A 72089-nucleotide genomic window follows, 5' to 3' on the forward strand; every position below is an offset into this window, starting at 1 on the left:
ATCCTTGCTAGTTTCTCTGTATTTTGATTCTGGAGAGGCAGATTTTCTTTCTTCAAGTTTTACAGGCATGGTTGAATGCAACATTGATATGATAGGTCTGAGCAGAGGTCCAGCACTTTGCATTTAAATAGGTGAGTCTGGTGTAGGTGGTCTGCAGCTGTGCTGGGGAACCCTGGGATTTCTCCATTTGGATCATATCGAGCCTCTATCCTACCTGCTTTAAAAGTGTTTTGAAATTTGTTATGGAAAGACTGCTATGCAAAGTTATTAGTTTCATGATCTGACAATTGAATCGAAGACTCAGGAGGCCGTATTACATGATGCTCAAGAATTTAGGCTCCAGAGTCAGATTATCTGGATTTTAATTCCCATTCCTGTGGCTGCTGGCAGCAGATCCTTGGGTAAGTCACTTAACCTCACTACGCCTCAGTGTCCGAGACTGTAATAATAATAATAACACCAATCTAACTAGGTTGTTGTGAGGATTAAATGAAGTTTACAATAAAAAGCTTAGCACAGGGCCTGGCACAGAGTAAATTTTGGCTGCCACTGATATTTTTGCTTGTAATAGCAAACAAAAATTAAAGTAACCATGATTGCATAATTTTTTTTTAATTTTAATTTTTAAAAAAATCACAGTGTTATTTCATACAGTATAATTCATCCATTTTAAATTTAAGGAATTTTGATAATTCTAAACAATTGTATACTTATTTCCATAATCAAGCTATGGAATGACTTCTTCATCCTAAAATGTTTCTCATGCTCCCCATTTAAAAAAAAATTATCTTTAATGTTGAAAGTATTACAGATGTCCCCCAATTGACCCTCTCCACCTCACTCACCCACCCTCCCCCACAGGTCTTTCCTGTACTATTTATTTATTTATTTTTGTTATATATTTTTGTTTTGTTAATTCTCATCTGAGGATTTCTTTTTCCAATTGCTTTTTCAGAAAGAATGGAAGGGAGGGAGGAAGGGAGAGAAAGAGAGAAAGAGAAAGAGAGAGAGAGAGATAAACAAACACTGATGCGAGAGTGTGAGAGAGACTCATAGATTGGTTGTCTCCCACATACCTCCTGACCCAGAGTGGGGAGCAAACCAGCAATCCTTTAGTGTGAAAGCTGGTGTTCTAACCACTGAGCATGCTGTCCAGAGCACATATTATTTTTAAGTCACAGCTTTTCTGTTAGGTGTCTGGGCACTTTGCAAGGAGTACCAAGTCAATCAGCATAGCATCTCCAGGAAATGGCTATGGATTTTTAAAACAGGATTTATTTATTTATTAATTACTAGTGGCCCAGTGCACGAATTCATGCATATTGAAAGGAAATTAATTAGAAGAAATATTTTAATATTGCTATTCGCCCTTTCTCTATAATAGAAGTGCCAACCAAATTCACGATTGACAATGACAGATAGAAACACATGCATGTGATTGGCACCAGTGAGAGCTTTATATGTATTTTGCATGAATGACTCAACTTAGACTTTTATATATATAAACTTGCTTAAGTAGACCTGCTTTCTGATTTAGCTACACTTTTTTCCAGCCCAGTGAAGCACCCCAACTTCTCTTTCAGGTAATTGTCAGCAACACAGCAGTAAATATCAAAACGAAGCAGATTATTATTGTAGATCATGCAGGGAGAACAAAGGGTAAAATATTTAACTACAGCAGTGTTTGACTATATTCTGCACAGTGATAAAACCTGAAGTAATTTTCAAGGCCCACCATTTCTTATTTCTTTTCACTCGGGTCAAGTTTCTAAGCTTTCTAAATCTCCATTTTCTGGCTAATGAAAAGAAAATAGGATTCCACTGAGTCTCCTCTCTACCTATTCCAGGACTTCTGTGAGGATCAAATGAGATGAGGCATGGGAAAACGCTTCACAAACATTTGGTTGAGTGTAAACGTTTGCACCTGGGTATAAAGCAAGTCATGTTCTTGGGCTGAAGAAACTGCAAGGAGGCTGGTTACTAGGGAGAGGAAGCTGGGCATTGCTATGTGATGTCATTACCTGGTGCCCACAGCGACCGTTTTCAGGCTGGCCATTATACCATTATACCAACTTAGTGCTGGGCCTGCATTTTGTGCATTTTGGCAGCTCTGATTGGGAGTTACAGAAATCTGATTAATTTTTACAATGACCAATTGAGGTCATCGTTACTGCACACACCTTAACTTGGTGAGCAAAAGGAAGGTACCCGCAAAAGGAAGCTACGAAACAGCTTCTTGGTGACGGAAAGGCCGGCAGAGTTTCCCAGGCCTCTTTCCAAGCAGGACGTGTGTCCGTGCGTGCAGGCGTGCTGTGCGTGTGAGACCACGTGTGCACGCGTGAGTGCGGATGTGCGTGGGTGCGGCTCACGCACTTGCGCGCTCCGGGGGCGCAGCCTCAGCCTCAGAAGCGAGGAAGGTGACGCGGCTGCGAAGTCAGGAGCGCTGAGTCCGGCTCCCTGCAATTCCCTGTCCTCTGGATACTGTGAACCGTGGCTATCCTGGAAGGTAGGATTTGGAATTATGCATGCAAATATATATATATGTATTTTTTTCTTCTCTATCTTCAGTTTCTTTTTCTGCGAACGCATTTTTTTTTGTAATAAAAATCAAACCATTTATTCAAATACTCGAACTTCAGAGTCACCTGGGAACTTGAAACACTCGTGCGCCCGCCCCAGCGATGGCGAGTGGGTTGCGTTGGGGTCCAGCAGTGATGGGTTTGGGTCCCGTTGATGCTTCTGTGCAGTTGGAGCTAAGAACGCTCCTACAGGAGAGCAGTTCTCAAACTTGTCTGCAGGTTGTAGTCCCTGCCAAGCTGATGCCCCGGGCACCTTCAGAGGCTCTGCCTTACTCTGTCTGAAGTACCCACCTGGGCTTTGGGAGAATTAAGAGTTTCCTGGGGCCTAGGCCAGTGGTGGACAAACTCATTAGTCAACAGAGCCAAATAGCAACAGTACAACGATTGAAATTTCTTTTGAGAGCACATTTTTTAAACTTAAACTTCTTCTAACGCCACTTCTTCAAAATAGACTCGCCCAGGCTGTGGTATTTTGTGAAAGAGCCACACTCAAGGGGCCAAAGAGCCGCATGTGGCTCATGAGCCGCAGTTTGCCGACCACGGGCCTAGGGGATTCAAGAATGGAAAGGGTTAGGTAGAATTTCTGAGGATTGTTTTTTTTGCGAGGTGAGGTGCCTTATTTAACCAAGAAGCTTCTGCCACTTGAGAGTTAGGAGGTGAAATGGCTGTAAACTTGGAGCACAGATGATGGTAGTGCTAGAAGCAACAGCCCATCATCATCCCCTTTGGGGTGCAGTGACAATCCAAGTTACACGAACACTAATTAGAAAGATAGATTGTATTTTCAATTGCTGAGAAAAAAGCTTGAAGGAGATTTTACTTCTTAAGACCGCTTTACCTTCCCTAGCCACTCTAGATAGATTCATAAGAAATAAGGAGCTGCCTCTGGGGTACATACAGTGCTCTGGGGATAGGTACTGATCATTGTGGGTTATTATTATTTTTTTTTCCTTTTGTAGGGTGGGGAGGGCCTCTTACACTTGTGTCTTCATAGACTCCCACTATGATGATGCCCAGATTGAATTGTTGACTTTCTTTCATTAGACCAGCCCTGCAGCTTTTTAGGTGTATTTAAAAAAAAAAAAATGAAATGAAATGCCTGGCCCTTCGCCACCACAGACAGCCTTCCTGGAGTTGTCAGCAGCTGGGCTCTCCCTGCGATAGAGGCTGGGCAGGGTCCGGGGCTGGGCTTCCAGAGATGGGCGGGTAGTCCGGGAGGCAGGCCAGGGTGACTTTGAAGAGCGCTCCAGCCACAGCCACGTCTGGCTTCCTGCTTCTCCACAGAAGCCACTTGGGAGCAGTGTGGCCTAGCCTATGAGGGAAGCTCTGGGAGCCTTCCCGGAACTGACCTGCACGCCGGGGAGCCTGGAGCCCCCAGCTGATGACAAGTGAAATATTTCGCAGAATATAAATCTTTCAACTTGCAAATGTTCCTCGGTGAGAAATCAGACAGCGAGGAAGGAGTGGGCAGAACCCTAGCCCCAGTGAATACTTGTGAGGGATGGAGCCTCCTGCCTTTGTTCTGTGATTCCACAGCGTGGAGTTTGTGGGAAAGAAGATTCTCTGCTTATCGTGGGGCTGTGGACCATAATGGGCTCCAGAATGGGAGGCACTGATATCTCTATCTCACTGACAAAAGAAAAGAAACAACACACACACACACACACACACACACACACACACATCTCTCGCTTGTGTAACATTGCACTGTGTGACTGCTTCCAGGTTGTAGGCTCTTCTGACAAAAGTCAAACAGAGAAACGTATCAGTTAGGCCCTTTCAATCCTGCTTTCATAAGAAGCAGTATGAACTTTCCAATCCTTCTATGTTTGCTCTCGGTCTTTAAATTACACTTTTATATTTTACTTTATTTTGCCATGGATTCATCTCACCTTCAAGGAGACCACAAGTGAACTATTATTTTACAAAATTATTATGAAGTGTCTGCTAGTGTGTGATTAGCATTGTATTTCCATTTTTCTGGCTCTTTCTATAATTCCATGCTTTCAGGAATTATTTGGAAAGGGAGAGAAGGAAGGATATATAGGGTGCTGGGGGTGGAAGTCTGGGGAGTGCATGGGTAGAGGTGCAGGAAAGAGAGGAATGGGATAATTAGGAAATTTCCCTCCAAATTGCCATGGTCACAGGGAGGCGGGAGTTGCAGTGTGAACCTTTTAACTTGGTTCATTGGCTGGCAGTGGATTATATCCTGGGTAATATCCCTTTTCAGGCACTATGCAGTGTTCGACACCATTTTATGTAAGGGACGTGAGTATCTGCAGGGGTCCTGGAACCAATCCCTCGTACATTTTGAGAGGCGAAGGGGCACCTGCATTACTCAAGCATAGCATTTGGTCAGTCCAATCGCAGTCATCAGTGCCATGCTGAGAATAAACCCAGTTTTGGGAGGGGAGCAGCAGGAGGAGCTGTCAGATGGGGGAACAAACAGATCCCGCTGGCAGCTGGAGCCTGTCCCTGAGCTCACGCGGAGGTAAGGACAGTCTCACTGCCAGCTCTACAGTTGTGCACCTGGAATGGATTCCAGAGGCTGTGAGGTGCACTCAGAAGAGAGGGCACCCAGGCTCTGGAGATCTGGTGCTCAGAGCCAGCCAGGACCAAGTACACGAGCCTGCCTGTCTCCCCTGCAGTTCCTCCCTCTGAAGGTCAAAACTAGCCAGTTCTAGCCGGGCCAGGTGAGAGGGTTCCTTCCTGGCAGTCTTGGGAGCATCTCACATCCCAGGCTGGAAGAGGCCCCCCTTGCTCCGGGGTAGTGGTTGGCAAACTCATGAGTCAATGGAGCCAAATATCAACAGTACGATTGCAATTTTTTTTTTGAGAGCCATTTTTTTAAACTTAAACTTCTTCTAATGCCACTTCTTCAAAATAGACTCGCCCAGGCTGTGGTATTTTGTGGAGGAGCCACACTCACGGGGCCAAAGAGCCGCGTGTGGCTCACCAGCCGCAGTTTGTCCACCACTGCTCTGGGGTGATCTGGTGTCTCTCTTGTTCCTGGAATTCTGAGGGATCCTAGCCTCTTTGGGGGCAAAATAGAGATGTTTGGTCATCCTCCAGCTGAATTTAGCGTAAATGTCAGCAGGCCACCACCACAGTTGTTTCTCCAATTGCATCCTCAGTGAAATACGGAAGTAAACAAATTTGGATTCTATGACTTTGGCCAATAAAGGTTAAAAGTCAGCTAGACACCAGACCTACAGGAAAATGCTTCATCACAGAGGCCAGATTCAGGGCTGCCATGACAAAGCTTTAGGAGTGAGACAAAAACAAGGAAGCAAGAGCTGGTCCGGGGAACATACAAAGAGCCATTCTCTAGTATGACACAGGAAGTTCTTCAGGTACACAGATGCGAACCATCAGGACTGGCACAATTACTCTGTACATAACCTGACATAGCGGCATTTATGGAAACCCCCTACTTGAGCATGGGGGCCTTTATTCCTACCTGGCTGTGATAATGGATCCCAGAATAACCATAGAGGGCACTGTGCTAAGTGCATTAGATATATGTTCTCATTTAACCCTCAGAACAGCCCTGGGAGGCAGGTCCTATTTCCTCTCCGTTGTGTAGATGAGCACACTTTGCTTGCAGAGAGTAAGGCATGTGTGCAGGCTCACCTGGATGGTGGGTGGAGGAGGAGCCTTTGTGGCTTGTATTCTCAGGGTCCCTCCCCCGTTAGAGGCTTTTTGGGGAATACTGTAGGGTGTTGAGCCCCATGGATTTTCCTAACATTGGTTAGTGAGTATGAGAGTAAAACCTCCTTTTTATTTAGATTAATTTTGCCAAGAAATTGATTGTGTGATCATATAGCTAAGAGAGACTAGCTCTCCGGCAAGTGCTAGGTGAAATGAAAAATCCCTTCTCGGCTTTGATCTAATTGCTTTAAATAGCAATGTCAAAGCTTCATGTGGAGTTCCTGGTTGCGGGTTTGGACCTATTTCCTCTTGAAAGGAAAGAAGCTGAGAATCTACAATTCATAGGTAGAAGAACAAACAAAACATCCCCTTTTTCCTGACAATGATAAATAAAAAAAGTAGGATTCCCTCATTGTAAAGAGGGGTGTTTGTTTGTTTTTTGTTAATCCTCACCTGAGGATATTTTTCTATTGATTTTATTTTTAATCCTGCCCCAAGGAGTGAGGGTATTTTTTCCATTGATTTTAGAGAGAGTGAAGGGAGAGAAAAGGGAGAGAGAAGAAAGAGAGAGAGAGAAGAGAGAGATATCAATGTGAAACACATTGATTGGTTCCCTCCTACACGTGCCCTGACCCAGTCTGGGGATCCAGCCTGCAACTGAGGTACTTGCCCTTGATGTTCTAACCACTGAGTAAACTGGCTAGTTTTTTTTTTTTTTTTTAAGTTTATATTTATTGTTGAAAGTATACAGATGTCCTCCTTTTTCCTCCATTGACTCCCCTCCTCCCAACTCCCATCCAATCCCCAGGTCTTCACCCCACTATAGTCTGTGTCCATGAGTTATTCATATATGCATATAAATTCTTTGGTTGACATTTGTTTTAAAGACTATTTCTCCCCAGGCGTACTTCAAAGATATTGTGGGTTTGGTTTCAGACCACTGCAAAACAAGTGTTGCAATAAAGCAAGTGATAATCTTTTTGCTGGTGGAGGGTCTTGCTTGCAGTTTGTAAAAAAACAAAACAAACAAACAAATAAAAAAACACACAAAAACAAACCAATATCTGTGAAGCATAACAAAGCAAAGTGCAATAAAATGAGTTATGCCTGTACTTACTTGTTAAATTAAGGGCAGCTTCACCTGGTGCTTGTGTAACAAAATCTGCAATGGTTCAGGTCTCTGAGTGACCACACTCAATGGAGGGCAAGTTGGAGGCTGACTCAGTAGGGGTGTCGAACTCAATCAGAGAAGGGGCCAAAATCTAAAATCCAGCCTAAATCGCGGGCCGAATGGTTTACTGAACAGTCATAAACTGACAATGTCATAAACTGACAGTGGAGTGCAGTGATGACAGCGCGGTGCGGGCCACATTGCAAGGCCTGGCGGGCTGGATTTGGCCCCCGGGCCTTGTGTTTGACACATGTGGATAGGGCATACATAGCACAGTGGACCAGAAGAGCTGGATCTAGTTCTGGTACCAAGTCCCATGACTTGAATCAGCCCCCATCATCTTTCCTCAGTTTGCCTTTCTGGTTTGGGATTACAGTAAGGCTACCTGCCCTACTCACCTCAATGGTCATAGATATTTCTGGGAGATAGGTCAAATAATTGAGGTCAACCTAGAACTCCTGTTTTGTGTGGCTCATTTGTTCATTGTGAACAATTGGTTCACACTTCTTGTATGGAAGGTATTGTTTCATTTTTACTAATTCTTGCAACAATCTCATGAGGGAGGTAATATTCTTAGCCTAATTTTGCACATGAGAAGACAAGCACATAGGAGTTGATCTATTCAGGGTCACTTACACGTTGTTTGTGGTAGAGTCAGACTAGAACCCAGGTTTTCTGAACCTGGATAGTATGTTTTTAACAACTGTGTCTTTCGCCATCTGACCCCCTCTAAAGTATAATCACTTTTGACATCTTTCTTTTTTTTTTGGGGGGGGGGGTGATGGGTTCTTGTCTTTGGCTAGAGCTAGAGCTTAATTGTTATAAGACCCTTTAGATTTTACAATCTTAATTTGTGGAAGATCTGGAGAGGTTTGAGGACTTGTGATGTTTTCATTTTATTTCAGATGCTCTACTCCCCGCACCCTAAATAATATGATATTAAGTCCCAGTGTTGATTTTTGTTAATTATAAAATTATTGTATAGTAACATTACTTATATAATCAATAGTCTATATGCAACTTACAGCTGAATTATCTCCTTGATAACAGCAATTTTTGGCATGCATCTCAATATCCAGCAAAATGTGGAAATGTAATAATTGGCACTCATCACAAATCTATTGATTTAAAAAAAATTTTCTTGCTGAAACCGGTTTGGCTCAGCAGTAGAGCGTCAGTCTGCGGATTGAAAGGTCCCAGGTTCGATTCCGGTCAAGGGCATGTACAATACATTGGTTGTGGGCACATCCCCGGTAGGGGGTGTGCAAGAGGCAGCTGGCTGATGTTTCTCTCTCATCGACATTTCTAGCTCTCTATCTCTCTCCCTTCCTCTCTGTAAAAAATCAATAAAATATATTAAAAATTTTTTTTTTCTTATTACAACATGTGTCCAGTGAGGGACAAATAGATAATGCCAAAATGCTGAAAGAAGGAAGATAAAAATCATCCAGAATTATACCACTCTGATAGCTATACCAAAGCAATACCTATACCGTTTTGTTTACAACAGGCTGTGATTCAAGAATTTTATACCCAGCCAGGTTGTTTTTCATGAGTGAAAGCAACATATATATTATCTTATAGGCAAAGTTTCAAAACATTTCTATGATTGGCAATTCTCCTAGGCAAGGCTTTACTTATTTATCTCAGTTGAAAGGAGCACTTGACGATAACATAAATTTTAAGAGATGGTTGAAGGTACCATGAGAGATCAAAACAAGAAAGCTAGAGCATAAAAAAGGTTGGGGGAAACACTTAAACCAGTTAATGTACATCTAGTACTTGTATACCTGTATAATTATAAGTAATAATTAGTGATTACACATAAAATCTCTCATTGTACTTCTGTTTACAAACTGAGAGAAAATGTAAAAAAATCATTTTTAGAAGACATAAAATATACCAATAATTATGTGGTAACCTGTATCTATGCCTCCAGATTGCATCATCAAAATCTAAGAAGGAAGTTCTGAGAATGGCTGGAGGAAAAGAAGTGGGAGGTCACAAGATGGGAAGAGAAATGGGAAGAATTCAAGACATTGTCTTGGTTAATGTTAATTATTTATACTTGGGATTTGTCCATACCCTGAAAAATGAAATGTTATACAAGTGTTTTGAAAACTATTTAAATTAATCAAGAGAGGCTTATGGTTACCTTAAATAATATTAGTCCTTAAAATATTTAGCTCAGTAACTTCATGGCTTTTTAGGCAATTATATGATTTGTGCATTTTGTTTGTGTTTGAGCCCAGTTATTTCTGAGATTGTTTTGCTCCTAAGCCCCTTTCACTGTGTATTTCTCAAAGTAACCTTGATGAAGAGAAGCATATTGTCCTGTCTGCTTAGGTCTGGTGTCTGACTGCCCAACAGGTGTTTAAGATTAAAATACAATTTCCTCCCTATTTTTTTTTTGTCTGAAAGTTGTAACCATCAAGTTGAAGCTAGAATTATAGAAGTGTGTACATCTCCATTCAAGGAAGCAATCTAAACAAATTGGAATTTACCAAAAGACATCCTTCTCTAATTATGATTGAGTTTCTATCGAATACTTCTTAAATGTAGCTCTCTCATAACATGGGGGCATTGGCACTGAACATTGATACTTTTGAAAATGTTAGTGTTGGAATTTGCTAATATCGTGTGTGTGTGTGTGTGTGTGTGTGTGGTGGGTGCAGGGAGGACCAGGATTCACAAAGTGTTCAGAGGAGGAGTGATAAGAATCCCTGCACTAGTAAGCCATTTGCAGGAAGCCTAATCAACACTCCAGAGAGGAAGTTAGCAGCCTTTCTCCTGGCCTGACGGCTGCTTCTCCTGGTGGCGGCGAGGTTGTCAAGCCTCATTACTGGAAAGTTCATCTTGTTAGATTTCCACTTAGAGCAGGAAGATGTGTTAGGAAAGAGCCCAGACTCTGTGGCCATTCTGACAAATTTACACAATGACATTTCAAGTGGTGGTCAAGGAGTTTTGTTTATAGCTTCATTTAAAAATGTGAAAATTAATGACTGACTGAAGAAGTCACACATGTGCGTACTATTGGATTAGATTTAGCAGATTTAATCTTGACTGAATAAGGAAGTGAGGTTGGCATGAGTGGCAGGGTTGAAACAGAAGTAGAAACAAAACCAGCGATGGGCACAGGCTTGAAACAGAATATGTTGTATATGCACTAGCCAGGTTATACTGTATTCATAAATAAATCCAGAAATCTCAGGGGCTTAAGGCAAAAAACAAAACAAAACAAAACTGGCTTATTTTATGCCTTCATGAAGTCCAACACAGGGTAGGCAATTCTCTGGGAAGATTCTCCCTCTATCTTATTCGGCTGCCATCTCAACCTGTGGCTTCTAGGATTGTCAAGGCAAAGGATGAGAGATCAGTTCTTTCTGCAGGGATCTAGAAGAAACAGCACTTCTGCACACATTTTTCTGGCTATGACTAATCTCATGGGCCAATCTAACTGCAAGGGAACTGGGGAGTGTAGACTTCAAGAAGGAGAGAAAAACTGGGTGTGGCTGAGCACTGCACACCTCTACTGCACCTGTGGAAAGAGTGGAATCTGGGCAATGTTCAGAGACTAATGTTATGAATATTCAGCAGGGGATGCAGAATTCTTAAGGAATCAAGTGTGGGCTAGCACTTTTTACCCCCACAATGATGACAACTTGCACAGCCATGGGAGATGGCACAGTCCCCTCCCTCCTGCTTCTGGCTGTGGGTCAACTCCAACTTGAATGGATATGTATTTAAAATCTTATTAAATGAATTATCCTTTTTCTGATACCTTCCTTGACTACTGGCCCTGCGTTAGTGGAACTATTATTCAGGCCCAAGTTCCTTACTCTAGTTTGGTCATCTCCCTAACGCTCTAACATCCACCCAGCCTTGCAGTGATAATCCTGGTTCCTGGCGCTTACTCCATTTTTGAGACCCATACTGTATGGCATAGATGGTTAAGGGTGTAGTGAGACCTTATCAGCATGTTTCTCCAGTCTTTCAAATGCACTCTGTCTATACAGAGAGGGTCTCTGTCCTTCCTCCCTGGTGAATTCCTACTGATTCTCATATGGTGGTTGAGAGTTGTTTCAAGAGAGACTGCCTGGGCCCAAATCTTGTCTCTATGTCTAGCAAACACTGAAATCCTGAGCCAGTGACTTAACCTCTCTGTACTTCTGTTTTCTCAAAAATGGCTTTCATAATTATACCTACCTTTTAGAGTGTGATGAGTAAGTGAGTTAATGCATGAAAAGCACTTAGAACAGTGCTGGGTAAGTCATTAAAGAACACTAGCTATTGTCCCCTTTATCAAAAACTCAAGTCCAGAGTTCCTGAAGCTTTCCTGAACTTGCTGCTTTTCTGAGTTCCTTCAGCATTCTGTAATGCTTCTGTTATAACAACAGACATCTTTCTGTAGACATCAGGGTATCATGTGACTCAGTCTTCTGGCAAAGGCTCTAAGTTCAGAACAGCATATTGACCCAGCCCATAAGAGAAGCAGAAATGTACAGAAAACTGAAAATCCGGGCAAATTGGGGATACTTGGGGAGGAGCATCTAGCCTGCCCGCTTTCTTCGCAGTATGAAACCAATTCCCACTTAGAAGCCTATTTTGGGGTCAAACGTGGATTTCCCTAAACTTCTGGTTACCTCTCCTTCCTTTCTCCCCAGTGGGAACAGCCATTGAGTATGATTCTCCTCTTCTGGTAAGTTACTTAGAGAAAAAGCTGACTTTCCTTTTGCTACACAAAGCATCATCCTGAGAAACAATTACAGTTCCTTTTAGAGCTTTGGTTCCTTCATAGGTACCTTTTGTCCTCATAAATAGAACTGCTTGGAACACAAAAGCATTTATTTCCTCTTTTAGCTAATTTAATTTTTACAGCTCTGGTGAGAAAATATTTTATGTTTTACTCGTCTAATGCGATTTTAAGGTAGTTTATTCTTGGATTCAATTTTGTTTTCATTTTCTAGAAAATCAATTTAATTCACAGAAGGATCATTCATTTAATGGCTTTTCTTGCACATGGTTAATGCTTAAGCATAAGATCAGATATTACTCTTAGCAATATCTTCACAAGGCTCAACTGGAGAAGGTGTTAGATGGGGAAATCCTCTACATTTGGCAAAACCTCTTTCATATGGACTGACTGACATAGAAAATCAGTCTGAATTGAAGTTGAATTACAGACTACAATATTTTCAAAGAGATTCCTGTACAATTTTAAGTTGCTGAAACTAAATTTATGGGAGTGTAGCCTAACATAGGGTTTTGGGTTATCTCCATCTAGCTTTCTAGTACTTGGCATGCGAATCTTTATCTTAGGAAATTCTTTTGGGTTCTTAAAAACTCTTTGACCATAAGTCCTTTAAACATTCTCCTACGTCAACATATTAAAGGACGTATATGACAAACACATAGCCAACATCATACTCAAGGAGCAAAAATTGAAAGCATTTGCCTTAAGATCAGGAACAAGACAGGGATGTATGCTTTCACCACTCTTAATTTAACATAACACTGGAAGTTTTAGACCAATCAGACAACAAGAAGAAATAGAAGGCACTCAGCTTAGAAAGATAAGAAGTAAAACTCATTATTTGCAGAAGACATGAAACTTTCTTCTGACTGAAGTAATGCTACTAGAGCTGATAAATTAATTCAGAAAAGTAGTAGGGTACAAAATTAATCTTCAGAAATCAGTAGCATTTTTTATACACTAACAATGAACTATTAGAAAGAGAAACTAAGAAAACAATTCAATTTACAATGGCAACAACAAAAAAGAAAAAAAACAAGATACCTAGGAATAAATTTAACCAAGGAAGTAAAAGACTTGCACTAAGAAAAGTATAAGATACTGAAGAAAGATACAAATAAGTAGAAGCATCCGCCGTGCTCATGTATAGGAAAAATTAACATTAAAATGTCCATGCTACCCAAAGCAACCTATGGAGTCAATGCAATTCCTATTAGAATACTCATGGCTTATCTCACAGAACTAGAACAAATATTCTAACAATTTAAATGGAACCACAAAGATCCTGAACAAACTCAGCATTCTTAAGAAAGAAGAACAAAGTTGGAAATACCACACTAACTGACATCAAACTAGACTACAAGGTTACAGTAATCACAGCAGCATAAAATCAGACATCTAGATCAATGGAACAGAGAGCCTTGAAACAAACCCAGGCCTATATAGTCAATTAATATTTGGCAAAGGAGACAAGCACATACAGTGGAATAAGGATAGTCTGTTCAACAAATGGTATTGGGAAAACTGGAAGATATTGGCCGAATTCACAATTTGTGGAGGGTCAGATCAGCTCCTCAAAAACAGTTTGAGGGCCTAACAGTATGGTTCAGTGGTTGAGCTACGACTTATGGACCAGGAGGTCATAGTTCCATTCCTGGTCAGGGCATGTGACCTGTTTGCAGGCTCAATATCCAGTGGGGGGCATGCAGGAGGCAGCCAATCAATGATTCTCTCTCATCATTGATGTTTCTATTTCTCTTCTCCCTTTCTCTCTGAATCAATAAAATATATATTAAAACACACAAGCACACAATAGTTTAAGGAATTTGGGAAAGTAAGAGAACCTTCAACCTCTTTCCTAAAAGTGCTTTTAGATGAAGCTATACTGGGCTCTCTTAGGACTCAATCTGCCTTTGGAATATGAGCCCTACGACCTCTTGGCTATTGATCTCATATTGCAAAAGCAAAGAGAGAAGGAACACCCTTATATCGCTACATCTCCTTTGTGGTTTACAAGTTACTTTCTCCACACATTAACTACTTGGAGCTTCATACTGGCCCTGTCCTGTTGGCATGAGAGCTCTTATACCCACTGGCTGTCTCCAGGCCTTGCCCACCAGTGAGGAGGAGGGAAATCTGATTAAGTGGAATGACCCAACTCTGAAGGTGCTCAGACCCTGAGCATAACTGTGGGATCTCTGGAGCTCCCTGAAGGATTCAGTCCTCTGTTGTTTCTGGCATCCCTTGAGGGCTTCTCAGTGGGGTTCAGCAGCTGGGCTTCATGTATTTTACCACTGGGACCTAATTGTGCTGGCAAATCCCTCCCTAACATATGCAGACAGACAGGTTACTTCCAGTGAGAGTGAAGCCACTGTTGTGGGAACATCCTCCCTTGTCCTCACTCCTGTCAGACCTATGTTTCCAAATTCATCCTTTTCTAGCAAAGAAACAGCTAACAATGCCTGCAAATAGATAATTGGAGGGATGGGTGTCACCCCCACACTAGAGATATTCAAATCTCAGTTTTGAAGTTACCAGTTGGCTGGTAATATGTACACACACCAGCACACATGCACACAAATGTGTACACACATGGGGACTCAGAGAAATGGACTCATCTGTTCAGGGCGTCCCATTTTTGATCAATGGAGACATAGAACCCAGGACTTTTGACTCTGAGTCTCATGTTCTTCCCTCTGCCTCATCCGGATTTAAAGGAAATTCTATCAAAATGTTGGCCTAATAGTAGGCAGAACCATCGACTAGAAGCTTAAACCACTACTACAGTAGAAATTCTCTGCCTCATTTGATTGGGCTCAGGGAGGCTGCCATGCCCAGGCTTGTGTGCCATCAGGAGAGCTGGGTGAATAATGGGGGCTTTGTCATAGGCACTCCTTGAAGTCTTCTCCCAATGTGAGTAAGTGTCAGTGTTTTTTCATTATTTTTGCCTGCGGTTTGTAACTTGTCATAAGAATTAGTTCCGGTTTAATGGAGGGCCTGGTGTTGGGGTAAGAGGAGGAAGTGTTGTGGCCTCTCAAAATGTATTTTATAAGATCCTGACATTCTAGGTCTTGGCAGATACAGCTGGGAACAGTAGCATGTGGGAAGGGACAAATCTACCAAATGTTCCAAGTCCAGCTCCCTCTTGGCCTCTAATTTGGAGCTTGCTTACACGTTTTTTTGTTTTTTTTTTTAAAAAAAGCTCTATTTGGGGATTGTACTGCTTGAAATCAAGAAGGCCTCTGGGTAGTTAGTGATGTGCTTCTTCCACCTCTTTCTTGGAAAGGGCATCTAGTCCTCAAGTTGATTCTCAATTTGTTCCTGGATCTTTCAAAAGTTTTTCTTTCTTTCTTTTTTTTTTTTTTTTTTTAAACCTGTCTTTATTATTGAAAGTATTACAGATGCTCCTTTTCCCCCCCATTAACCCCCTCCAGTCCAAACCTGTCTCTTAATCTGCGCCCCCCCCCCCCCCACCCCAGGCCTTCACCACACTATTATCTGTATCCATAGGTTATGCATATCTCTCTCTATAAAAACCTAAGTGACCATTATAATGGAATACCTGGAATGACCAGAATGACCGCTTGCTATGATATGCACTGACCACCAGGAGGCAGATGCTCAACACAGGAGCTGCCCCCAGCCCACGAGCCCCGATCCCCGATGGGGCCTGCTGACCAACCTCCTGGACCCCAACCCTGGCCAGCAGGTCCCAATTGCCTTATTGGATCAGGCCCTTGGGCTGGGATTGGGAACCGGGGGTGGGTGGTAGCAGATGTGGGTGGCAAGGGAAGGAGGAGGGGGAGAGGTGGGGAAGTGGGACACCTGATTGGCCCTGATTGCCAGCGAGGCCTAGGGACCCCACCCATGCACGAATTTCATGTACCAGGCCCTTAGCATGCATATAACTTCCTTAATCTCTCCCTCTACCTCTTCTGAGATTTGTTATTCTGTCCCATGCTTCTATGTCTCTGGATTTTATTAAATTACTAGAGGCCTGGTACTCGAAATTTGTGCATGGGCATGTGTGTGTGTCCCTCAACCCGGCCTGCACCCTCTCTAATCCGGGACCCCTTGGAAGATATCCGACTGCCAGCAGTTGGGCATCCCTCTCACAATCTGGGACCACTGGCTCCTAACTGCTTGCCTGCCTGCTTGCCTGATTGCTTGACACCTAATTGCTCCCCTGCTGGCCTGATTGCCCCCAACTGCCCTTCCTGGTAGCCTGATTGCCCACAACTGCCCACACCTGCTGTGACCCACCTCCTTTGCCGGGACCCACCTCCTCCATGTGAGGTAGTGGAGATGCCGGGACTGGCCTCCTCCATGGCGTTCAGAGCTGTGGGACCCCCAGGCCTCACTGCATGGAGTGGCCACTGTGCCCCACCTCTGCTGTGCATACAGCCATCTTGTGGTGGCCATCTTGTGATGATGTCACGGGAGGGTGTGATGCCACTTAGGCTCTTATTATTTAAAATACCTACCTCATGTCCATTTTCTCTTCTCTGTGCTGATTGGATGCACCAATTAATACTCAAATATTGATAGTTAGTGGGTTACAGTGTGATAAAGTTCTTTAAAAACATTCTCACATTTTTTTGGGGACTTGCCTTACCTGACCAAGTCACAGAAGCCTTCCTTTCTTCTGATTGCCTGGGCAGGTTTTTGAACATTAGTGAGCATAGCTAACTACCTGGGGAGCTAATAAATGTGCAGGCCTGCTGCCAGAGATTCTGACCCACACATGGGTGAAGCAGTTTATGATGTCATGGTACCATATAAAAAGTGGTGAATGCCACAGATCTTTCCCAATACTCTCCCACCATGCCTGAAAGTCTCCTCATTAATTTTTTTCAACAAACATGCATTGAATCCTTGCTGTTTGGGAGTCTCTGCCTAGGCTTGTGGCCAGGAGGCTGTACTCTAGGGGGAGAATCAGAAGACGCACACACACACACACACACACACACACACACACACACACACTAACACCTACCAGTAGAAAACAGTGTAGGTGGAGGGAAGTGATTTCTGAGGGTTGGGATCAAGAGTGTGGGCTATTCAGTGTGGTTCTTAGGCCAGCAGCTTCAGTGTTATCTGGGAGGTAGTTAGAACTGCAAATTCTCAGGTCACATTCCAGTGCATTCAGTGAGGGAGTCAGTTAACCTGTGAGCACCCTCTGTCATATGCTTTTATACCTCAGGCTCTGTCCCTGTCTCTCCTGGATGCTCATAGGTCATAGCTTAGTGGTGGTGGTATAAAGAAGAGCTAGGAACCCTAGTGGTTTGGCTCAGTGGATAGAGCATTGACCTGCAGACTGAAGGGTCCTGGGTTTGATTCCAATCAAGGACACATGCCTGGGTAGTGGGCTTGATTCCTATTGTAGTTGGAGGCATGCAGGAGGCAGCGGTCAATGCTTCTCTCTCATCATTGATGCTTCTATCTTTATTTCCCTCTCTTTTCCTCTCTGAAATAAAAAAAATATATAAAAAAAGAAGAGCTAGGAAATAAATTTATCCATAATTCCAGCATCTTAAGATAACCACTCTTACTGTTTGGTGTATATTTATTCAGATTTGTATCCATGCAATTATAGACATATGTAATGAAAACAATATTGAACAAAATTCTGTTAAAATGTAATACTGTTTTTCTTTCTTTATTTTTAAAATTTGTTTCCCCCCCACTTAATAATGGTGGACTATCTTTTCATGTAAATAAAAATACTTTACCACATTAATTTCAGTAACAGTTCAGCATTTCTTTATAGGGATATGCTGTGAATCATTTAACTATTTCACAGGATGTAAGTCTTTCCAAATTTTTAGAATTGCTAAACAGCTTTGAGAAGAATATCTTGAACATACATTTTTGTGCATATATGAGACAATTAAACCTAGGCAGGTTCTTTTTTTATAATGTATTCTTCATATGTAATTCACAAATATTCATGTCAGACCAGTATAAGAGGTGACAACTTTCCACTTAATAAGTAATAGTAATTATCCCACCAGTCTTCCATTTTATAATCAAAAGTACATGAACATAGAACAAGTTGTGCTGAAGTATTTGTTTCTTGCATGATTAATAATGGATTTAAGGCCACTGGTAAAGGACTCTGTCAGTTGTCATGGGACAAAAAACAACGTAGCAAATATAAGTGGAGAGATAAAACTCCAGCGTGTATTTCTCAGATTGTTGCTTGCTTAAACACATCTCAAATCATTGGAAACCAAGGTGAGTTTCTAAAATAAGTGGAAGATCAGCTTATTCAACTTTGATTTTCATAAAAGTCCATGCACAGTATCAGCAGATTCATTAAGAAGTCTGCTGGTAGTGATGTTAAGAAGGCTGGCAGATTTTCAATGCCGATTGACACTATTCAAGACAGAGGCGTAACTGATGTTTATTCAAGAATCCTAAGACATGTCACAGATTCTGTGGAGAACATCTGATATTTATAGAGAGCTTGAAGTAAAGTCCTGGGAAAAATATGTTCCAGACGGTTACAGATGTTCTCATATCAAGTCATATTTCTATGAGAAGTTATGTAGCATGTTCGACTGATGGCGCAGCCAATGCAGAGGGACAATTTAAGGTTTTCTCCCTGTTAAAAAATAATTGACTAGACTTTATGGATAGTGTTAGTCACATATTTCAAGTTTTGCAATGGTGGATTTAGAAGACGTCTGAACCTCTAGTTAATCCAGCAAAAATTCAGGCACTTGAGTCCAGTTAGAACAATTTGCATGCTGCAAACCAAGTAGAAACTCCCAGAATATTAACTGAATGTTTGACCAAGTTCAGCACATTTTATAGGTCCTCAGGTATCAATTACATCAGGGCATACATGATTGTTTCAGATGTTGGCTCTGTGGCATGGTAGCGGCTCGAAGCAAAGCTGTAAGAAGTGTTGAAAGGGTTTGTCATTCTCTTGTGGGAACTAATGGAAACGCAGGAGAACATACTCCCACACTGAAGAGTCTGTGGTAAACACCAGACCAATGACCAGGGCACTCAGTGAATAATCATGGAGGCTTGAAGTTCTATGTATAGCTTATTTCTGAACATTTTAACTTTTTGTGTGAATAAAAATGTGACCTCAAAATATACCACACTTCAGAATAAGGTTTCTGAAACCATCAAAATAAGACAGAATCAAGGAGATGGAAGGAATTGAAACTTTTTTTCTGTGTAAAAGGGACTCTTAAAGCCAAATATGACATAATTGATATTATTCTAGAAGGTTCTTCAACTGTTTGTGATTGTAGGGTGGATTGAGAAAATAAATTGCTATTTAATGACATATTCAGGGTATTGGCATAATCTCAGTGTATTTCCCACCTGCCTTATGTTTTACCGAAGCATCTCAAATATCAAAAGCATTTCTAATCTGCCAAAATAAATTCTACTGATTTAAAACACCCACATTGCAAAGCCAGGCTTAATTCAGTGTTGAGAAGTTTAAAGAATTACCAAATTTCAGTGTGGCCTAGGCTTTGATAAATTGGTGTGTTTACTGCAGGCTAATGCCGGTGAATGAAGAATAGCTTTAGGAGGCAGGAAAAAGGGGGCAAAGGAGGTGGCCTCAGGTGCTGAAATTGGGCTTGGAGTTATGTGACCCAATTATCCAGATTCACCCACAATCTGCGGTTTCTTAGGGTGTGGGCCTTTCAACTCTAAAACCATGGAAGGCTGTTAGTAATCTCCTTGGAGGTCACTCAGACTGACTGTGTGGGAATAGACCTGTTTCTCTGCCTCATCTCTTGTAGCCTTTTCTCTTCAAAGCTAGCCCTGAGAACCATTCACCTGGATATCAACCTGGGGCACAGGTACACACATGAGCCTGCACACAGAAATATGTCCATATTTCTTCCTCTCTTCCCCCCTCCCCTCCACCCTGCAACACACCAACGAGGATACTGGAAAATTGTAGAGACTTCTTTGGGTAATTGGGGTAAAGTTAAAAGCACCAGTTTAGAAAGTTTCTCCTGTCAGTTGTGTACAAGATGACTCAGATGGGGGAGAGAAAAGGAGACAACTCTTTGAGGGTTCTTTCAACAATCCCAGCAAGAGTAAATGAGCATGGACTGGGTGTGGGTCCCTGGGGATGGAGAGGCAGGAGGAAATGTGGTAGATATTTTGAAAGAGGATATGACAAATGGATTTGTTGACAAATTGTGTAAAAGGGATGAAAGAAGGATCAATTTACTTATCTTTAAAGTAAAGGTTTTTCACGATGATCTGTAACATTCTTTTCTGTTCTGGGAATTCATGACTTCCAGGTTTCTAGACTTAGCAACAGGAAAATACCAATACTTTCCTTCCTTCTTCTTCCCATCATTCAAAACTTTTTATCTAGTAATAGATATTTTTAAGGTCTAGTGAGATACCTTCATCTCTGGAATACTTTGTTGTTGAGTAGAAGGGATTAAACAATTATAATCTAGTGTGACAGGCACTATTGTGGAGGTATGGTCAGAATGCTTTGAGAAAACCAAGGCTGCACAATCAAGTCTGCCTGGGAAAGTAGAGGCAAATTGATAGTTGAGCGAGGGTATAAAGGATGGTCAGGAGTTTGTTAGGCTCGAAAAGTGAGGTGGAAAGAAAAACACAATGCAAGAAGCATAGATTAGATTGATGTGTGGATACTACCAGGGACTTAGGGTTGATTGAAGAAGAGGAATAGAAGGAGAAAAGGGAGAGGTAGGAGAATTAGCAGCAGAGTTAGGTTGTGGTCAAATAAAGAAGGATCCTATTTTATGAAATGAATATGGACTTGATCCTAGAGATCTTCCAGGAAGATAGTGACTTAATGATTTGTGTTTTAGGAGATAACTCTTGGAGAGAGTGATTGCACTGGGAGGAGGCTGTGGACAAGGAAACCAATAGGAGGCAATTATTGTTCAGGCAAGACATGATACATAAATGATTATTTGTGAATTATTGGGGGAAAGTTGAGTTTAACTTTGAAACTTAAGTTTTAAGAGGTTGCAGGGCATTCATGTATGGATTCATTTTTTCCTTTGCATTCAAATCTTTAAGTTTTCCAGGCAGTCTGGGTGCTGAGGACAAGATACATAGAACACTTCTGTGACTTTCAGCTTATTTGCAATGGTTCTCATCTTTTTTTTACAGTCCCAGAACCCATAAGGAATGTGACACACTTATGGTAGTGGAAAAGGCAGGGGTGTGAGCAGGATATGAGAAGGAGTAGGGGCATGGAGGAGGGAACATACCTTTAGGGGGAAATAGTAGAATGCAGAGAATCCAGGGGGTGGAATATGGAGATATTCCTCCTTCTTTAGGTGGTTCTAATGAGCTTGTTTTATTTGGAGACCTTTAGGTTCAAATAATAGAATACTGTACTCAAATAGCTTGAGCAATAATGGTGCTCATTCTGATGTATAATAAGAAATCCAGGACTGGCCAACTCAGTGTCCTTATACCTTTCTACTCTGCCATCTGTACCATGATTCTCTCATACCAGTACTATCTCCTCTCACGGCCACAGATGGCTGCTTCAGTTCATCACATGCAGAGGTGACTATCTAGCAGAAGAAAAAAGTACTTGTTCTTCCCTGTGCATCTTTTTTTTTTTTTTTTTTAAAGGGCACACAATCCTATCCAAGAAACCCTCAGCAGATTTCTTCTATTTCAGTGTCCAGAAATGGGTTGGGGGCCCACCCCTGAACTTATCACTGGCAAAGGAAATGGGGAGGCAAAAAAATTTTATTTTGAAACAAAATCATTTCTGTTGGCAGAGAAGACAGTGAAAATGGCATTTGAGTGGGCAAACGTTCCCTCTCCTTAAAATTGCTGGCCTTGGGAAATAATCTCTTAGCTTTTGGAAATAGAGTCTTGTATTGAAGATACACAGGACTGGAGCTAGATTTGAAAGATAAAGAAAGATTTTATATATATATATATATATATATATATATATATATATATATATATATTAGCCTGATATATTTTATGCCTCATACATCTTAATTCATGAAACCCTTCCAAGGACACTAACAGGCAGGCCATTTTGCTGAGGAAACTGAAGCTCAGAGAGGGAAGCCCTCATTAATGGGATTAATGCCGTTATGAAAAACAGAGTGCTTTCTTGCATTTCTTTCTGCTGTCATGTGAGGACACAGTGAGAAGACAGTTGCTCGTGAATTAGGAAGTGGGCGCTCACCAGGGCTTGATTATGTTGGCAATTTGCTGAATTCCAGCATTCATTTCTGTGCAAAATAGATACCTGTTGTTTATGAACTGCTCGGTCAATGGCATTCTTTTGTAGCAACCCAAATATATCTGCAGGAAGAACTGAGATTTAAAAGCTTGTCTGACTTGAGCAGGTGCCACTCTTAGTAGAGATGAAATGACACAGCAGGGGAGGAGCACAGAGGGAGAAGAGATGAATTCAAAGCATTTGAGGCATGTAAAACCTATGAAGAAGTAAGCTGTCTGGGTTGTTTATATCCACGAGTTAACTGGTTGCAAACACATGACCTGTGATCATATCATGATAAAACACTGAAACGTCTGTTGATTTTCAACATTTTCATATCCTGTGCTTAAATAAAGTCTTCCCTTTAAACCTCCAAGTCAGGTTGAGGGAAAGAAGGGACAAAAATGATGTTGTTCTAGTCTGTGTGGAGAATGATGAAATAATAGAAGGCATCGGTGTAAGTAACAGGAAAGTTTGGAGCAAGTAAGCAATTCTATTCAATACATAATCAACACAAAGATATAAAACATTGTGAGCCTTGTGAAGGCAATAGGCAACTCACAAGCCAAGGAGGAGATAGGGTCAATGAAATGTATATGGAGACAAAAGTGGTCAAAATATAAATGGGTATAAACAAAATCTATTTCTAATCTATATCATGACCAAAGTGGGGATTTCATCAGTGTGAGAGCTAAGGACTGAAGAAAATTAGCAGGTTTCCTACAAGAACCGAGGCAAGTGTGGGAGGCTTCATGGGGAGGAGAACCTGGAGCTGTAGTGAGGGAGGAGAGGAACACTTGGGATAGAGTCTGGAGGTGGGGTTTCCTGAGGCTGATTGATAGCAGAGAGTGAGGAAGCATCTACCCCAGAAGTAGATTCATACAATCTTATGAATTATAGTTCTGAAAATATACTTCTGAGAAAGATAGTGGTGTTTTTCCTCAGGATATAGAATGCTGGAAATCTCTATCTGACTTCTCTGTTATATTTACAGTTCATTCTTGTTATTCATGGAAGACATGCTTTATGAAGTCACCATGAACATTGAATTAGCAAATACTGAACCATTGCTCTTAAGGGAAATTCAGGGTTAGGTAACCGTGAGCTCCTGTCACAATTGATTAATACATAACATTGCTTTGTGTGTGTTTCTGTTTAAAGACATCTTGTTTAATATACATTGTTGATTCGTTAACATCAACTGTGTGGCTAACAGCACTATAACTCATGCCTGAACGAAGCTTATCTAGCACATGTATTTTCTCCATAAGGCTCATCACAGCCTTCTTGTGCTCAGGAACACTAGCCAGCAAAATAACACTATGCTTGGGGTCATTTTAAACAGCAAAATCACCAACAAAAGCCACAAAAAAATGCAGAAAGGTGGCACTAACATAGACTATAAAAAGGACACTTGTTTAGAGTACATTGGCTGAACCAAGAAGGCAGTGTCACTTTGTTCGACCTCAGCTGGGACATCTCAAATTTTTAACTGCGCTGCACATGTTCACGAATGGCTGTAGAGGTGTCTATGAGTGTTGATTTGAGGGTTACAAATACATTTTAGTGAGTATGTGATTTTGCAAATATGGAATCGGTTAATGAGGATTGCCTAGAATGTCAAAACCAGCGTTGAAAGATAAACTTGGGGTGGGAGAGGTGGAGAAATGCAACAGGCTTTCTGGAGTTTTCCCACACCTTCAGATTGCGTCACTCAAATACCTGTGCTGATCCCACTGATAAACATCTTCATATTTGAGGGGAAGGAAAGAGAACACTGTGGCCTTCAGAGAAGTAAGGAGAAAATGAAGGCCTTGGGTAAAGCCTAAGGATCAGGAAATGGGGGCACGAGCGTGATGGGAGAGTTCCCTTGGGTCTGAAGAGCTAGGACAGGGAAACAGGGAAGAGGAAAAGGAGCAGGAAGATGAATGTGGCTGCCATAAACCACCACGATTCGGGTCGATGTAGTCAGAACTCTGACACACTGGCTCTTTGGCAGAGGGCTGCTGTACTGCTCTCCTGCTTAGAGCTCTCTGACTGAATTTTTTACTTTCAACAAGTTGGGCTACACCCTGTGGGCTGCTGGAGAGGGGAGGGCAGCAATAGGTTCTTGGTTCGGCCTTTCAGGCCACGTGAGAGATGTCTTGGGTAGAGGCCTCATGACACAGACTTCCTTGCAGATGATTTAAGGAAGGATGCAGGGCTGTTTTTCACTCGCAAAGAGAAAATTAAATCTAGAGATTTGATCCTCTAAGAGGTCTTTGAACTTATAAACACAGACACATATGTGTCAAGAATGGAAACTGGCAAAGACTGTATTCCATAGTTTGAACTTAATTGCTTTTGGTATGTACTTGAAAAGATAAAATATCCCAAGACGTTTAACTTTAGAAAGTCGCTCTGTTGCGCTGCACAGTAAGTGATTTTCACAAGGTTTTGGCTGAGATATTCAGTATCAATATGCAGGAATGGTTTCAATATGTGGTGGGCCAATAAAAACAAAGTCACTGTGACCCACGCTTTGCAGATCTAAGAGGGACAGAGCAGCAAGTAGCGATAATTAGTTCCAGTTTGGGGGAAATACTGCAACTACGCAGCCACACGCCTCTGTCCTGCACCCTGCTCCATGGGCTCCCTCAGGGAGGTGTGCACAGTGCTGCAATCATTGGCTTCTTAGGGGCACTGACTTGATGTGATTATATGGTGAAGCAAGAAAGTAGCTCCTGTGGAAACGGGGAGTTACTGGTTTCATCTGAAATCGTGGAACCCATGGAATTGGACGCTGGTCTTGGAAAAGTCATGTTAGCAGTGAGCCTCAGTGAGAGGAAATAGACTCCCCAACTCCCGTTGCTTTGCTGATGGCTATGCAGGCGGCAATGTTGGCCAGAGCCTTTGACCCACTTCCCTGCTTGCAGGACAGTCAGAGCCAAGGACTGGGATGAGGAGGCAGGCTCTTCATCCTTGTGCTAATTGATCAGTGTTCCCTTCCTCCTCTTTGTCTAGGGGGAGGAGTCTTTCCTTAGTGGTAAAGGGAATAGAAGCATGCATGTGGGTCAGGGGAGGGGATAAGATATAAAGGTGGGGTATCTGGAATTCTACTAACCATACTCAAATAGTACTGAAGGTATGGAGCTTTTTAATCTTTTACTGAGATATAATTGACATATAACATATTAGTTTTGGGTGTACAAGGCAATGATTTGATATGTTTGTATTACTAAGGGGCCATCTCAATGACTCCAGTTAACACAGTCCATCACCATGGAGACTATTTTTGTTCTTATCTTGTTCTAGATCCCATATTTATATAGTGTAACCCAAAGATGTTCAATTTGCCCACTAAGTAAAATTGTTTTTTTTCTGGTTTGAAGCAATATTTTTCATATGAGCTCAGATTCTGTGGGCTTAATCTTTTCCTCTCAGGCACTCTCCTCTCAGCCCCTTCTTCTTCTTCTCCCTGGACACAGGGAAAGGCTTCCATAACACTGTCTTGCTGGGGGCAAGATGTTTTGCACATGTATTGTCTCTGCTGGCTTCTGTTGACCTCACTTTGAGGTGCAGCTTCTCATATCTGCTCGTTGGGAGTTAGCTTCTGCTTAGTAGCAGATTGTTCATGATAGGTGTCCTTGGTTGGTGAGCCTCGTGAAGGTCAAACTGGCTACAAGCATTGCATGGTTGCTGCTAGGTTTAGAATTCTCCATTTTGTCTCTTGCTTCTGAGGCTCAGCCAGAAACTCGCAGCAGAACTTTGATTAAGGTGGTCTACCTTTCAGCCTCTGCTATGGAATTCTCTTGCCACACTCCAGGCAAACCCTCAGCTAATACTTTCTTACTTCTCACCTACCTTGTCCCATGTGTCCCCACAGGTGTAGCCTATGGGGAAATAAGGGAATGTTAACTCTGACACATCACTTTAGGCATTTCCCTTTGCCAATGATGTTTTACTTCTGAGCTAGATGGACCGTGTGTGTGTGTGTGTGTGTGTGTGTGTGTGTGTGTGTGTGTGTTATAAATACATGCATGTTTGGGGAAGAAGGGAGAAATTAAAGCACCAGCCCAAATATGTATATTTTGCATTTACCAGTTTATTATAGAGAATACAGATGAGTGGCCAGATGGATGAGATTCAAGGTATCTGGGAAGGGGTGTGGAGCTTCCATGCCCTCTCCAGACTCACCACTTCCCAGCACCTCCCTGTGTTCACCAATCCAGAAACTCTGAATCCCATAATTTGGATTTTAATGGAAGGGTTATTACATAGGTATGATTGACTAAATCACTGGCCTAAATATCTTTGGATTCTCCCTCTACTTGTCTAGAATTTTTGCCACCTCACTCTCTCAGCTCTTCTGGGGCCAGACTCCCTGGTAGGCGAGGAGATGAGTGGAAAGTGTACCTCCTTATCCTTCTGTATGATAGCAATTACCCTTACACCACCATCCCCTTTCTACTCTCTGCACTGTGGCTTATGCTAAAACCCTGTGCTTTGTTCCCTGAGTTTTGTTCTCAATATGTACAAAGATGGTTTTTGAATGGAAATAATATTTTTCTTTTGCAACAAATTGACTTCTAAGACAATAGTGTCTCTCTGACTTGAGAAATCTAATATAAAAAACAAGCAAAAAAAAAAAAAAAAGGATTTCTTGGTTAAAGGTTGTGTCTCTTCTTTCCCCGAAACAACAAAGGCCATTGATTCAGTGGGTGGAGAGCTGCAGGGCAACATGATTTATGGGTAATGAAAAATACATTAGTGTAATATTTTAAAAAATATGGTAGAAAGGATTGGGGACTTCTGGATTAGAAGAAACGGATCAAATGAGGCTGCTTACATGCTGGGGTGGTTGACTCAAAGGAAAATGTAGATGGATTGCACAGCTGGATTTCCTTGGGTTATGTGGTTGCCTTCCTCAGCCTCACTGAACAGGGTCAGCAGACATGAGTCACAAAACCAACTGCAGGAGGAAAGACAAACAGGGCCCCTCATGTCATGTCTGCATGGGGTGGGGGTGGAGGGAGTGGAGGCTTTTGTGAGCTTGTGAACTCTTCTTATTCAAAGAATCTTAACGTGTGGCTGCCCCAGCCAATCTATAGGGTTAGCATAATAAATATTTTCGGTATTATAGGTCTTAACAGTGCCTGTTACACTACTCATTGTAGTGGGAAAGCAGCCATAGACAATACATCAATGAATGAATGGGTCCGTGTTCCAATAAAACTTTATTTACAAAGCCAGGCAGCAGTCAGATTTGGCCTGAGGGAGGTCGTTTGCTGACCTCTGATCTACAATGAAGTGCCCTATCCGTGTAGTGAAAGGATTGGCTAAAGTGATCCTTCTGTCCTGTATCTGATACACATACACACACTTTGGGTATACAGACCAGACCGTGCTTTTGGCATTGTTATGATGCAGACTGGCGCTTTGCCCATCAAATCTCCAAATGTAGGATCAGAAATCCTGAATTGATGATATTTTTTCTCTCACCTTTTGAAATACTTGTCAATGTTATTTACAGAGGCGGTTTTAACTTTGAATTCTGTTATTACATTTTTCCCTGGGAAATCTCCAGATTGGCTCATGTTTTGATTTCCAGGTCCTCTGGGCAGGCCTCGGTGTCCAAGGGGCCAATATGCTTATTAATGGAGAAGATGAGCAGATGCTCCTAGCTGACCACAGGATAAGTCAGCTGCTGCAGGATAAGTAAACTGTTCCAGTATATTTGAGAAAATGTATTAATTTCCTATGGCTGCCCTAATACATGACCACACGTTTCATGGCTTAAAACAACTAAAATTTGTTACCTTTTAGTGCTTTAGGTTACAAGTCTGACGTAGGTTTCACTGGACTAAATTAAGGTGTTGGCATGGCTGTGGTTCTTTCTGGAGGCTCTAGGAAGAACCCATTTTCTTGCCTTTTTTGAATTCTAGAGGCTGTCCACATTTCTTGGTTCACAGCCCCCTTCCTCCGTCTTCCAAGCCAGCAATGTTCCATCTTCCCGACTGTTCTTTAGTCTCCACATTTCCTTCCCACTGCAGCCAGGAAAATCTCTGTTTTTAATAATCTACATGATTAGTTTGGGCCTACCTGTATAACCCAGGTTAACTCCCTGTGCAAGGTTTTTAAACATATTATCCAGAAAGTCTCTTTTGTCCTGAAATGTAGAATACTCATAGGTTCCAGAGACTAGAACTAGGAGACTTTGTGGAGGTTATTATTTTGCCCACCTCAGAGCAGAATCCTGCCTTGTTCTTTTCTCATAGAAACTTTCTGAGCACACACAAAAGTGTGCTGAATAAATCATTTGAATTTATTGGAAATTAAGCCATTAGACTCAGTTGAGTGGGAGCCAGAGACTGCTGTGTCAGTGGGGAGTGGCCTTCCTTGGATGGTATAATGGACAAGTACTGAGCTCAGAGACCAAGGACTTAGTCTCTCTTCCCAACTCTGCTGAGCTCTCACTTGCTATCTCTGCTCCTTCGCTTTATCTCTTACAACAGATGATGAAGGTGGGTTAGGCAGTTGTTTCCTGTGAGAATTACTCACCTGCCTGAATTAAAATAACAGACTCAGAGACAGAAGTATGGTGAAAATGAGACTTTTCATATGTTCTTGCAAGAGCAGGTATCTGTCTGGATGAACAGGCACACATGGAGTAGCGATCACAGGCTATTAATCATTAGGGTGTGAGAGTCCCTCCTCTGGTTTCTCATTGGCTGAGTACTATGGGGTTAATCGGTTTCCACATGCTAGGTCTCATTGTCTCCCATTGGCCAGTTAAAGATATGGGATGAGCCTTTTCTACTTGTCTCCACCTCTCCCTGCCTAGGTGAGGCAGGTAGGTGCGAGGTGTTTTGTCCTGCGTGCCTCGGAAATTTCCACCATGATGCTGGCTTAGGTACACAGTTCTTTGTTCTCATATCCTCTTTCCTCTTCCCCACATTCTGTTTGCTGGGGAAATTCAGTAACTGTTTCCATTAAAGGTTGACTGTGCCGGAGATGGATCACAGAATGCCCTCTTCCTACATTTCCAAATCTGTTCAGGCATTGGAGACCTTTCCTCAAGTCCAGCCTATGGATCTGAAGGTAGGATAAGGGCTGCTCTGTTTGAAGCAAGGGTGGGGAGCCTAGAGCCCTCCTGCAAGCCTTTCACACGAGCTGCCTGGCAGCTCCACAGGTGCAGCTCCTTCTAGGGCTCCTTGGAACCCTGTTTGGAGATCACTGGATTACATCAGGGGTCAGCTAATTGTAGCCCCTAGTCTAAATCAGGGCTGAGGTCTGTTTTTACTTGGCTTCTGAACTAAGAATTCATATATTTATACATATGTACATATGATTTATAAATATACTAGGGGCCTGGTGCACGAAATTTGTGCATTGGCGGGGGGGGGGGTGGGTGGGTGGGGGGAAAGGGTGTCCCTCAGCCCAGCCTGCACCCTCTCCAAATTTCTTTAAACATTTAAAAATTATTTTTTAATCCTCACCTAAAGATATGGCTATTAATTGATTTTTTAGAGAGAAGAGAGGGAGAGGGAAAGGAAGAGGGGAGGGAATGAGAGAGGGAGAGGGAGAGGGAGAGAAACATTGATGTGAGAGAGAAACAGCCATAGGTTTCCTCCCATATGCACCCCAACTGGGAATTGAACCTGGTACCTAGGTTCAATTGAACTAGGAATTGAACCTGCAACTTTTTGGTGTATGGGACCATGTTCCAACCATTTGAGCTAAAGGGGCAGGGCAAGTGTTCCCTTTTCCCCCACATCCTCACCAGTACTTATTTTCTCTAGTCTTTTTGATACAGCCATTCTAACATAGTATATGAGGTGATATTCCATTATGGTTTTCTTACAGTGTCCTTATCTGGCTTTGGTGTCAGGGGTATTGTTGGCCCCATGAAATGAGTTTGGGAGTACTCTCTTCATTTTTTTTTTTTTTTGGGAGGGTGGGGGAGGAATTTGAGAAGGATTGATATGTATTCTTCTTTAAATGTTTGGTAGAATTCACCACAGAGATCGTTTGGTCCTAGGATTTTCTGTGATGGGACCTTTTTGGTTACTGATTAATCTCCTTATTCATTAGTCTGTTCAAATTTTCTATTTCTTCATGATTAAGTCTTGGTAGGATATATGTATATAGGAATTTATTTATTTCTTCTAGGTCATCTGCTTGGTTGGTATATGATTGTTCATAGTATTCTGTTATGATCCTTTGTATTTCTGTGGTAACAGTTGTGATGTCTGCTCTTTCATTTCAGATTTTATTTATTAATTTTCTGCCTTTTTTTTTAGTCTAGCTAAAGTCTATTCATGTTCTTTGCTTGTTTTTTAATAGGGCTTTTTGGTTGGTATTAAGTTGTAGGAGTTTTTATATATTAAACTTTATTAGATATGATTTGCAAATACTTTCTTCCATTCTATAGATTGCTCCCCCGCCCCCACTCTGTTGATTGTGCCCTTTGATGCACACAAGTTTTTAATTTTGATGTAGCCCACTTTATTTACTTTTTCTCTTGTTACCTGTGCTTTTGGTATCATACCCAAGAATCTATTGTCGTATCATGAAACGTTCCTCCTATCTTCTCTTTTAAGATGTTATAGTTTTAGCTCTATGTTTTGGTCTTTAACCCATTTTGGGTTAATTTTTTACATGGCATAAGACAAAGGTCTAACTTTATTCTTAAAATATATATATTTTTATTGATTTCAGAGAAAAAGGGAGAGATAGAAACATCAATGATGAGAAAGAATCATTGATTGACTGCCTCCTGCATGGCCCCTAATGGGGAATCAAGCCGGGGAACCTGGACATGCACTCTTGACTGGAATTGAACCTGGGACCCTTCAGTCTGCAGGCTGATGCTTTATCCACTGAGCCAAACTGGCTAGGGCTAACTTTATTTTTTCATATGTAGTTATTCAGTTTTCCCAGCACTATTGGTTGAAAATTCTGCCATTTCCTCCTTGAATTATCTAAGCATGTCTGTTCAAACTCATTTGAACATATAGATGAGGACTTTTTTTTTTCCTGGGGTCTCTATTCCATTAATTTGGTCTATATATCTGTCTTTATGCCAGAACCTCACTGTTTTTATTATTGTAGCTTTGTAGAAAGTTTTGAAATCAGAAAGTGTGAAGCCTCCAATGATTTTTAAAGAATTGTTAAAAATAAAGATGTGGCAGAGATTGTTTGTGGCCCATAAAGCCTGAAATATTTACTACATGGCCCTTTACAGAAAAAGTTTAACAACCCTTGAACTAGATGATCTCTAAAGTTTCTTTAATATATAATATGTAGGTCAGTCAGCACAAAGTGCATCCAAGATTTACTTGATTTGTATATTTTTCAAGACCAAAATCACTCTTCTTTATTTAATAAATGTGCTCTTAAGTGCTTCAAGAGAAAATATATTTGATTAACCACATTGCTAGTAGTTACAGTCTCACACTGTTTCCTTCTTAGCAGTCATACAAAATATCAGATGTTGAGAAGTGTGAGCTTGGGCTTTAGTAAATCGGTTCTCTCTCTCTCTCTCTCTCTCTCTCTCTCTCTCTCTCTCTCTCTCTCTCCTCTCCCTCTCCCTCTCCCTCTCCCTCTCTCCCTCCCTCCCTCCCTCCCTCCCTCCCTCCTTCTCTCTCTCTAAGGCCTTCATATTGCACAATTATGGCACACATAGTCTATGTATCTTCTTAGATATTACTGGTTCAATCAGGCTTCTAAGTTGCAGGCAGCAACTATGGACTCTTGCAACAAGGAATTCGTTGAAAGAATATTCGTAGCTAATTTCCTGAGTTATGGGACTCAGGAAATGAGCAGGAGAGCAGCGAGGTTCTGACATCAGAATCACAGTATGAGTCATGCTGCACAATCGTCTGTTGAGAACATCAGTGGCACCACCGCTGGCTGCCACCAAGAAAGAATTCTGTGCTGGCAGCTGGTGCAGATCCAGGCAGGTGCATCTCCCTGGCCATGCCTAGGTGCTGCCACACCTCAGCTGTTTGGATAGCTGGCTGAGCAATTGTCTGTAGAGGTAAAATGAGGGATTCATGAGGCATAGAAAAGGGGTTGAGATGCTGTGCAGCCAAGAAAAGGACAAATGTCCCCTTAAGTTATGAATCTGCAGGCCCATCTTAAGTTTCTTGAGGACACATCCTCAAAACACTCATACAATGGAAATGCCATTAGTACCCTGTGGGAGGGAACTCAAGAAATGTTAAGAGATCAAAAAATGTGCTGAGCTTGCATTAAAAACAACCAACCAACCAACCAAAAAAACTTATAGATGCATATGTAAGAAAGATCTATTTTAAGAACTTAAAGTTCTTGGATAATAGAGCTCTTGTTCCATTTTGTAGGTAATTAAAGAAAAAGTTAAGGATCTGCCTCTGTCTGGGGGTGAGTTTGCTGGGGTCTACTCCACAATCCATCTTGCAGCCACATTAATCTTTTAAGAACCAGAAAGAGCAGAGCCAGGAGCTTCTATCTGGTGCTATCAAATTACAACATTCAGACTATGCCCTAAGGAAATGGTAGCGGCTGTGCACACTGGTAACAGATAAAATGGGAGTCAAACACCCAACAAAAGGGGATTAACTGAGTCAGTTATGGTCTGTCCATAAAATGGAATGCTATAAGTTGACTAAAAAGGTATTGTAGATACATATTTATTGACATCAGAAGATGATAGTTATTTATTAATGAAGAAAATACATTATATGGTGGCATTTTAAACAATAAAACCCCAGTATATATAAATCTATTGCTATGTTTAGGGTGTCCACAAAAGTGTATACACACACTTTGAATAATTATAAAGGCAGTGTTTATTAAAAATACATTTCATTTTCAAAATTGACCTATCAGCTGTTAAAGTGTTTATACATTTTTTGGTGGGACACCCTATATATATGCACACACACATGTATATACACACACATATGTATACTATGTGCTTCTTAAAATGTTATGTATAAACTTATTTAAAAAATATGAAAGAAATAAATAATAAAGATATACATGAAAATGTTACCAGTGATCGACTTTTGGTAATGGGGTCATGTTTTTTTTTTTTCTTTCTTTTTTTTTTTTCTTTTTCTTTTTCTTTTTCATTCTACATCCCAGGGACCAGACATTGCATAACTTAATAAGTCCCACATGCATCTGGCACATGCTTAGTTACAGAATATTATTGACTATCTTCCCTATGCTGTACTTTACATCCCTGTGACTATTCTGTAACAACCAACTGTTCTTTCTTTCTCATGCAGCACTTGAGTCTTTCCTCTGAGTATATGTCTGCCAAGTAGAGTACTGAGTTATCTTTCTTGTATAAAACAAACCTGTAAAGCATCTTCTCCATTTTCCTTGTCTGGGTCCTTTAAAGCAGAACAAGGAGTGAGTACTCCATTCTAAATTTTTACAATATTCTCAGTCTTTAAGTTGTTAAATCTATCCCTAATTTCACAGCAACTTAAAACATCCCCACATAATTCACATTGTTATATCCTCTCAATGCAATTTCATTTTTAGGGAAACAACTCTTTTTAGTTCTCCTTTTTCATTGTTTTTATATGTTACTAGAGGCCTGGTGCATGAAAATTATGCACTGGGGGTGGGGGGTGTTCCTCAGCGCAGCCTGCACCCTCTCCAATTTGGGAACCTTCGGGGATGTCTGGCTGCTGGTTTAAACTGGCAGTCGAACATCCCTCTCACAATCCAGGACTGCTGGCTCCCAACTGCTTGCCTGTCTGTCTGCCTACCTGCCTGCCTGATTGCCCCTACCACTTCTGCCTGCCAGCCTGATCACCCCCTAACCACTCCCCTGCCAGCCTGATCATCCACCTAACTGCTCCCCTGCTGGCCTGATCACCCCCAACTGCCCTCCCTTGCCAGCCTGGTCCCCCCAACGGCCCTCCTTGTAGGCCTGGTCCCCCCAACTACCCTCCCTGCTGGCCTGATTGCCCACAACTGCCCTCCCCTGCCAGCCATCTTGTGGCAGTCATATTGTGACCACACAGGGGTGGCCGTCTTGTGTGAGGGCATGATGGTCAATTCGCATATTATGTCTTTATTATATAGGATAGAAAATTGCATACTTATAATACTAGGTAGCTGGTGTAGACAGGTTGAGCTCTTGTTAACATAACTGGTAGAAATGGAGGTGCCTTGGGACATTGGAGAATAGCCTGTTGGCCATAGACATTTGACCTGGGCTGGCATTACTCTGTGGGTTTTAAAGAGGGAATGAGGGATATTGATTAATCTGGTGCGTTGCTTAAGTGAGGTTCAGTTGAAAGGGCTTCTGCCATGTAGATAGTTTACTTTTATTATACCTCTACTTGTTTTCACATCTTGTGCTCTCCCCAGTTGACCTGACTCTGCTATTTGGAGAATTGATACAGTAAGTCCTTATTTAATGTTGTGGATAGTTTCTTAGAAGTGATGTAAAACAAAAGCAATTTTACCATAGGCTAAATTATATAAATAGGAATTAAGTTCCTGTGGTATCTCATCAACTTTGGAATAAAATGACATTGAATGGAACACGTTGTTCTAGGACCTTCTGTACTCTCCGGCTCATTTTGAAATAATAAAGGCCTCCTCTCCCAATATGTAGAGGACCTCATGTCTTTCCTCCTGAAGCTGGGATTCCTTTGTTGTGCTCCTTATTGAAACACAAATGAAGGGCTTGCTATGGTGAGCTCAGACTTCTGGTTCGTAGGTCCATGACTTTTGACCTTACTGACTTATTCCCAGCAGCCAAATACAGGAACCTGTGTTTGGGGGCTGGATGCAGCTTCCCTGCCAGGCCCTGCTGCTATATCATGGCCACAAGGAGCATTATTTTGCCTTTGGGTCTGCTTTTCTCTACAGGATACTCCACAAAAGGTCTTCAATAAATACTGATAGAATATGGTATGTCTGGGATCGTTCCAGAGACCCGCAGTTCCACTGATAGATTGTAGAGTAAGATTTCTTTCTAAGCGTTTTAATTAGTTGTTTAGACATTTAAAAGTAATTAATCCAGACTCCTTGGCACTTTCTGCCAGCTGGGTTGCTGACCTCTTCGAAAATAGCAGTGTGCTTTCATCTTGTGGGCCAATTTATGAGTCAATTGGCATCTGATCAGTACGTACCTCACTGCCAAGATTCACACTTTTCTTTGTTATCACCTGAATATCCTGTTGAGTTGGGTTACCTGGGGCCTTATAAGCAAGTCGTCCTAGGAATTCTATAAGTGGCTCTTGCATGAGAGAAAATACCTTGCATTTGATGAGTGGAAATCATGAAAAGTCCCCCAAATGCTGTAACCTATATAGTATTCAGAGGTTAAATTATGAAAGGACTTCTTTCTTTGGATCCAGGGACTCAACCAAATAACTTAAGAGTTGCTGGTTATTTAGGGTTGTATCATTTATGCCTACATGTCTTCCCAGAGTGCTTATTATTTCTTTTTCCAATTTTTTTGTTGAATGTATATTCTTCCATATAGGAAAATAAACATTTAAGAGCATGTACCACATCTTATAGTTTCTTCTTTTTTTCCTGTAAAATTATGCAACAAGGAATTCTGATTTACTGATATTAACATAAGATCCGCAGAAGTGTGACCACACAAACTAGACAGGGACTTATACCAATGATTCCATAATTGTTCACCAGCTGATCAGGTGTGGCCTGCTGTTTTTTAAGGACCAGAAGAATTGGTATTAAAAATACATATTGCCAGGTATAACCCTCAAGAGATACTAATTTGTACCATCTGGGATATGACATACAGTTTTTATTTTGAAGATGTTCTTCATGCGATTCTGATGTGTATTTAAATGGCAACACCCAACACTCTTTATTTTACAATATTTTGTAATTTCGACCCTAGATAATTATTTTACTTAGTCTCTTGTTTGCACATTCATTTCTTGGCCAACCTCCCCTCTGACCCTCTCCTCTGCTCGTCTTCCCATTTCACTCAGTAAGTATCTATTGAGCATCTATGATATTTTTGGAGCCAGTTAGATATAAAGGACCCAGTTAGGTATAGAGCAGTGGTTCTCAACTGAAGCGGGGAAGGATATTTTTTCTTAGGGACATTTGACAATGTGTGGTGACATTAAAAAAAATAAGTTATTTCAAAAATTGATTTCAGAGAGAAAAAGGGAGAAGGAAAGAGACAGAAAGATTGAGGATGAGAGAGAATCATTGATCAGCTGCCTCCTGCTGTTCACTGACTGGGAATCGACCCATGACCACACTGACCAGGCTCTGGTGATATTTTTGGTTGTCATAGTTGGCTGTACAACTGGCATCAAGTGGATGGAGGCCAAGGATGCTGCTAAACTTTCTATCATGCACAGGACAGTCCCTCCTAAAAAAGAATTATTTGGCCCATAACATCAATAGCACTGAACTTGAGGAATTCAGAGGTAGAGAACTGAGACATAAATGAAGCATCTTTTTTTTTTTTCTTCAGGAGATTCCTGTTCCAAGGTGGGGGTCAGGATAGTAGGGGTTACTCTTGACACATTGTGAGATGTCTTTTCAGAACAGCAGTGCCCCTTCTCCCTCTCACACCCCCCACCCCCCACCCATGAGCTATTTCTGAATTTCTTGGCCTGAACTACTTTCTGTCAGACAACACTTACAGAGAATTCACATGAGCAAGTAATTATTAATTAAAACGGGGTGCAGAGCCACCGTGCCAAATGAAACACGCTGTACATGGTTTCCTAAGGGCTCAAACTGGGAAGACACCTCCACTGCTCAGGCCCCTCAGCAAAGTCCCCCTTTCCAGGTCAGGCAATGCTCCAAGTGAGCAAAACCAAATCAAACAGGGACAGTATTGGCAACATGCATTTATTCATTTTAAAAGCAAACCCTATATCTTTTATTCTATGTAATGAAAGTGTAGTATGCAAATTGTCCCCTCAACTGGGAGTTCATCTGGGACTTCTACAAGGGGGTGGGTCAGTTGGGATAAGGGAGGGAGGCTCTGGCTGGCAGCTGGCAGCCACTTGGGACCCTACCAGTGTACAAATTTCATGCACTAGGCCTATAGTTGCTATACTAATGCTTACTATAGGAAATTAACATCTTATTTTTCCCTTCCAACCGTTCTTCCCTATGCTTAGCTTTTTATTTTACATAGTGCTGATCATACTAAATGGACAAATTTGTAGACTGCTTTTAAGTTGGCGTTCTTTCATTGTATGCATGTTACTGCTATTGATATATTTATGCATGAAAGTCTTCCTGTTTTTTAAAATAAATTATCAGAAGTGAAATTTAAAAGCATAAGCAATTTTAAGGATTTGAATATAACAAAAATTGCTTTACGAAGAGATTATTTCAATTACATTCTTACTGACAATGTATGGAGTTGTCCTCAAAAGTTAATTTTTTTGAGTTTGAGTAATGTGATTCTAAAGCTAGCCAACTGCAGGGATCAAGCCATCTATTTCTTGGGATATGTTGAATATATATGTACATATATATGTCTGTCTATCTATCTATCTATCTATCTATCTATCTATCTATCTATCTATCTGGAGAGAGTAGAGTAAGTGCTTAATAAATTTGTGATGACCTAACTTTTAATATTGGGCAGCTTTGAGGTCAGTGTTCACAGTTCACTTTTGTTATGGAAGATTTAGGTAGCTTCGTTTTATCATGTTGAAAATATATGCTTCTGCAATCATAAAATACTGCATTTTGAACTATTTCTTTGACTGTAGCATTTCATAAATATATACAGTGATATCAGTGTTTGTGACATCACTATGCTTTTGTACATCTATTTTACTCTGATCTGGAGAAACGTGGATGAGAGTTTCATCTCTTTCATTTCCTTTCCTTAAAAAACCCCCCAAAAACCTGCCAAGCAAATAACCATCCCTTAAGTAATGGAATACAGAATTTACTTTTCCCTTCTACAAGCTGAAACACACAAATATTATGGCAAAGAAAAAGTATGCAGTTTTGATTTGATGGTAGAAATCTCTATCTGCAGTATTGGAGAAGGCACTTCCTTAAAGTCAGTACAGGAATATGTTTTCATAACTTAGCAATAAACTGAATTTCTTTAAAGGAGCTTTCATTTTCCCCTACTACTTCAGTTATAAAATTGAAGATGTAGTCCCATAAAAGTGGGGAAAATCAATGACAGACCTAAGTTGAAACTTTTGACAAGGGAGTAATTTAAGACTGGCCCAACAGAGGCCATTGGCCATTTACAGGAGAAGAAATTTAAATGACTAATAACACATAAAAAGTTCAACTTCACTAATAAGTGCAAATTAAAATGAGAGGCTATTTCTGCTTATCAAGTTGCCAAAAATAAAGATATTCTTCAGTGTTGATAAGAATACAGTAAAATAAATTTGCAGACATTGCTATTTGGAATGTAAATTGGCATAAGCATTACAGAAATCAATTTAGCAGTGTATATTAAGAACTTAAAAGGAGTTTACATCCTTTTAACTCGGTAATTTTCCTTTTATATATTTATTATAAATTAAATTATTTAGAAGTGTGTACTAATATGTGTGTCCAAAGGTGTTCATTGCATTATTTATATTAGTAAAATATTAAAGAGAACTTAAATGTCCAACAACAAGAAATTGATTAAGTAAATTATGGTGTATTTTCCTTGCTACTCAAAGGGGGTTCAGAAACCAACAGCATTGCCCCACTCCAGACACAATGAATACGAATCATCTAAGTGCTCTAACGCTAGACTTTTTGAGGGTGGAAGTGAATCATCAGTAATTTTAGAAAGCTCATAGCTGATTCTTATTTTTAACCAAATTTGAGAACAATAGATGTAATATGTGATGCTATTGGCAAACCTGCTAACTTCTCTGTCTACTGTCCACAGCACAATTTACTGAATTACCTTTTATCTTACATTGAATAATTGTAACGCCACCTGTATCCTCCCTGTATAACATCTGCAAGAGGGAAAACGCTGAGGACACTTTCTAGATTATCCCTAAGAGCCAGGATATCATTATTTCCTCTGAAAACACTGGCACATGAAGCTCAGTAGATATTTTTGAAGGGATGACAAACTGGGTAATGCTTTTTATGATTTGCATGTCTGCACTCTAACATTCTGTTTCTAAAATATTGTTAGAAAAAAAAAATATTTTAGGTTCCCCAAATCTATGTTTTCCTGGGTTAGTCCTTTGTTTTTAGATATGATTTTGACTATGTCAGGCAGAGGATTCTTGCAAGAAATAAATGGCACACTCAAAGTAGGAATTTCCAAAGTGAATCACAAAGGTGTAAACAGAGTTAGGAAACCAGCAAGAAGCAGTGCAGTAACTATGCTGGGGAAGTAGCAGTAGGGAGTGGTCTCCTATTGGAGGTCTAAGAGGCAAGAGAAGAGCAGTGTGGAAGGACAGGATGGCAGCTCCTGGGAGAGGGCTGCCCCCTGGGAGCTGAAACAGCCACCCCAGGGTCACCTGCAGGAGAAGTCCCGGGAGAGAACACTTTGCTTTTGTTCTTCACCTCCTCCCAGTGTCTTCCATGGGCCCAAACCATCTGAAAGTCAGAGGGCCAGGGAGCACAGAGGTGAGTGGAGAAGTGGGAAAAGAGCATTTGGAGTCACAGGGGAAGACACCCAGCACAGTGATAAATCTATAATAGCAAAAATGATGATAGCCATCCTTGCTTTCCAGTCTTCCTATCCTCAACCCCACTGGCAAGTGGGTGAATCAGGTTTTTGGCAGTGTCTTTATCTGCATCTTAGAATCGCAGCTCAGACAGAGGAGAAGAGAGCAAGCAGCATTTTTCTCCCATGACTTCTAAAAGCATTAAGGTTTTAGGTGGAAGATATCTGTAAAAGATAGGATTTTACTAAATATTTTGTGCAAGGAAAACCACATATAGAGCTTTCACTTGCCAATGGATGTGATTGTCTTTTTTTTTTTTTTTTTTTTTGGCTTTTTATACCCAGAGACCTTCTCTGGGCACATACTACAGAAAGGAGAGGCACTAAGAAAGTAGAGCTCCCTTTTCCTCCTCCCTGGGAACACTGCCTTTGGAAATAGAGCACGCAGATCCTAGACCTTGCAGCTCATGCTCTTTGGACGTAACCCTTGTGTGTTTTGTTGGTGGGTAAGTATATACATACCCAGAGTTTATCTCCCTCTATTTCAGCAATAATAGAAGTTTTGAGTGGGAGAACATCAGGAGGGTCTTTAACAACACACAGAAGAATAAAAAAGCTGAAATGGAACAGTCATTTCATGAAGGGACTGGATTCACCCAGGGCATCAAGACCTCCCTGGGGATAACTAGAGTCCTTTAGGGATCACAGTGTGATGCAGTAACCCTTTCAAGAAAGTGGGGGACATTACTGCAGCTAACAGTAGGCTGGCCCAGCCTCAGTGTGTCACAGGTGGCCAGCTTAACGTCTGGACTGTTTGGAAGGTGGGTTAAAAAAACTGCAAGAAAATTCTCCTGGAGTGGTACCTGAACTGAACTCTGCCTTACAGACAAATGGGGAGTAGTCCACTGGCACGGAGGTGAGAGTGTCAATAAATAGCAGAATGGAGGCCATTTTTATACATGTTATTCCCAGCGCATCTTACACTTAGATGACTAACATCCTCCGTGAACTTTTGCAAGTGGAACCAAATCTGTTTAATGAATACGTGACTTTTAGTGCTTTACTTTCATAGAGCTTCATTTGAAACAGATCATCGTTAGCTTTATGGTTTTAATTGTTTTGAAATTTCTTATTGTAACCTATTACTTTATTGCATTAGTCCATTAACCTAGGTGCCACAGAGCATAGTTTTAGAGCCTGTGTTTATATCTAGACTAATTGCATGGATGCTTTCAGTATATGATGAGGTATTTTTTCAGATCACCACAGGAAAAATAATCTGAAACCTTTCCAGACTTCAAGGTTTGGATAATAAGAACCAACAGACAACAAAACAAAATGAATTTTTCTTGCTTTGAAATACCTACTACTCTATCACCAAGGAATTGCAAAATAGTAATTCTCATAGTATGTGTTGCTTCCACATGGTTTTCATTTGGAAGTACTGTGGGAGGCATTGGTCTGTGGGCTCCCCAATCAAAACCAGGTGGTTAATGGTTACGAAGCCAGGGACCATGAGGAGATTCGTGCCTTGCTCATTAGGACACATGGAGATGGAGCATCCAGGCCACTGGCTGTGGGCTGAGAATCTCAGACAAACCAAGAATGACAAAGGCACAGCTTCCTGTGGGGACCTTGTTAATAGCCTAGATGGTAGCACAGCTGTTATGCCCAGTTGACTTGAAGCATTTCTTCCTGGAGTGGGGAAGTGACTGATGGAGACTCCAGCATGTTTAGATCACACAGGGTGTCTTTCACCTTTACTGAAGCAAGGGACATTGAAGCTGGAGTTGGGCTCTTTGTTACCTCCCCTGTACTCAATAGCAGGGGTGTTTATAATCCTTAGCAACCAGGCTTTCCGTTGCACCTGTTGGAGGACCAGCTGCCGAAAGCAGGTGTATCTAGGGACTGAGAATATGGGTGACTGTGGAGAATGCTGCGAACTGCTAGATGTATTCCACTTAAACAATCGGCCATCAGCTGGGGGTCAGGAAAATGTGGACTTAATTAAAAATAATGTGCAAATTTGATTATTAATATCAACCCACTATGTGAATTATAATATACACACACACACACAGTATGCATTTCAGAACAACTCAGTGGAATGTTTTGCAAGCATGAGTTTCACTTTTTAGCAATTTTATGTATATTATGTTTTGTTCATTGGTGCACACATTATATATTACATTTTCACATCTATTAAAATATTTTTTCCCCACGCAGAAACAAAAATTTCAGTTTAATTGTGAATGCCTCACAATCCTAAGAACACAGTTGTTCTTAGGCAGCTTTTGAAACCTACATTTATACCTGGATTCATTATATGGATCATTTAGTGAAGGGTGGGCAACTTGTTTGTGCTGTAGATGGTTGACTCTCATGAAATTGGACCAATGCCTTAGCTTCTCAGTGCTGCCTACACCAGAGTTGAGAAATAGCAATACTTCATGAGAGGGGAAGGCCTCAGGGCGATGGGGATGCTGCTTCCCTGGATTGTGTATATTGCCCATAACATGTGTAGACTGAGGAGAATTATCGGTGGTCAGCTTTCAAATGCTAAGTGTGCTGTGGGCCTTCTCACTTGGCACTCTGAAAGTATGGGGCACTGCCCATCACTCAGAAGAACTGGCTGGGAGAATACTTTTTACCTTGGAGCAACACCATTTTGGGGCAGTTTGAGCAGTACTTTAAATGAGCCAAAGAAGGTAATGCCCATCTGATGCAAAATTTTAGCATCAGAGCTGAGGGTAAAATCAGTGATGCTCAGAGTACTGTCTCTTGGGGTTTCTAGAGAGTCTCTCAATTGCCTTAGAATGCCACATTCTCCATATTCTATTAGAGCATTGTTTTTATTATTTTTTTATTTTTTTATCTGAGTGCCCCTTAAAACTGTAAGCAAATGTGTTTAGGTGAGTATGTGCATTTTTCTTGGTAGTGTGTCATTTTCTTCAGATTCTCAAGGCTTCTAAATGCTTGAGATCTAAGGAGAGTAGTGTTTGTTAGGTGAGCCTTTGTCTTGAACAGCTCCTTCTTTCTCTAAAAATTCCTTTATAACAAGAAATAATGATAATAGCAATGATAATAATAGTTAATTCTTATGACATTTATTATATTTCTGGCATTGTGCTGAACACTGTATATGGTAGTACATTTAATAAGGTAACTCATTGTAAAAAACAAAACAGAATATTGGGTCATCGTGACTGATTATTCTTCCACAAAGAGATTCATTTCCTCTAGCATGATATTCAAGGGCCTTCCTTCTCTGGCCTTGAATGCCAATCCTTTTCAATATTTATTTACCCGAAGTATTAATTTTCTATCCAGGATAAATTACTACAATCTAAGTGGCTTAAAATGCTCACTTACTGTCTGAAAAATACCCAAACAGTACAAAAGCTCAATGAAATCAAGAGGTAGTTCTTTGAAAAGATAAACAAGATGGACAAATCTTTAACCAGACTCATCAAGAATCAAATAGAGAAATACCAGATAAATAAAATCAGAAATAAAAGAGGAGAAGTAACAACTGACACCAAAGAAATACAAAAGATTGTAAGAAAATATTATGAACAACTATATATCAACAAATTGGACAATCTGGAATAAATGGATACATTTCTAGAAATATACAATCTTCCGAAAATTAATCAGGAAGAATCAGAGAATCTGAACAGACAGATCACAACTAGTGAAATTAAAGTAGTAATAAAAAACTCCAAATAGCCGAAACCGGTTTGGCTCAGTGGATAGAGCATGGTCTGCAGACTGAAAGGTCCTGGGTTCAATTCTGGTCAAGGACATATACATTGGTTGTGGGCACATCTCCAGTAGGAGGTGTGCAAGAGGCAGCTGGTCGATGTTTCTCTCTCATTGATGTTTCTAGCTCTCTATCCCTCTCCCTTCCTCTCTGTAAAAAAATCAATAAAATATATTAAAAAAAACAAAACAAAACAAAAAAAACTCCAAATAGATAAAAATCTTGGACTAGATGGCTTCATAGGTGAATTTTACTGCACATCCAAAGAACTAACACCTATGCTTTTCAAACTATTCCAAAAAATTCTAGAGAGGAAAAACTCTCAAGTTCATTTTATGAGGCCAGTACTATCCTAATTCCAAAATCAGATAAAGACACTATAAAAAGAAAGAAAATTATAGGCCAATATCCCTGATGAATATAGATGCTAAAATCCTCAACAAAATATTAAGAAACACAACTTAGCAATACATTAAAAAGATTATACAACATGATCAAATGGGATTTATTTTGGGGATTCAAGCTTGGTACAGTATCTATAAATCAATATTTATAATATACCATATAAATAAAATGAAAGGTAAAAACTATTTGATCATATCAATAAATGCAGAAAAAGCATTTGATATAATCCAGCACCCATTTATGATAAAAACTCTCAGCGTAGTGGGAAGAGAAGGAACATATTTCAACGTAATAAAGGCCATGTATGATAAACCCAAGCCAGCATCATACTCAATGGGCAAAATCTACAGGAATTTTCTTAAGATCAAGAATAAGACAGGGATATCTGCTTTCACCATTCTTCTTCTTCTTCTTCTTCTTCTTCTTCTTCTTCTTCTTCTTCTTCTTCTTCTTCTAATATATTCTCCAATTTAGTTTAGTTTTAGTTAGATTTTGGGAGGAAGTGGGAGAAACATCCACTTGCTTCATTGCCATCTTTTTCTTTTTTAAACTTTTCTTTTTTTCTCTATTGATTAAGATTTTACATATGTGTCCTTATCTCCCCCCGACCCCCCATTGCCATCTTCTAATCCCCCTCTAAAACTTCATTTATTATTTCATAGTTTCTGTGGTCCAGGAGTCCAGGCAAGGCTTATCTAGATTATGGAGGTTTACTAGACAGAAATACAGGTGTTGGTGGGGACTGTGGTCTAACCTAAGGCTTAAGTGGGGAAAGATCTATTTACATGCTCCCTCAGAATGTTGGGAGAATTCACCTTCCCTTTTGCTTGCTGGCTATTGGCTGGAGGATGCTGTTCAGCTCTTAGAGTTTGCCCATTACATGACTTTCTCGTAATATAGCAGTTTATGTCTTCAAAGCCAGCAGGGAGCCTCTCTCTCTCCTGTCTGTGAAGATGAATTCTTAGAAGTATATCATAACATCATGGGAGTAATAGCCTGTGATATAATGTGACCTAATCAAGGGAGTGACATCCTGTCACTTGTGACATAGTCCATTGGTTAGATGCAAGTCAGAGGTTCCACCCAAACTCAAGGAGAGAGGATTATACAAGTGTGTGATTCACTGGGGGTCATTTTTGGGCGTATTGGCCACACCCAACACGAAGTACTGCTTAGTTTTAGCTAGTTGTCTGAAACATGCATCAGGGAGCATCATTTTCCATTTCAACTTTTTGCTCCTGGTCTATAGGGAACACGACGTACTCCCCAGATGTGCCTTGCGTGCCCGTGCTGCTGACCCTTTGCTCTCAGCTGTGCTCCCAGATGAGAATGCCCTTCTCTGTCCTCTCCATCTGTTACTATCACCGTCAGACTGAAAGGCTCAGTTCAAATACAGTGGCTTTTTCCAGACTCTCCCCGATCCTTCCATCATAGTGGGTGGCATGGGAGCACTCGGTCGTACCTTCCTGTAGCAAGCACTTAATTCTGAATTGTATTATAATTGCTTGTATAATTATCTACTTTCTTTTAAATAGGAATTATTTACATATCGATGTTTTTTTTTGGGCCAGAGCCTGTCATTTTTACATGGGAAGTACTACCTAAAATCCTTGTTGAATAAATTTCTCCCAAAGAATTGACCCAGTTTTTAAGTTTGTCCCTTTTATTTTTCAGGAGTATAAATAATCAACATGCTTAGTATTGGTTTGGGTCTCTTTCTTTAAAATGGGGCAGAAAACTTGCCTCGAGCTCTTCCCTTTTCTCTTCCCTTGAGCTCTAACGAGCTAGAGCAAGTAACCCTGCAGGACCCACTCGGGGCCTTGTTAGCCCAGCTTGAAAAGATCCAAAGGTGAAAGCTGCCGAGGAACCGATGCGATAGTGTTCTGCTGCTCACTGGGGTTTTATGCCCCACTTGCCCTGCATTTCCATCCTGCCACTCAGATGCCTAAAGCAGGACTTGCTGCTGACCAGTCACTCCTGGTCCTGCTGAAAAAGCGTCCAGACTGCGTGGCAGCCTGGCTTTCCAGCCACCGAAAGGCATTTCCGGTGGGGCCTGGCAACCCAGTAGCATTTAGGTCCTTTTGTTCAGATTGAAATTGCATTTTATTCTCCCTAATTACTGACTGGATGTTAGAAATGGCTTGGCCTTCCTTTCTTTAGCTCAGTCTAAGGTAATAAACAGCTTCATCATACACCCAATTTAATGAACCGCTGTCCCATTTTTGGAGGTGCTGTTGGCATGACATCAATAAAATATAATCTGAATGGTGTTTTCTGATGCAATGTTGCATTTCTGTCTCCTTCCCCTGAAGCTGATTACCTCCTGGAGGAAGATAAAAAGAATTAAAGAGCCGAGGAAAGGGAAATTCAGGTAAAGCAAGAAATATTCCTGACATTGGACTCTGCAAAATTGATTTCTTACACTTAATATGATAGTAAAGGGAGCCAGATATTGCAGAGCTGGAAAAGAAAAAAAATCCATGTTAGCAGAATGGTCCTTTATGGATAATGTGGATATGATATAGTTACTGTCCGTGGTGGGAAAGGGTCGCTGGCAGTCCTTAGAGTTGTTTTGTCTCTCCGCCCCCCCCAGTGCAACCGTGCAGTCTTTTTCTGAATCTCCCATGAGTAAAAAACACACCAGCATGCAACAGTCATTTCTACGAGGCAACGTTAGCCAAACCTGGAATTTTCAATTCATCCGGTGACTGATGCTTTAAGGAGGCGGCTCCAGAAGATGGGTCATGCTCAGAGAGGATGGAAGACAGAATTGGTCCGACTAAAGACATTGGCTGCTTGGCCACACAAGACGTTGCCCAGGAATGGTGATGGTTGCTTTGCCAATAAGGAAGTCTTCAGAGCAAGTGGGACTTGCAGACAAGTTTCACATTGGGTCTGAGGTAAATCACGTGTTCAATAATAAGAGAATGATAATGAAAAAACCAAAGGAACGTGTAGTCTACGAAGTGAAGTGCTGTTAAGAGCCAGGGAACAGATGGGGATGGAGATTTCGTCTGGATGTCCTGCTCACACTTCCCTAGACATAGAACTTTTTAAAGCTCCTGGGATTGTAATAGCTAGGCATTAACCAAGTACTGGATAGGGTTTTTTATTGGAAAGGGGGAAGAGGCCAGGAGATAGCTCTAACTTTAAGTTTTATAGTTAACTCATTAAAAAAATTTCCCAAGTGTGCATGTGTATGTTTTTGTCAGAAGTGGTTGTCAACACCCAGGTAAATGGATAGGGTTTTGGGGTTGGAATAGGCGGAGACACAGCGCTGGTTTCTGAGGTTTGTGTGCAGGCCTCATCGTTCTCCCATCAACCTCTAGGCATTTACAGAACACCCAGGCTGCTGGGCTCGACCTCTGTTCCAGACGACCCATACTCTCCCATCTAGTCCGTCCCTGAGTAAAAGTTCACCTCCCCTCCACCTCTGAACTGTCAGCTTTAGTAACCCTCATATGATGGCAAGAATGTCCCAATACCCCCAAATTGTGGCCCACATGGTTTTAAGGATTAAATGAGGCAATAGATAGAAAGCCCTTAGTTATTTTCATTGCTGTTATTCTTTTAAAAAACATTATTAGTAATGGTCCAACTCCCTACATGGGTATGGCATTAGCTTTTCTCATTCATACCTTTTTACTTCCTATAAAGTGAGGCTTGCTTTTTCCAGTATAAAATGAGTTATGGTATTGTTCTGTTTGATTAAAAATTTTATTTTCAAAATAAAAATTACTTTTATTAGATACTATACTGGGATTTTAAAATGATCTGACCCAAAAGTTTGGGATTAAGTATGCATTTATGCCCTAATGTTGAAAGGAAAATATTATGCTACAAATAAATAGGTGTGGTAGTGCTGGGGCAGTGGTTCTCAACCAGCGGTGATTTTTGCCCCACAGGATACATTTGGCAATATCTGGAGATATTTTTAATTGTAATTACTTGTGGGAAGCTTCTACTGGCATTCTAGAAAGTAGAGGCCATTGATGCTGCTAAATGTCACCTTACAATGTACATAATGGCCCCTATATTTACTTTTTAAATTCAAGGACTGCCATACAAATTTCCATAAATTTAATGGCTTAAAACAATCCAAATTTATTACCTTATAGTTCTGTAGGTCAAAGTTAGACATGGAGCTCACAGGCTTGAAATCAAGGTGTCAGCATAGCTCCATTGCTTTCTGGATGCTCTCAGGGAGAATTCATTCCCTTGCCTTGGCCAGCATCTAGTGTCTGCCTGTATTCCTTGGCTTGTGGCCCCCTTTCCATACTCAAAGCCAGCAATGGTGGTGTCAAGTCCCTCTCATGTTTTGAATCCCTAATTCCTCTTTCATCATTACATCTCTCTGACCAATTGTTTTGCCTTCCTCTCTCACTTTTAAGGGCCCCAGTGATTATATTGGGCCTACCAAGGTAACCCAGGATAATGCCCCTATTTTAAGGTCTGCTGATTAGAAAACTTAATTTTATTTTTAAATTTTAATTTCCTTTTACCATGTAACCTAGCATATTCATAGATTACAAGGATATGGATGTGAGGCCATTATTTTGATTACCACAGCCCCCATCACAACAAAAAAGATCCATCCACTCGTCAGTAGGGCTGAGGTTGAGAAGTCTGTCCTAGAGAAAGCTTCCTAGTCCCAGAGGACAGTGCTTCATTCAATGTGGATAAAAGAAAAGGATAAGCTACCTTTAAACTGACTCACTTAAAGTGTTAGCATCACAGCACATTGAACAGTTTAAACAGTTTGCCTTAAAAGGCACTGCTGGGTAAGGTTGCTTGTCCAATGCTGGTCGAGATATGATGATAACTTGGTTTACCCAGCGGGAAAGTGAAAATCCTCCTATTAAATAAATGAAGCAGCAGCTTCTGGTAACAAACATATGAAACAGAATATTCATCTTTTCTTCCATGGGGATAATACATGACAAAAGTGAAGCTTTCTTCACATTGTTTGTTTATAGAACATTCATCTCCACCGAGGCCTTATGTTAAATTTGCTCTCTGATGTTATCATTTCTAGGATGCATTCGGTCACTAGAGTATGTTCTTATGATCTTACCATTTATTTACCTTCACACGAAACCCCAATTACTGTCAGAGATGCTTCTTGTTAAATATGGTAAGACCTTCAGCTTTGGAGAGTGTAAATATGTATTTGATTCTCTGGGGCAGGCTCAGATGCAAGTGAAGGAATCAGAGATCTGGGGAGGTGGGTGCAAATTAATTATCTAAAGATAACAACGGAGGAAGTCTGGGCTTTAGAATAAAGGCTGGAATGTAGGAAGAGAGGACTGTATAGTAAGACTGTGAACTTGGCTTATCTCCCACCAAAGCTTCCTCTCTCGGTCTTGCATGGTGTGTGTATGTGTGTGTGCACACTCGTGCTTGCTGCTTCCCTGGGAGCATTACTGTGCTTTTGTGTTGTTTTCTAGTGTTTTTTGATACCTAAAGTGACTCTTTTGGATTATCTGAAATCAGGAATCTGAATGTAGCACATAGCTTCCAATGGCATTGGGAGGGACTTTTCTCCAGATAAAATGATAGAATTCTCCTGATTATTCAGACTGTCATATTTAGTTACTGGCTTTCTTTGGGTAATCCAACTGTATTTTATTCATGGCCTATTCTAAAAGTATAATCAAAGGACACCTACTGGCTATAAGCGACTTTGCTCATGTTTAATAGGGCTGCAAAGAATGGTTTAAATTTAGTGCAGATGGGGGAAAATATGTGCTGTCATCAAGAGCCTTCAACTTATAAAATATCTTGACTAGAGTCTGGCCAGAGCAAGTCAGAGGTGGGCGCTTTAGTGAGGATGAATGTATAGGGTCAGATAAAGTAAGTATCAAAGCAGATCTTAAGTAGACTGTAAATTGAACAGAATGGGATACTATTATTTTTGGCTCAATAAGTAGGAAAATGTTACTCTGCTTATCTCTTCTTCCATTTTTTGAGTCGCATTTAGTCTCCATTTTAGGGTTATATACTTTTTTCTATTCTGGGAGTCACAGAGGCCTGCTTTGGGGACTCACTGAAGTTCTGTGTTTCTGAATGTGAAAAATAAATGATTGCATCATTGTTGTTGCTGTGCTGGGAAGTTATCCAGAAAAACATTTCCATTTCTTCACAGAAATCTGTTCTTTGCTTGAGTCTCCAAGAATGATCATTTCCTATGTATACTACACATACCTGAAGCACCACAGTTATACTTTATAACCATGGAGCATATAATCTATTTGATTTGGAAAGCTGGTTAAGTTCCTCCTTTTTCTTCCATCTTACCAGCTGTATACGTTGTTTTACCATTCTTTTCTGATCCGGAGAAGACAAAAGCAGTACACTTTTAGTCACGAGAGGTAGTATGTTTTCAGTCTTGTTTGAACAAATTACCTTTTGTATGATTGTAATTAGCAAAGAGAGACTGCAATATGTCGAAACCCCTAAGACCTTCCAAGACTTAAATACAGAGCAGCAAGAAAGACTTGCAAAAATACTAGAGAACCCATGGTGTGACATAGCGTGCTGACTTTAAATTGGGTGCCATCAGAAACCCTTAGAGGTCCCATTAAAACACAGATCATTGGACTACACCCTAGAGTTTTTGATTCAGTAGATCTGGGTCTGCAAACTGCGGCTCATGAGACACATGCAGCTCTTTGGCCCCTTGAGTTTTTAGCAAAGGCCAGTTTAGGAGTACCCTAATTGAGTTAATAACAATGTACTTACCTATATAGTTTAAGTTTAAAAAAATGTCTCTCAAAAGAAATTTCAATCGTTGTACTGTTGATATTTGGCTCTGTTGACTAATGAGTTTGCTGACCACTGTCTGGGGTGAGGCTCTAGAACTTGTATTTCTAACACATTCCCAAGGGATGTAGCTGCTGGTCCAGGATAACACTTTGAGGTCCATTGCCATTGTGGGTAGGAGTGGACCTAATGATTTTGAACCATGAATCCACCATTGTCAAGTCCTAGGTCATGGTCCCACCCAGATCTGCTGAATCAGAATTTGCATTTTAACGAGATCCTCAGGTCATTTATATATTAAATCTGAGAAGCACTGACTTAACTTCTGCTCATAATTTCTCTCATCTGTAAAATGGGAATAATATTTATTTCCTAGGGATGATGTGAAGTGAAATGTATTTCACAGACTTAGCAGTAGTGCTTGGCATAGAATATGCCCTTAGTAAGTGTTATTGGTTATAATTATTATAACCAATTTGTGAAGAAAAGCAAGTAATTTCTTTCCTTAAGCAACTTGTTTTTTAAAGGTCAAAATTGTGTATTTCTGCTTGTTTTTTTATTTTTCTTCTGTGACCTTCTATTTTTCTTGGAAGTACAAACATTAAGTGATGGGTAGGTTGAAGGACAAATAGGTTTTCTATTTCACTCATTCCCATCCTTATGCCTTGACTAAGGTTTCTTCTGTTACCTTAAGGGAAATTCTGAAAGCAAAATTAGTATTAAGTGAGTATACCTAACACTTTGTAAAGGGCTGTGGAAGAAGGTCTTCAATAGGGTGTGGACACTGAAAAACTGTTAGACTTTCCCTTTTCCTTTATTTACTTTCCTTTCCCCATTCCTTCCAGTTCAGTTGTGAAATTGTTTTCAGAATTATGTGAAATTATTTGAACCAGTATGACCCAGAGAAGTGCCTTAAAATGGCTTCTTTGCAATGAAGCCTTTCCGTATTTCCTGGGGAGGCTCACTGCTCTGACTTCTGACTCCTGAGAATCTGTTCCAGCTCTGGGTGGGCCTCTGAATCCTTCCACATTTTCTCCTAGAATCTTGCTCTAAACAGCAGAAGCTTGGAGTCTTGAGTATCACCTCTGAGTCTGTAATTAGTGGGCTTGGTGTCTGGCCTGGGACCTTGGGCAGATTCCTCATCTATATTAAATTACAGTTTTCTCATCTTTAAGTGGAAATATTTATATATTTTCCTGCCTATATCACAAGGTTGTACTGAAGAACAAATAAAGTATGTAGAGATGTCTTGTCACTTGGGAAGACTGCTGTAATTCAAGAGTAGAGCTGGCCTCAGAGAATGTTGGGGTGCCCTGATATCAGAGGTTTGTTCCCCAAACACAGATGGGTGAAGTCTCATTAAAAGTATACCTAAAGCTTCTGGCTCAGGCTTCAGACTTTCCTAAAATCTCTCAAACAATCAGGAGCTAGTGTCAGTGTGCCTCATACCTATAAATAAGAGGACCAAGCTCCAGCACCAGCATCAGCCTGCCTTGCTTCACAGCTTGGCCTTGTCTGGGCACTTCCAAGCCCAATATAAATAGAAGCCATCTGCAGATTGCTCTGTAGCTCCAGGCAGTGGCTGACTTTGTATCTCTCCAGAGGCCCCAGAATCTACACCCAATGAACAGCTTCAGGGTATACCAGATTATAACTCTATATATCCACAAGCGACACAACCAAGGGGCAGACTCAGTGAGCACCAAGCCTCACTGAAGCAAGTCCTGCTCAATAGGTGTGACTCCTGTACAGCAGTTCTTCCATTCTAGACACAGCTGGTCCTCATAGCCAGTTGGCCTAGAGGTCAACTCCTCCCAGTAATGCCAACAGAAATCAAGGCTCAAGTACAACAAGACTACACATAGTCCACACAAGTGCGCACCAAGTATGCCCAGCTCAGGTGCCCAGTGGAGGCTGAGCCATTGGGCCTTATAGGACACTACTATACAAGGCTAACTCTATCAATTCTGGGAGACATAGTAGCTCTGCCTAATGTATAGAAATAAACACATGGAGCAGCCAAAATAAGGAAACAAAGAAACATGTTACAAATGAAAGAACAGAAGAAATATCCAGAAAAAGAAATAAATGAAATGGAAGTAAGCAAACTACTGGATACAAAATTCAAAACAATGGTTAAGTTGTTCAAGGATCTTAATGAGAGCTTTAAGGAACTTAGTGAAACTTTAAAGAATCTTAGTGACTGTCAGCTGATTTCTCAACAGAAACTTTGAAGGCCAGAAGGGAGTAGCAAGAAATATTCGAAGTGATGAATAGCAAGGACCTACAACCAAGATTACCCAACAAAGCTATCATTTAGAATTAAAGGTCAGATAAAGAGCTTCACAGACAAGAAAATGCTAAAGGAGTTCATCACCATCAAACCATTTTTACATGAAATGCTGAAGGGTATTCTTTAAGAAGGAGGAGGAGAAGGAAGTCATCTCCTCCCAGTAATGCCAAAAGTCATATGGTTGATCCCTTGTAGGTAACTAACTGCTTTTCTCTTGCTGCTTTTAAGATTCTCTCTTTGGCTTTTGCCCTTGGCATTTTAGTAGGAAGAAGAGGTGAAGGTGGAGGAGGAGGGAAGGAAGGGAGGGGAAAAGAAGGAGAAAGATAAAAATATGAATAATAAAATGGCAATAAATATAAACAATTGAATCTGAAAATCAAAATAAGCAAGGAATCTAATGAACAAAATAAACTGATGAATAAAATAGAACCAGAGACATGGAAACATGGAATAGACTGATGAATTTCAGAGGGAAAAGGGTAAGGGGAGGGAAAAGGTTAACCAAAGATCTTTTGTGCATTATCTTTAACAGACAATAAATAAGGTTGTGAAGGCATAGGATGGGGCAGGAACTGGATAGAGGCTTTCTTCTACCTCTTCCTTTCTCTCTCTCTCAAATCAATAAAAATATGTTAAGAAAAAGTGTTCCTATAAAGGCTGGGCATTCACATACATGAGGAAGGCCTGGGCTTTGTTGCTAATTTATACAGTTTGGGATCTGGCGACCTCATTTCAATGTCCAGCAGGTAAAACACTTGAGGGAGAAGCCTGAGGCAGTGACTGCTGTAGTCAGCCTTGCAGTGACTGGAAGCTGTTTACTTCACTGGCTGAACAAGTGAATTTGTCCCCATTTCCCCTGTGGTGGAACTTCTGCCTCGTGGCAAGCCCTGGCTGCATCCGAGTACCGCAGCATGTTGTCCCATGGGGAGGGGAGATAGTGCAGGGCTAGCAAAGAAGGCATGACTTGAATTTAACAAGTCTATGGTCAGCGTCTCAGTGCAAACCATCCCTTTTCACCTGTCTCTTCAATAGCCTTGGCTCCTTAAAGAGTCTTAAGCCAGGAAGCCCTAACATGCCTATTTAGATAAATAGGTAAACCAAAACCAGATCCTGTTAGTAAGCTTTTCCTGTTAGGGAGAAATTTGAACTGTCGACTACAGAATGTGGTCTCTAGGCTAGGCTACTTTTGTAAGTACCAATCTGAATTTTCCCCTTTGGCCTGGTCTACCTTTATGGATAAGAAGCCAGATTTTCTTCTTTCTTGCATCCCACCAAGTCCTGGCTCTCCCTCACTCTGTTGCTGATTTAATTTCCCAGTGTAAATTCCAGTCTTCCCACCTGTGATCTTAACACGCATTTAATGTCCTGGGCTGCAGATACTGGAAAAAAAATGCTGCTTGAAAAACTCCCCTAGAGCTTGGTTTCTTGGTGCTGTGTGGGTTCTGCTCCTGTGCAAGGCTAGGTGTCAGAGCTGAGTGGAACGGTGTGAGAGGCTGGGCATGAAGCATTCACGGTGCTAGCGCTGCTCAGGCCAGAGGCTGCCGGATTCCACACTCATCCACTGGCGGCTGCAGTGGCAGTGGTGTTCTCTACTGTGGCAGGGCCTGGCAGTTATTCCTGGAGGCTCTGCTTAGGTGTTTTAAACCACCTAATGCCTAGCAACAAACCATTTAATGCTGAAATTAGCTAGAGTTGTTTCTTTTGGCTGCAGCTGAATCCTAACTGATATACCGACTGGGCATTGCCATTCTCCCCGATATGATTCACCAGCTTCATACCTCTGTTCTTGGCCAGCCAGTCTCGCCACTGTTGTGGCCACACCGGTTATCCCAGGGTGATAGGAATCTTCATCCCCTTGCTTGCAGGCACATTTCTTGGCATGAATTCTTGCTGCTACCATTGCCAGTCAAGGTATGTCCTGTGACTTGAGCAATCAAAAATGCCACTAAATTGCCGAAACCGGTTTCGCTCAATGAATAGAGCATCGGCCTGCAGACTGAAGGGTCTCGGGTTCAATTCCGGTCAAGGGCACATCCCCAGTAAGTTCTCTCTCATCGATGTTTCTAACTCTCTATCCCTCTCTCTTCCTCTCTGTAAAAAAAAAAATCAATAAAATATATTTAAAAAAAAAAAGAAAAAAGAAAAAAAGAAAAATGCTACTAAATTGCTTGAACTTTGGATGTAGACAGATGAGTTATATATGAGTATACATAGTTTCATGGCTTGATCTTGTTCTCTTTCAAATGCATTGGTTTGTTGAAGGCCGGTCAGAGATTCTCTAAACTCTCTGTCCTATTAGGTATCATAACCTCTTCAGACATCTGGAAATTTTCACTCATTCATCATATTTAAAAAAACCTACTCTCCTAAGTGAATGGCAGGGCACTTTTCAGTGGCATTCAGAGCTATATGGAAGTCCCCGGTTAGAACTTTGGGATTGTAGATTCTTCAGGTGGCTTCTGTGCCATCAAACCATTGATCCTCCTTAAGCTCATCTCAGAGGAAGGAGCTGAACCTATTCTGGACTGTTTAATGAGTCCAGGGACTGCTTGAAGTTACTGAGATTTCCTTCTACCTGCAATGGGGAAATGGTACCAGACATGCCAATGTGACTATTATTTTGGGGATATGTAATGAATGTGCAGATAATCACCTGTAGCCCTTCCCTCTCCATCACTAAACCTCTGTGAATGGTACAAAACATCTCAAAAGTTTGTGTGTCATTCCAAACCTGGATGGTGGAAGAGGCTACCTAGTGACATGTCTTGGTTAGGGAAGGGGGTCTTATATGTGCACACCCCCTCACACACTCTTAAGAGTAGATCCTTTAAAGCACAGTTTCTGCCTTTGACCAAAAACCATTCTTGGAAACTCATAAAGCAGTCACATTTTCCCATAAGAACAATGTCATAATTGGGCTTTGCCTTCCTGATCAAGGACTTGCCATTAAATAAACCATAGATGTGACAAAAATATGTCATAAAAGCAAAGATGCAATAGCTATAAACCCGTGTAATAATTTTAAAGAATAAAATTATGCTCTCATATAAATGGGCTCAAATATATCCTAACATTGGTTATATAAGAAATCTTAGTGCATTATAAATATGAACTAAAACTAATATTATAACTACAATAAGCATTAAACATTTAATTAAGAATAATTTTTCTAAAAAAATTTTCTTGCCTTTTTTGAAGTTAAAAGAACCTGTTAATATGCGATTTGAATGGTCCAGGTTCTACAAAAAAGCCAACCTTAAGCCTACTTATTATCTCAGTGAACTTTCCACTAACAAATATAGGCATTTGAAAAAGTGTCCCAATGACCTTGACACCGTAGCCCACAGGAACACGAATTGCTTCTAGATGGAATGTTTCAAACTACTGAATAGGGTATTGATATTGCAAAGGATGATATAGGTTTGTTCTTTGGAATGCTGAATGAGTAGGTAGTTACCTTGGGAGAGGTGAGGGCTAAGAGCTATGTCAATATAGTTCTGAGCTTTCTGTAAACTCTAATATGTCTCTTTTTAGTATTCTATCCCATGTTATCCAAAGCTCTAGTGCTTAGTGACTTAGAATTTCTATACCTTCAGTAACTATATGATGCTCTTGTACTTCCTTTTAGAAGAATAAGTTCCAGTGACTTCAAAGTTATGTTACTATTTTCTTGAGACAAATTAAAAAAAATAGAAAAAATTATCTTCTATTGCTTCTGAGTATATGTGATAATAATATTGTGCTTTCTGGTTCATTGCTTCTGGTGTCTGGAGCAATGCCTGGCACATGATTGGTGCTAAATAAATTTTTGTGGAAAACAAAGCAAGGTAATGGAAGAAGGGGAAAAAAAAGCTCAGATAAGAGCTTTAACTACTTCAGGGATCTCAGTACAAACCTTAGTATATGTATACAGAGAAGTTGCCTTGAGGTGGTCAGGAAAACTGGGCTTCCAGGAATGGTTCAGAATAGTCCATTTAGCAAAAGAATAACTGGCCAGTGAAAATTCAGCAAGGTGAAGACACAGGAAATTAAATTAGTGCAATTCAGAGCAGAGTACTTTAAGAATAAGTATGATTTGATGGTTCAGGCAAGATATTCATCCTCTGTCTCCTCTTTTCTCACTCATGTCTCCCTAATATTTTTTGTCAGATCAGCAATTAGTTATGTGTTCCCAGGTCACCTCATCCTTTCCACTTCATCTCACCCATTTCATCATCTATCTATAATCCAGTTGTTCCTAAATTTGCCTTTCTTGTGCTATCTCTTATTTTAGCCCCAGATACTTATATTGGAACTAGAGGCCCGGTATATGAATTTGTGCACAGGTGGGGTCCAGCTGGGCTGGTGGGGAGAGAGGGGTTGCAGGCAGTTGGCTGGCCAGCCCTACCCCCAATTGAGGTATTGGGGGCAGATCAGGGTGTTAGGGTCTGATTGGGGGTGGGGTCAGCCAGGGGGAGGAGCTGCAGGTCGTTGGCTGACTAGGATGTTGGGGGCCAGTTGAAGGCTAGGCTGGCTGGGATAGTGGTGGTGGGGGCTGATCAGGGCCTGGATCAGGCTGGTCGGCTGCTGCAGGATGCATCATAGACACCAGTTGTTCCAGTTGTTCAGGTCATTCCACCATTCTGGGCTTTTATATATACAAATATGTATTGGATTAGCTCTTTGTTCCAAAGGCACCTCAAATTCATCTAATTCAAAACTAAACTAATTATTCTTTCTCACCCTAATCTTTAACATATTCGTTTTCACTTTTTTGGTGAAAGGCTAAAACATTTTTTACTCGTTGGGCTTTCTTAAGCAAAGAGGGAAGGGTATGTCTATACAAGTTTGAATTCTTTTCACTGCTACCAACCTGTCTTAGTTTTTAGGTGAAAGGAATTCTACACCTGGAGTCTAAGCTAGCAGGTCCCATTGTGTTGAATGATAACCGATTTTCAACTGGTGTGTGAGCAGCACACTGGTGTAGGACAAGAATTTTTAAAATATGTAATACCTGACTATTTAGTCAGGGACACCGACCTCTTTTCCCTTAGATTGTCAAATAAAAAATGACAGCAGCCAACACAAAAATAGCCATCTGATGTGAATGTCCTGTCTTGAACCATAAATATGTAAGTCATATAATAGAATTGCATCTTATTGGACATGTCGAATAATAAAGTTGAGTCTGATTGGTTAATTCTTGGTACCATCTTATATACACATATTGGAGCAAAAAATAATAATTACTATTATTATGTTTTTTTGTTAACCTATCAAAATTATACTTACATTGTTTGTAAGACCAACAACAAATACATTTTTTTGGTGTGCTGCAGAACTTTAATTAGTTTATGTGTGCCATGAGATAAAAAGGTTGAAAACTGCTGGTCTATCTGTATGCTGGAAGCAATTTCTTAAGTGCTCTGAATATTGGGAATCATACATTTTTGGAAAAAGCCATTTACACCGTGTATCAGTGGTGCTTTCAGCACATTCTGAGAGTAGGTTTTAAGGCGTCACAATGGATTAGCTTTGGGGAGAGATGGCTGGAGGAAGGTTTAGGAGGAGCTTGGAACTGAGTTGTTTCCTGTGATACAGAACTTTTAGTGTTGAAACCAGGACAGTCACAGGTAAACTGGGACAGCTGGTCATCCCATGAAGATATTTTCAATACTGTGTAATAATAGGAAAGTGATGTGTAGAAAGTCTTTTGGTCAACTTCAAGTCTTTCTTGCCATATCTACATAAGAGTATCAATACTATTCTTATATTAACTACTAGAGGCCCAGTGCATGAAATTTGTGCATGGGGTGGGGGTAGGGGAGGTTGTCCCTCAGCCCCATCTGCACCCTCTCCAATTTGGGACCCCTTGAGGGATGTCTGACCACCCTCTCACAATCCAGGACTGCTGGCTCCCAACTGCTTGCCTGCCTCTGCCTGATTGCCCCTAACCACTTCTGCCTGCCAGCCTGATCACCTGTAATCACTCCCCTGCCAGCCTGATTGATGCCTAACTGCTCCCCAGCTGACCAGATTGCCCCTAACTTCCCTCCCCTGCTGGCCTGTTCTCCCCCAACTGCCCTCTTCTGCTGGCCCAGTCACCCCTAACTGCCTTCCCTGCTGGACTGATCGCCCACAACTGCCCTCCCCTTCAGGTCCAGTCACCCCTATCTGTCCTCCCCTGCAGGCCTGGTTCCCCCCAACTGCCCTCCCTTGTTGGCCTGATCTCCCCCAACTTCCCTCCTCTGCTGACCTGGTCACCCCTAACTGTCCATAACTGCCCTCCCCTGCAGGCCATTTTATGGTGGCCATCTTGTGTCCACATGGGGGTAGCCATATTTGACCACGTTGGGGCAGACATCTTGTGTCTTGGACTGATGGTCAATTTGCATATCACTCTTTTATAGATGAGCCTATGAGAATCAATAGATTTGTAATGCTCTCCCATTTACATGGTCTTCATTGATACAGATTTGTGAAAGTTTTTATTGTTGAATTCATGAACTACTTGCTAGTGTTTAGTTAATGCAGACAAATAATACAAATCCATGGTCAAGTGTCTGTCTGTTTAAGTAATTATCTGATTTCTGTAAAAATATTTTTTGAGGGAGCAGCATATAGTCAGTGTAAACACTGGTTTGACCAACTGCAACAATGCAAAGGGATATTTGAAATACTAATATTCAAGCAAATATTCTATTCACTACCATGGGCATATTGAATTACTCAAGAATAATTGAATTTTATGGCCAATTGGCTATAGCTGTGTTCTTGGTAATAATGTATAAATCTTAACACATCACCTTTTAAGAATACCAGGAACAATATTTTAAGGTAAAGAGAATATGTAAGAATTTATACTGCATACCAGTTTTGTTATAATTGTTATTAATAAATTAGCAAGGAAAGGGTAGCAAAACGATGAATTGCTAGAATTCATTAAATTGAGGATAGCTCTCTTTGTGCTTGAGCCAATTATTTCTAAGACAGAGTGCTCAGAGGAGGCAAAAACATCCAAAGCCAAGATATCATAAAAATGGGAAAAATCACTAGGGGGACATCATAGCAGTAGCTGTTTTCCAGGCATTATAATCCTAGTTAAATAGTAATTGCAAATAAACTTGACCAATTCCTAGAAAGCACATTGGGCAAGTGTGGAGACATTGTTTGGGTAACTCATCTCTTATGGGACCTATGCAGGTTAGTTATCTTTATCAAACCTTGATTTTTCCATCTGTAAAATTAGAACAAAGGAGTAACCTCTTGAGCTATTGGATTGAGTTGAGACAATGAGTGTCAAATTGTTAGAAGAATGCCTGAAAAAGTGTTCGTTTATATTATTTCATGCATTATGTGTTGTTATATATTAAACTTAATATACTGTATAATATAACAATTATTACATACTATATTTCTGTATTGTCTGAGCTTGGGCTGCTATAACAAAATACCATAGACTGGGTGGCTTACACAACAAACATTTATTTCTCAAACTTTTGGAGGCTGAGAAGCCTAAGATTAAGTTATCAGTAGGTTTAATTTTTGGTGCAGGCCCTCTTCCTGGTTTGCAGACAGCCACCATCTTGTTGTGTCCACACATGGTGGAGAGAGGGAAAGCTCTGTTGGCTTTTTCTATTCCTTTTTTAAACATATTTTTATTTATTTATTTTTTAGAGAGAGAAGAAGGGAAATGAGAGAGAACATCAATTGGCTGCCTCTAGCACACCCCTCACCAGGGATCAAGCCCACAACCCAGGCATGTGTTCTCACTGGGAATCAAACCAGTGACCTCTTCAGCCCTGAGCTATATTGGCCAGACTTTTTATCTACTGATAAGGGGACTAATTCTGTTATGGGGGCTCTACTCTTACAATCTCCTTTAAACCTAATTACCTTCTAAATACCACCACACTAGCTAGCTAGGGATTAAGGCTCCAACAGATGAATTTTTTTTTTTTGGGGGGGAAGCACAAACATTTAGTCCACTATATATAACATACTAAATAATAAAAATAACAAACAATTTTTGTTAGTTGTTATTAAATAAATTTTGGGATTATCAGTGTTGAGATTTGCAATTGAATGAAATCTGGTATTACATTAGAAGAATTGGCAATTTTTTGGTCATGATTTTGCCTTTACTATGAGAATGCCTTGGATATGGTGACTTGAAGGACTACACATTACCAAAAAATGGGTTAAATGTACATGTAATTTTTAAAAAGACAAAACTTGGGAAATATCATTAGAGGGGAGAAAAATCTTGTAGTAAATGCATTCATTGAGTTCCAAATGTAAGCTCCATCATGAAAGATTACTGTTCATTTGTTTAAAAGATTCTGTCTTTCTGAGAGCTATCCAATGGGAAACTGGTTTGGCCTCTCACTGAAAGTGTAAGGTATTTGCAGTTCTCATACTCTTGGTGAAATGTATGCTATTATTCAAAGGATTTAATGACAGGAATGAATTAAAGAGACTTTATTTCAAATCAACAACTGATTGTCATTAAGACTGGTAGTCTACTCATGACTCTGCTCACTAATTTATTAACAATCTATAGGCAGATATAAGCATTAGTAGGAAACTAAGATTGAATTGAAGTAAGTGATAAATTGAATGAATCTCTGATAAATAGAGGAAATCCTGATGCTCAGTTATGTGTTCAGCGACAGGGATGAAAAACAGATTTGATGAAGAAGCTTGATCCAGGCAGGTAGGGTTATCTGTTTCAAGCACTGGAGAAAGCAAAGGGGGAGTATATGTTTATTGAATGAATAAATACTGAAGGGATGCTGACTAGGATTAGTGTAGGGTTTAAAACCTAGGTTTATACCTTTCTTAGCAGCGGCTTTTGGTATGGAAAGGAACTGAGTTGGGAGAGATCCCAAATCCTGAAAGGAGAGATGGGAACACGCAGGGCAGATGGAACTATGGATCTCTCTACAGGGTCTTCACAATCCGCAGTAATTACGAGTGCCACCTCCCGATTGGTGGTTCCTGGGGGAGGCTGGGGAGGGAGCATTGTTCCCTGCTGATAAAGTTTAGTGTCAAGTATTCACTGATTTGCTTTACCTCCAGGCCCTTTTTTTCTCAACTTAGAGATGGTGGCTGTTTTTCTGTCAGACACAAGCTTCACTTAATGACTGTGTAGTTTATTACTCAGTAGGTCATATCCTGTATATTTTAAGAACAAACACCTCAGAGACTGTGACTTGGTGGAAGGAGATGACATGTGTCACTGCTGTTATTTCCACTAGAGCCTGGTGGAAAAACTAATTACCTTTTCATCTGGGCAAATTCAGAGGTCAGTTTACCACTAGTATATCACTACATGACAGGGAACATGGGTAATTAGGTGGGATGTGTAACCTGGATATTCCATGGATCTCATTACATCTTATTTAGAAAGGCTATAATTTGATTGGTGGAAAATTAAGGCATCTTCTCATGGGTCATTTTATCTTTCTGCAATAATAATTCTTGGCTTGATTAAAAATTGATCCAGTGTCTTCAAGTGAATTTATTATTGCTGCAATCTATCACCCACAGACAGATAATCTGGTTCCCATCTTTATCTGATTTGAAAAATCTGTCACTTATTATGTGTTGTTTTTTTTCAATCATTTAAATTGATAGCATTCTAGGAAGGCACTCGCAACCCCAGATTTCTTGAAGAAAAGCTTGCAGGAGAGTGCATCCTTTTATGGTAAAGGATTGGATAATCTGTCAATTTTAATAAATCGATTTTGAATTGTTCTATGGCAACATTTTCCCTGTTAAAAATAATCAAACCCCATTTTGAGGAATGAAAACAATTGAAGAATAGTAGGAGGGCAGACTGCTTTTCTTCTCTCCTTTTTTTTTTTTTTTTTTTTTTTTTCCAACCAAAGACTTTAGTTCCCTTAAAGATTCTAAGAGTGTAAAACTGAACCCCAAATCTTGGAGAGTCAACCAAAATATATTTAATGATCCTCAATAAATTACGGAATATCAGTCTGTACACAGGAAAATCATTTTGAGTTCATTTAGGCATTTAAGAAAATGTAATAAATTTATTCACATTTTATAGGTTCTCTCAGCTCACAGTAATAGTGCAATAAAAGATATTAAACTTGCAAATATTAAATGTATTTTATGACCTCTACTCTAAAATTAGTTATCTTTTTTAGTTATTTTAAGTATATGTGCTGCTTAAGTGAGCACGGGGCATCTTATATTAAGTACATACTACATACACGTAAAAACCTAAGAGTTTTATGTGTGTTAGTTTATTTAGGCATCATAGCAGCTATTTGGGTGAGGTTAGTATAGAGAGGCTAAGTAATACCCTGAAGTCACACAGGTAGTAAGTGGAGCCACCAGGATTCGAATCCTAGTGGACTGACTTAAGAGTATGATCATTACCACTATGCTTCTTCTTGCCTTAGAATTACCTTTCTAAGGATAGATTGAAGGAAGTCTTTGGAGTATGCATAAAGCCAATCATTTCAAAAGAGCAATTAATAAGTATTTATTAAAGGCTTGCTTTAATTGAAGCATAGTTCTTAGGCACTGAGATATAAAAAATAGCAAGATTTTCATTAATCTTATCTAATAAAGAGGGAATATGCTCATTGACCCTCTTGCTGTCACAAAGATGGCAGCGCCCACAGCCATTAAAGAGGGAATATGCTAATTGACTGCCCCATCTTCAAAGATGGCAGTGCCCACAGCCGCAAGATGGCAGTGCCCAGTCCCCTCAGCCCTGCTGGGATGGCAGGCACTTGACAAGGGGGCCTGCCCCTCGTGTGCCTGCCTCTGGAGTTCCCCAGACTCCTCAACCCCCAGTCCCCCAGAGCTGGCCTGAGGCACAGGCAAGCCTTGGATGGCAGCTGCCCAGCAGCTCAGGGCTGCCTGAGGCTCAGGTAACCAGGGCCAGCTGAGGCTTGTACTGCTGGCAGTGGCAGCCGCAGAGGTGTGATGGGGCACCACCTTCCCCTGACTGCTGGGTCACCTCCTGCCCCTGAGGGCTCCTGGACTATGAGAGGGGGCAGGCTGGGCTGAGGGACCCCCTCTCCGGTGCATGAATTTTCATGTACCGGGCCTCTAGTAAGATATAAATAAATTAAATAATGGAAATGATAAAAGTAACATTGTAACACCACACAAAACACATTTATCCCAAACTGCTAACAGAAGGTGGAATTGCAAGGATTCAGGGGAGAGCCATTGTAGGCACAGCAATCCTGGAATACTTCATGGGATAGGAGGGTTTTGCATTTGGTCTTGAACAACCCTATAAGATCTGGAGAGAGAAAGAGAGAAGGGAAATGGTTTGTTAGGTGGGAAATGGTGTGAGAAAACCTTGGAAATGGGAAGGAGTCAGGTGACTTGGGGAACAAGTGTCTGGAACAGAAGGCATTGGATTGTGGCAGGGTGGAGAAAAGGCCGATAGGTTGCTTGAGGCCAGACGTGGAAACCTTGAGCACTAAGGTCAGGAGAGTAGAATTGTATAAGGGCCAGGGCCAGACATTGGGGGCTTTGGTGCAAAGGGAGGGGGGTGTTGTGAGCATCTTTAAGCAGATCTTAGTGGGTGAGTTGAACATAGGACAAACTAAAAGAGAGAGGCTTGTGATGTCAGAAGATTGCGTGCTGACTCCTATAAAAAGCAGACAATGTTTGTCCTGGGGGAAAATAGAGGGAAAGTCTTCAAAAGCATCCAACTGGAGCTGATATGCATGGTCTCATGACTGAGGCATGTTGAGCTGATACTGTGCCTCTCCATCTCACCAGCTAGTCAGGCATGGCTCCCAAATTAGACAGACATGTGGGCACTGGGTCAGGGACAGGGTGGGGCTGAGATGGGTGATGGAAGGGCTTTGGTGTTGGCTGGTGGGAAGGGATGGGGATGGGCAAGGCCCCCATTACTGAGCTGACCCTGCGAGGCTTTGCTTCCTTCCATGTTTTCTATTGTGTGCTTATCAGTGAGGGTCTCTGTACTTACCACGTTTGGGCTTGGAGATTATTTCTTTACAGAAGCTGTAGTTACTGTTTTCGGTTCCACGACCTCCTTGGTAAGTGGCTCAGCTGATGACCTGATATTTTTACTAGCTCAGTAGAGGATCCTAAATGTTATGGGCCAGGATGTTCAGAACTTGGTTCTGGAGCCCCAAAAATCTTAGCAAGCACATTGCTGCTGGCTTTCTTCCCTCCCTGTTCTTTTTTTTTTTTTTTTTTTTTAAATCTTCAAGCTATATAGAAAAGCCCCTTCAAGTCACATAGAAAATGCCATCTGCCTAATTGTGGAAGAGCCAATTGCTAAGTCTATAATAATGCTTCCTATGTTTGCTGTTTTACACTTTTGAAAATGTGTCCACACAAATTATTATTTTGAATGCTTTAGGATCCCTTTTAGTCAGGTTAGAGTATTTTATTTCATACATGGGGAAACTGAGGCTCAAAGGCCGTAAAATAGGAGAGCATCAGAAGTCAGCCTTGCTTGAGATCTCCTAACTTGTGGGCTTGTGCCCTGCCCAACACATATGCTCTCTTTTTAGACTCTCTCTGTTGGATTCTGAGAGAATAAACTTAGGAATTTAATTGGGTGAACTGAGGTGGTGAGGGAGACCCACTCTTGTTCTTTTACACTAGCTTTTCAATAATGCTGAAGATGAGGATGATGATGACAAGTCACCTATAAGATGTGCTCATGCGGAAGTCTCTCATGTAGCTCCTGGAATTTCGACAGAATTCATTAAAAACCAACCTGAACCCCAGGTGACCTAAGGCCTTCCAATATGCCAATCATTCATCTAAGGAAACAGAACTAAATTACTTGTACCTGAAAGAAAGCCTTTTACAAAATAAAGAGTATATACACACTCTCACCTGAGCCCAGCAGTTACACTGAACAGTGGCAGTTATTATAAATGACTATATTCCTACAGCAACCCTGGAGAAAGAATGAAAGAGAATTGTGCAACCAATTTAATGAGGTGTGTGTGTAAGAGGGATGGTTAGCAATTTGTCTTTAACAATCTTGTTATACGGCAAGAGGCTCTGAGGGAAAAGAGAAAGAAAGAGACTGGAAGTCAATGCTCTATTTTCTAACAATCCTCAAGAGAAAGGAGATAAAGACCAAAAGAATTCACTGAGCAAATGTTTCTCTTTGGCAACAAATGCAGGCTTCGTGCTCACAGAACCACTGGGCAGTATGAGCTGAGAAGGGTTATAAATCTGGATTTAACAAAGGTTTCACCCCAGCAGTAATAGAGTTGGAGGGTGAAAGGTTGCCTCTTGTACAACCTTCTCTGGAATTATTTTCTATAATACTGGGAAGTAATTTTGTGGCATTTCTGGAAGCTCAATTGAATGAAAAGAAATCTCATTTGATACTTGAACCACTGTTACCAAAGTGTATACTTAGAAGACCATCTGAGTATCTAGTGAAGTTCAAATGCAATGTCAGAAACCATCTTAATTGGAACATCTAATGCCTCCAGATACGTGGGTACTTGAGCTCCCAATGGTATGACACAGTGTGGAGGGATGTTTAATTGGGCTCTTCTGAAAGGGGAGCCCTTTTTAATAGGGACCACATCTTGAGCTCATGTTCAGAAGGCATTCAGCCCAAGAGCTGGCCTGGTGCACTTTTCTCTGCTTCTTTAGTTGCATCTGGGTTTATAAAATTATAATTGGCCATTAAATTAGTCAGAAACCCAACAATGATTTATTGAGCAACTATTATGTTCCTGGACTTATTCTAGATTAAGTGAGGTTTAGAAAGATGTTTATAACACAGTCTCCATTAGTCCAGACTCTTTACTTCCCAGTGAGAGAAAGACATGCCGTGGAAGCATCAAGGAGTTAGTTCAAGGGATTTCTTCCACTTCCCAATTTCTTCCACTTCCCACCATTGCTTTTCAAAGCCAATTCTAATATTAATTATAATACTATAATTCATCAGAGTCACGGTATCATATATTTCAAAAAGCATTATTTTATTTTATTTTATTTTTTATTTTTTTATTATTATTATTTTTTTTTTATCATATATCTCTTCAGGACAAAATAGATACTATTGAGAGTGTCTATTACATCCTATGGAGAACTTCAATTTTAGGTCACAGCGTTAAGAGCTCCTGGATTTAGTTCCATAAGCTCTCTTTGAAATGACCCAAGGCATCATTATTTTATGTACCAAGATAGGAAGTCTAATAGGAAACCCCATACATAAAGGCAGAATACCAATGAGCTATTTATTCAGTAATAGGGTAAAGGAAAATTCTCTGGAAGAGTTAGCCAGGAAACCTGTATGTCTCCCATCATTGGGCCTCTATGGAGGGAAGGAAACACAAACCTCTCTCAGAATTTGAAGGAAACACAAACTGGTACTCACCCAGGGCTGAGGAGTACCTGTGGTATAGAAATTGGTTTCAAGTAGCCTTACAGAACTCTGATTGGCAGAAACAAATGCCAATCCTCTCTGGAAGAATTCAACTTCAGTTCAGGCCCAGAGATTATATGATCCCATTGATTATATGACATTCTCATTTTAGGGATGTTAAAATGTGAGAATAACATGCATCTAAGAATTGATGAAGAATGGTAATAATAATGATTTTTATGACTAACATATTAACATAATTTTATATAACTATAAAATTGCTGTGAACAGTATGTTTCTCAACCTTTTGTGAAATGTAAATAAAAGCATCTTTAAAATCTCGCTATCTTTATTGATTTGCAATAAATAAGATTGCTCTGTATACCTAGTTCCCAGCAAATGCCTTAGTCTCTTTCCTAATCAAACTGCCCACCGAAGACTCTTCCATAAAGAAATAACTGGATCCTAACCGAACCCAATTCCAATTGACTTAAAACAAAGGGAACACATGTTTCATGTACTCCCAGAAGTCTAGGGGTTAGGTTGAGATGGATCCAGTGACTCAGATGTTCTCATCAAGACTTGGAATTGCTCATCCTTTGGTTCTGCTTTTTCCATGCTGGATTGGTCTTGGGCTCCACCTGGGATTCCCCATATCTCCAGGCTTACATCACCTTTTCTGTTGTCAGTCTCCGAGAAACCGAGTTTCTCCTTTCCTCTGCTATCACAATCTCAGAATTGAGCCCCATAGATTGGTTGGATCATGTATCAGTCCCTGGGTGGGATGAAGGTTTTGCCACCCTCAAACCACAGTGACTGAGAGTGGAGAGGGGTGATTTCACAATGCAGTTACCAGGCCAAGGGGACTTGCATGGTGGGGAAGATGAAGGTAATTGGTCTTGTGCTAGAAACAGCAGATGTCCCCTCCATATCCTCCCTGTGCTTGAGGAAGTGCTGCCTATTTGTGGAAATACCCACAATTACATAATAGACGATTTGAGGTGTAAAGTAAAATTCAAGACAGCTAGGTGAGAGGTGTGACCAAGTTGCATGTGACAAGTGCCATGAAAGGTACAAGTGTAAGAGCTTGAGGGAGAAATAAGTGACTGGACTAGAGTAAGTGGGAACACTTAATGGAGGAATTTGGAGAGATGGTGAAGGACAAGGGAAGATGGGAGCAAAAGGGAAAGAGCAAAAACAATGGGATAAGCAAGGTAGTAATCATATCCTAAATCTGGAAAATTGGGAGACTTTGTCCCTAGGATTCTGAAGACTTCTCAGCTGGTGCTGAGTCACTATTTTTATTCCTGGCCAGAGAGCATACTTTTTCATCAACATGAGAACTTCCTCAGGATAGTGAAGATTACTGGGATGAAAAGATTCTTGGGTCTCATTTTGATCCCATATCAAACTAGCCATGTTACTCGAGTGCTGCCTTTAACTTCTCTTGGCATTTGCTGCCTCATCTGAAAATGGCAGTGATTTACTAGTACCTGCCACAATTACCTCACAGGGTTGATGTGAGGATCCAAAGTAGTGTTTGTGAAGGTATTTTGAAACATGAAAAACTGCCGAAACCGGTTTGGCTCAGTGGTAGAGCGTCGGTCTGCGGACTGAAAGGTCCCAGGTTCGATTCCGGTCAAGGGCATGTACCTTGGTTGCGGGCACATCTCCAGTAGGGGGTGTGCAAGAGGCAGCTGATCGATGACACTCTCTCATCGATGTTTCTAACTATCTATCCCTCTCTCTTCCTCTCTGTAAAAAATCAATAAAATATATTAAAAAACAAAAACAAAAACAAAAAACAGAGATGTAAAAAAAGAAAAAAGAAAAAAGAAAAACTGATACAGAATGCAAAGCATTATGGCATTCAAATTGGGGCTGGTCTAATTTAAATTAGGGTTGTTATGTAGATTGTGAAAGTAAATGAATTTATGTGGGTTACTAGAAGTAGGAAAATGGGGAATGGGACCTCTGATACATGAATTAGCATAGCTTTTCTCTGAGTCAGTTTATTTAAGGCAGACAGTGTATTATTTCTAGGTTGTAGAACCCATTTCTTACCTAGTGTTGAGTCATGTAAATTCATCCGTCCATCTATCCAGTTAGCCAGGCAGCCAGCCAGCCATTCATCCATTCACTGTGTGTTAGTTTAATACACTATTTAGCATATAAGGAAAATGGAATTAAAGGCAATTAACTTAGGATTACATTTTACATTATAGCTAAATAGTTTGTTTTCAAAGACTGAGAATACCATAAAAACCAGAACATTATCTTATTGTTAAGATTATGAAAAGTCTTGTAGGACTTCAAGAGTACCATTATGAGCAGTGATTATTATTGCAATTACAAATGTACAGAGAAGGCAAGTTAACAGAGTTGTGATTGGCTGTGAGTGCAAAAGATTTGTTTAAATCATCAACAAAAGGAAAAGGGAATATATCCTATGGGAAAACATATTTGCCAATTAGTCATTAGATAAGGGTTATTCTCCAAAATATATAAAGAATTTACATGACTCAACACTAGGAAAACAAAAAGTCCTATAAAAAATGGGCAAAGGATCTGAATAGACACTTCTCCAAAGAGGACATACAGATGGCCAATAGACATGAAAAAATACTCAAGGTCGCTAATCATAAGAGAGATGCAAATAAAAACTACCATGAGGTATCACCTCACACTTATCAGAATGGCTACCATCAATAAATCAACAGACAAGTGCTGGAGAGGATGTGGAGAAATGGGAACTCTAGTGCACTGTTGGTAGGGATGAAGACTGGTGCAGCCAATGTGGAAAACAGTATGGGGTTTCCTCAAAAAATTAAAAATGGAACTGCCTTTTGACCCATCAATTCCCCTTCTGGGTATATTTCCTAAGAATCCCAAAGCACCAATCAGAAAGAATAAATGCACCCCAGTGTTCATAGCAACATTATTTACAGTAGCCAAGATCTGGAAACAGCCCAGTCCCATCAATAAATGAGTGGATAAAAAAGCTGTGGTACATTTACACAACGGAATACTATGAGGCTATAACAAAGAAGGAACTCTTACTTTTTGCAACAGCATGAGTGGACATGGAGATGATTATGCTAAATGAAATAAGCCAGTCAAAGAAAGATAAGTGTCATATGATCTCACTTATATGTGGAATCTAAATAACAAAATAAAATGATGAACAAAATAGTACCAGAGGCATGGATACATGGAACAGAGAGATCTCAGAGGAGAGAGGGTGGGAGACGGGAAGAGATCAACCAAAGAATACATAACCCATGGACACAGACAACATTGTGGTGAAGGCCTAGAGAGTGTGGGGGCGTGGTGGAGGGAGGCAAAGGGGGAGGGAATGGAGATATCTGTAATTGAGGCAACAATGAAAAAAAAACTTGTTTTCATTATTAAAAAATAACAAAAACTGGTATTAGAAGGATGATTTTCTGGAAACTGAGAATCTTGATTCTGGATCCCCATTGGATTGGGCACAAGATTTCAGGGATTTAACTTCATCTTCTTTCTTAAACCAAGTCTTTGGAGAAAGAATAAAGTTTAAATAAATTTTAAAAATGCCTATTTAAGCTGCATATTACCTATGCATAGAATATTGATGGCATAATAACAGGATATCTTTGCATTTGCCACAGCCTGTCATAATTGAGGAAACTCACAGGAGAGTAAGTCTCCATAGAAATTGGCAAAATACTGCCACTTCCTAATGAAATCTCTCCTGTTAGGGAAAAGGAGAATTTAACTGGTCCCACATGTTTTCCAGGGGGTACCTTCTTTCCCCTGTCACCCCCCCCCCCCCCAGCCAGTTCTTATCTTTTGTGATGAAAAGGGAAGAAGCATGATTTTAGGGAGGGCCTAAATATTAAACATTCCTTCTCCTGATCCATCCTAATGCAGTTGTATGTAAATATTAGGGGATTTTTTTTGGTTATTTTTGCCACTTGGAATATCTCCATTAATGAAGTCTCTGAAGACATTTTAGGAATGAATAATATCTTTTGTCTCATTGGAATATGCATGGGATTCCCATCAAATCTGTCCTCATGTGACTCTGAGCAGACAGCCAGTAAGATTTCCTCTTTCAAGTCTCTGTCAGGAATAAATACTTAGTTCTTCAGTAGTGCCTCAATGAAACCTGATAGTGGATGCTTTGCTCCGAAAGCAGACTGTGGCCCAGCTGTTCTGTGGTTTGTGAATTTTTTAGCAAGGCTGGGGCCGGCAGCTGAGCCAGCGCTGGCTGAGTTCAGGCATACACTGGGGGTTTGATTATTTCAAGCAGGGGTTAGAAAAACCTGGCAGAGTTTTCTGGGTTTCCCCCTCTGAAGTTTAGAGAGTTGTTCAAGTTTTGTTCAAAGCCAGGCTCAGAAAATGGGAGAAGCCAACTGAATCTAGAATGAGAGTTGGACTAGTCCTGGGCGATGCTTCTATACACAATGTGAATTGGGGGCCACGCTGCAGCCCAGGCCAAGGCTCCCCAGGAGAGGGATGCAGCCAAATATGATCCCCTCTGAAAATCATCTACA

This window comes from Pipistrellus hanaki, assembly GCF_964339955.1.
Source record: "Pipistrellus hanaki genome assembly, chromosome: 12".
NCBI classification, from domain to species: Eukaryota; Metazoa; Chordata; class Mammalia; order Chiroptera; family Vespertilionidae; genus Pipistrellus; species Pipistrellus hanaki.